The sequence below is a fragment of the Cnephaeus nilssonii genome (genome assembly GCF_951640355.1).
Source record: "Cnephaeus nilssonii genome assembly, chromosome: X".
NCBI classification, from domain to species: domain Eukaryota; kingdom Metazoa; phylum Chordata; class Mammalia; order Chiroptera; family Vespertilionidae; genus Cnephaeus; species Cnephaeus nilssonii.
The window spans coordinates 131,228,068-131,300,156 of NC_137071.1; positions in this window are offsets into that span (position 1 = coordinate 131,228,068).

Here is a 72,089-nt window from a genome sequence, read left to right on the forward strand (position 1 = left end):
TCCATAGGGAGGAACGTGCTAATAAGCAAGGACATGTGTAAAAGGATGTTTTATTGCAGCATTGCTTATTGTAGTTGCAAGAAAAATGGGACACCAAGTGACAGCTTGTCAACAGGAAGACGATGGTGCACCCACACCATGAAAATTAGGCAGCTATTACAAAGGATGCGTTAGGGCACGAGCGTGTTCCATGAGGAATTATGAATTGAAAAGAAAACAAAAACTGAGATGCAAAATTGGCAGCACAAGAAAAGGAATAAATTTGAATATCATCATTTTGCAACCTCTAATGAATTAATGGATGTGGGCATCAATCACCATGGCCACAAACATCACAAAAATTGTCAACCAGACCGCGTACTTTCTAGGAAGACTATACCACTATCTATCAAGTAGTGAGAAACATTGGACCCGAGTCTGATTAAGCCTCTGGAGCCAACTGTAAACTCGCAGGAAATACAGAGGAGAGGGCATGTAAAAGTAGACCCTGGGAATAAAATCACCAAAATCTAGACTGTGGGAAATGCTGCAGGACAAAGGTATTCCTTTTTCAACAAATAAATTGCAAGAAAAAGAAAAGTGATAGGGGGGAAAGTTACAGATTTAAAAGAGACTCAGAAGCATATGCAAGGGTTAGCCCTTATTTGGATCTTGATTCAAGCAAACAATTTTTTTTAAAAAGCCATGTATAATATTTATTGGACACTTAGAAATCTGACATTGATTGGATATTCAATGATATTAAGGAATTATTTAATTACTTTATTTTGCTAATGGTTTTGTGGTTTAAAAAGAATCCTTATCTTTTAGAGTTACATGTGAATTATTGACAGGTGAAATGATATGACATCTGGCATTTGCCGCAAAATAATAAGGAAGCACAGAGAGTGGAGATACAGATAAATGAGATTGGCTCTAAGTGGATAATTGTTGAAGCTGGATGATGGGTTATGTGGGGGTCATTATACTAGTCTTTCTATTTTTATAAAAATACTAGAGGCCCAGCACACAAAATCGTATGCAGGTAGGGTCCCTAGGCCTAGCCTGAGATCAGGGCCATCTTCTGCCTGCTCGCCAGTCCCCAGTCCTGCCCCGCCGCCACCCACCCCGGTTCCCTGTTCCCCATCCGGTGATCGGAGCCTGTGGGCTGGGGGGAGGGACCGAGAGGTGGTCAATGCACCTCATAGCAACTGGTCCAGCGGTCGTTCTGGTCGTTATGCTGTTATGGTCGCTGAGCTTTTATTATATAGGATGTTCGAAATTTTCCATGATAAAGTTTTCCTAAAATGTATGGGAGGAGTGCTAGATACATTCCATTTGCCTCTCCAGATCCACTCTCCACCCTTCGCCATGCTCTGTGCCCGGGAGGCTGAACTCTGTGGTTGGAATCAATGGGCTCCCGTGACCGCAGTGGAGTTTGGGAAATGGAATACCTGTAGGGAATGAAGGAGGAAGGAACGCTGGGGGTTTTCATTTCCCAGGCTTGCTCTCTGATGAGTCACAGTGAGCTGGCTGCCTCCTCTCATCAACCGCAAGTCTTAGCTCCTGCCGGGGCCCTCTCCACCCATCTCTTTCTACTGCCGTTCTCTCCTCCTGCCCCAGGTACTTCCCTATCCCTAGTGGTTTCCCTATATTCTGCCCACACTTTTATAAACAACCCCTTATTAAACTCTTCTCAAATGACCCAATTTGAGCAGGCCATCTGTGTGGGGTTTTTTTCCGGGCTCCATCTGATAACGGAAGGTAATCAGCAGCAACAGGAAGAATGAGGGAGGAAGCCCAGAGTAGTGGGGGGAGGCGGGGGGAGGGCCTGAAATAAGGAGAAGCAACAGAGGGCAGACCACAGGCACCGAACAGCCAGAACGGGCTCCAGGTGTACACAGCTAGTGCTGGATTCAGATCCGCAGGTTAGGACAGGTGGGTCATTTGAACTCACATTTTCCCAGATGGTGGTAGCCTGCTGGTGAGCGGGCCCTTCAGGTTCACACAGCCCAGGGGGCTCTCAGCCGCCAACAGGGGCCTTGGTGCAGATGGAAAGCCTTGGTGGCTTCTGGGAAAACAGCCCTTACCTTCTCCCAGGGGAGCTGGGGTGGGAAAGGTAAGTGCTGACATCCTGGTCCCACACAACAAAGGAAACTGGGCAAGGATGTGTGTGTGTGTGCGCGTGGGGGGGTGACTCTACAAAGATCATGTGGTTCCCTAATTCTATTGAGCCAAAGCTTCTTTTAAAATATTTTAACTTTCAAATACATGCATTTAACAGTTTATATAGCCGATAGTTCAAGATGGGTCGGCAATAAAAGTATAACCAGAAAGGTCTCCCTTTCATGCTTGTCCCCATCTGTCCAGTCCCCTTCTTCCCCGAACTAAGCAGCCACAGTAACCTTGCAGAGATTTTTTAAATGTACATGTAAGTAAATGTGAATAAACCTCGCTACTCTCCTCCTTTAACATGATGCACGCTCTATTCTGCTTTCCCCTTAAAAAAAACGCATCGCAGAACTTTCCATGTGGATACATACAAAGCTTCCTGGTTCTTTTGTCCCAGCTATGAGCTGTCCCATGACACAGCAAAGTATGTGACTATCCCTCCCGACAGCAATGTGGGCTGCTCCCAGTCTTTTCCTGTTGCTAACAGTACACGTGCTGAGTGAGTGAATGAGTGAGCAGATGGATGTTCAAATGTCGAACCTGGTACATGGTCATTTCCCATGTTGGCTAATATGTGGGGGTAAACTAGACGTAAAATCACTGGGTTGCAGATCACATGCTCCTGTCACGTTGACAGCCACTGCTCACGTGACACTTCTACACGCCACGTCGCGGAGTGGCCACGGCCCCTTAGACGGCGGCGGCAGGGTGGCTTGTCCCCTGCCGTTGCCTCAATGGAAGTCAGTGCCCCGTGGGGTCCCTCTACCCAGCTGGGCACCGACAACGCCCTCTTTGATGCCAACACTCCTGCATCCAGGCCAGCCCCTCTGCATTCGTTTTCTACGGCTGCGCAGCGCATTACCACCAACTTCGTGGCTTAAAACAACAGGAATTTCTTACTCACAGCTTCGTGGGCGAGGAGTCCTGGCAGGTTAGCTGGGTCCTCCGCTCAGGGTCTCACCAGGCTGCACCCAGGTGCCAGCCAGCCAGGGCCGTGACCTCATCTCAGCTCAGGGTCCTCTTCCAAACGCATGTAGGTTGCGGGCGGGACTCCTTTTCTTAAAGTCATAGCGTTGAGAGCTCCGTTTTCTTGCTGGCTGTTGGCAGGAGACCTCTGTTAGCATCTCGGGTCTTAGCCCTGGGGCCCTCTCCTAACACAGCAGTGACATCTGCAAAGCCAGCAGGAGAATCCCCCTCCAGTCTGCCATGGCAAGATCTTGTATGATATCACCCAACTGATGGAACTACTAGCCCACTACTCACAAGTCCTGCTCAGGCTCAGGGGAAGGGGGTGACAGGGCGTGTACACCAGGGGGCAGGAATTCCAGGGGCCAGCTTAGAACTTCGCCCCCACACCTTCATTGGTCCCTGAGCCCCGCTTTGCTCAGCTGCTGGCTCCAGCCCGTGTTCTGGCTCCTGCTGGCCTGGAGCCGCTCCCGGGTCAGGTGCTCCCCACGACACCCTCTCCATCCTGCTGTGCACCAGGCCCCCCATGTTTAGTCCTTGCCTAGCCCCCGTGTCAGTTTCCTGATGGACGGCTTCACAGCCAGACTCTTCTCAAGACCAAATCATCTCCCAGGTGGCCCTCGGCTGCCTGCCTCCAGCCTTGATGTCCCGGCCTGAACCAAGCCCTGAGGCTGGCCGGCCCTCCCCTTCGGGGGTAGGACTCAGGACCTGCCGAGGACTGACAGGCCAACCCTAAGCCCATGGCTACCAACCATGCGAGCCACCTCCGGCCCCTCCTCCCTCCCGTCTTCCTCTGAATACTCAGTGTCGCACGGGGCCCACACTGGCTCATGATGCTGCTGTCTTCATGGTCGTGTTTTCAAAATGTATTTCCCCCAGATCTTTTCATTCTCACGCAGTCCCCTTAGAATCGAATGGCTCCGTCATTAGTACAATTCCTTCTCACCTGAACACACATTTCCGAAACTTCTTAGGCTTGTCAACAAGAACTCTGGTTCAAGAGTCTCTCCTGTCCACCCCCCCCCCCCCCAGCCCTCACTTTCTACCACCTTCCCGCCACGGCACCGCCATCGGAGTTGCCCGGCCTGCCCTCGAAAGAAACTTTTGACTTGACAAAACTTGTCTTAGTTTTTGCAACGCTATTTGTAATGCTAGAGGTATTTCCCCCCAAAAGAACTATTTTATGACTCATGCGCAGACTATTACCCTGCAACCACATCTGAGACGATGGCTGTCTTCTCGCGGAGAAAATTTAGATATTTTGAAAATGTACGTAGATAGGACTGAGACGTTTTTATCTGCAAATTCCTCTTTGGTGCAGATTAAAACTGTGTTGAGCCCTAGCTGGTGTGGCTCAGTGGATAGAGCATTGACCTGCGGACTGAAGGGTCCTGGGTTCGATTCTGGCCAGGGGCACATGCTCGGGTTGCAGGCTTGATCCCCAGTGTGGGGTGTGCAGGAGGCAGCCAATCAATGATTTTCTCTCATCATTGATGTTTCTATCTCTCTCTGAAATCAATAAAAATATTTTTTTAAAAGCTGTTGATCTTTTTCTATGTAAATTACTATAGTCCAGTTTCACAAACATGCAGGGCACCAAGAGAGATTTTTTTAAAGCATATTTTTATTGATTTCAGAGAGGGAGATAGAACCATCAATGATGAGAGGCTGCCTCCTGCACATCCCACACTGGGAATCGAGCCTGCAACCCGGGCATGTGCCCTGACCGGGAATCGAACCCTGACCTCCTAGTTCATAAGTTGATGCTCAACCACTGAGCCATGCTGGCCAGCACCAAGAGAGAGCTTTAAGTCCTTTATGTCTGGGACTAAGAATACCAGCTAGACATTAGGCACAAACTCCTGTCTTGCCTTTAGTGACGACTCCAAATTTTACAAAGAGTAATATATGAAGAATCATCCTTAAGTCATCCATCCTATATAATAAAAGGCTAATATGCAAATTGTCCCCTCAACAGGGAGTTGGACCAGGAGTTCAACCGGGAGTTTGACCAGGGGTTGGAGCCAGCTGGCCAACCTCCCATGTCCCCTCCCCCCAGCCCTGATTGGAGTGGACCACTGGACCCCACTGGTGCACAAATTCGTGTACTGGGCCTCTAGTAGAATATAATGGCATTGTTTTGTTCTGAATTTAGGTCATTCTTATGAGTAATTAATATTGTGACATTGAAGCTAAAACACATGATTGAGTGAGGCAAGTACTGACATATACTCTAGAACTTACTTTCCTGAAAATCTCTAGTATGTAAATATTAGTCTCTCTCTATATTAGTGCCACGGTTGCCTTTAAAGAGGTGGCAAACTGCCCTGACCAGTTTGGCTCAGTGGATAGAGCGTCGGCCTGCAGACTGAAGGGTCCCAGGTTCGATTCCGGTCAAGGGCATGTACCTTGGTTGCGGGCACATCCCCAGTGGGGGGTGTGCAGGAGGCAGCTGATTGATGTTTCTCTCTCATCGATGTTTCTAACTCGCTCTCTCTCTCCCTTCCTCTCTGTAAAAAAATCAATCAAATATATTTTTTTAAAAAGAGGTGGCAAATGGTGCACCTCTCTCCCTCTTCTGCTAACTTGCCACCACACAATGTAGGCTGTTCCCAGTCTTTTCCGGTTACTAACAAACAGTACATGTGTTGAGTGAATGAATGAGTGAGCAGATGGATGTTCAAATGTCTGTTTGCATGCTTTCATCTTGACCTTATAGACTTTCTGCTCTTTAGGAATCCCTCTATCCTATTTCTGAGAGAGAGAGGAAGAAAGAAATATCCCTGTGAGAGCGAAGCACCGATCGCCGCCGCCTGCACCCCCTCCCGATCGGGATCAAGCAGGAAACCCAGGCAGGTGCCCTGACTGGGAATCAAACCGGCGACTTTTCAGTGCACGGGACGACCCACCCTGCCCCTCCGCCCCCTCGAGCCACACTGGTCAGGGCTGCCTTATTTCTTTTACAAATTAAACAGTTTACTCTGAGATCACTGTAAATTTCAATGCAAAAAAAAGTGATATAAATGGAATCATACAGTAAGCCTTTTGAAATTAGCTTCCCTCACTCCACAGAATCCTCTGGAGACCCGCCTCGGTGGCTGTGTGCATCAATAGCTGATTTCTTTTTTTAAAAAAAATATATTGTATTGATTTTATTTTTTTACAGAGAGGAAGGTAGAGGAATAGAGAGCTAGAAACATTGATGAGAGAGAAACATCGATCAGCTGCCTCCTGCACGCCCCCCACTGGGGATGTGCCCGCAACCAAGGTACATGCCCTTGACGGGAATCGAACCTGGGACCCTTGAGTCTGCAGGCCGACGCTCTATCCACTGAGCCACACCGGTCAGGGCAATAGCTGATTTCTTTTCACTGCTGAGTAGGATTTCATGGCATGGATGTGCCACAACTTGTCTAACCATCCACATGGTGAAGGACCTCTGGGCTGTTTGCAGTTTGGGGCTTTTAGGAAGAAAGCTGCTATGAACATGTATGGACAGGTTTTTGTGTAAACATACGTTTTCATTTCTTTCATAGCCGTGCCCAAGAGTACAAGTGCTGGGTCCCACCGCAAGTGCGTGTTGAATTTGGTAGGAAACTGCCAAGCTGTTCTCCAGGGCGGCTGACCCGCTGACATCCCCCCGCAAGGCAGGAGGGATCTGGTTACTCTGCAGCATCGCCAGCATTCGGTGCTGCCACCAGCTCTCATTCTAGCCATTCCGATGGGTTTGCACGTCCCTGAGGCTAAGGGTGTTGAACATCTTCTTGTGCGCTTATCTGGCATCTGTATGTCCTCTTTGGTGAAAAGTCTCCTCGTGTTTTTTATCTAGTTTGTTTCTAAGGGGATCATTGTTGTTGTTTCTTTAAACTATTTTTTGAGAGTTCTGTATGTATCGGGATCTTTCCCAGAGCAAATGTTTTAGAGAAGGTCTGAGGGGCTGTGCTTTGGTCATGTGACCACCCATACCTGTGAGGAGGGAGCGGGGCGCTATCATTGACCTGCCCACCAGCGTCACGTGCTCATGGAGGGTCTTCAAGTGACTCCGGGAAGAAATGGGAAAGGAGGCTGGACAGACAGAAGTTCTGTTACCCCAATTCCCAGTGGGGACACAACCAATTAGCTATTTCTTGATTGTTAGGGGCATGCTAAAATAACTAAAATCTCTTTTGTATCCACATTTTTATGACTCATTTAGCTCATTGTATAGATAAGGAAAAGAAGGCTTAAGAGAAAATATTTTGCCCGATTTTATATAAATACTTGCTTTGTGTGTTTGCCTCCATTTCCATTTATTGTAAGAATATTATGAGATTGACAATTTTTAATGAAAAATTATGCAAAATGCAAGATAAGTAAGCTCTGGAGATCTGCTGTACAACATAGTACCTACAGTTAAATGCCAAGAGGCTAGATCTCATGTTAAGTGTTCTAACAACAAACAAAAATCCAAACTAGAAAACACCACAAAAGAATACAACAAGGAAATTTTTGGAGGTGATGGACATGTTTAGTACTTTGATTGAGGTGTATGCATTGTCCAAACCTATCAAGATGTGTACATTAGCCTGGCTGGTGTGGTTCAGTGGTTGAGCATCAACTCATGAACCAGGAGGTCATAGTTTGATTCCCAGTCAGGGCATGTGCCTGGGTTATGGGCTCAGTCCCCAGTGGGGGAGCGTGCAGAAGGCAGCCGATCCATGATTCTCTCTCATCATGGATGTTTCTATCTTTTTCTCCCTCTCTCTTCCTCTCTGAAATCAATAAAAATATATTAAAATTTAAAAATGTATGTTAAATATATGTAATTTCTATATACTAATTATACACTAATGAAGCCAAAAAAGAAAATTATTCAATAACCTCAATCCTCAATACAATAAATATTTTCAGTTGTATTCCAGTCTTTATCAAGATACATATACACTGAGTGGCCATATTATTATGATCTCTGAATGCATAATAATCTGGCCACTCCGTGTATATCCTATAGAATAAAAGGCTAATATGCAAATTGTCCCCTCGACCAGGAGTTCGACCAGCAGGCAGGCCGGCCAACCGCCCATGTCCCCTCCCCCTGGCCAGGCTGGCTGGACCCCACCCATGCACGAATTCATGCACCGGGCCTCATGTACACACACACACACACACACACACACACACACACACTGAGTGGCCAGATTATTCTGCGTTCAGAGATCATCATCATCTGGCCACTCCGTGTATATTTAGACATAGTTGTAAATGGGGTACATTGACTTTCAAAAAATGTTAAAAGGCCACATGCACATAATCGTTTAACAACTACTAGCAGCTCTTCATACTGCGAAATCCGCAGGTAGCCGGCACTCCCTGCCCACCCGGCCAGGCGGCCCCGCCTGCGCAGTGGGGGAGCATGTGTTCCTCCTGCTCCTCTTAAGTTGGATCAGCACCCCTCCCTGGCCCAGCTTTGGCCTCGAGCAGAATTGTCGAAGGGGTGGAGCCCTCGGGGCCCCCCACTTCTCCCTGTCAGAGCAATTCTCCCTCCAGCGCTGCTCCAGCGCCTCAGCCCCTCAGCGGCCGCCTCTCCCTGGGCCTGTTCTTCCGCTCAGGGTGTTGGCGTCTAACTCCTGCTCAAGGACTCCCTGGTCTGAGCAGAAAGCATTCCAAGGCAGCCTCTCAGGGCCACCTTCATTGGAGAAGGTGGGTGTTCCTGAACTCAAGAGAGGAACCCCGCTTTTAGAGTGCCCCCTCCTAGAAGAGGCCCTGCCAGGGTGCTGGGGCTGAAGAGACAGTGAGACCCAATCCCCACCCCCAAAGAGTTCAGGTTCCCAGCTTCACTGCAGGTGCCTGGAGCAACCTCCAATTATCCGCAGGCCGCCCCACCTCCGCCTAGAACAACAAGGGGTCCCTGACGCTCGGTCAATAGGCCCTGTCAGACGGGCCATCTGCATCATGCCAGGTCCTGGCAGGAAACAGGTGGCACCCTCGGACTGGGTAAGCTGAGACGAGCTTAATGGACTGGTTACAAAGGCCCGTCGGGGTGTAGGGAAACCACAGGCCAGAAGGAGCAGAAGGTAGGAGTGGTTACTGGAACTGCAGGAGAGAATTCGGGGAAGAGGGCCTCCCGACAGGAGCGATGGCTTTTGGTTCAGGGATGCCACGAGCCAGCCCTCAGAGACGGAGTGAAGAGGCGGTGGAGGGAAACAGCTGCCCTGATCTCTCCCCTCTCAGCCGCCCACCTGCTTGCGGGGGGGGGGGGGGTGGGTGCGAGTGGATGGGGAAGAGTGGAGTAGATCTGGAGGGGCAGAAGGAAGCCATCGGACACATCATCTTCGTTTGGAGATGTTCTGTGGCAGTTTTGCCAAGGGAGGGTGGGGGTGCAGGTGAGCGGTGCTGAGGTGTCCTCTCTCCCCAGTAGTTCCAGCAGGAGGTGGTGCAGCCTGAACGGCCCTCTTCTGCCGGGGAGCTGGCATGTTCTCTCAGCTCATCCTCCCTGGTCCATGAAAGGCCACGCTGCCCAGCAAGGAGGGTGCCTGCACCCCTCCTGCCAGCTGTGTCTTGTCCCCTGTCATGCCCAGACCCACTAGCTGCCAACGCACAGGGTCTCCCTGATTCCCTCCGGCTCCTCTGCTTCCGGAAGCCAGGAGGCACTTCCCCTGCCCCTGCGAGGACCTCAGCAGGACCGGCTGCCTCCCTAGGTGCCACCTGCGCTCGCCCCCCCCCCCCCCACGCTCCGCTGGCCTCTGCTCCCTCCCTCCCTTCAGCTCAGTTCTTCATTCCTAGCCTCAACGTGAGAACCGCTCTTCCTCTCGATAAAACATAACAAGTTTATAATTTAACAAACGAGGATGCTCACTCATAACGAGAAATCTAAGGAGATTGGATTCTTGGTTCATTCATAAGAACCTTCTCTCCAAGTAAGTCAGACACGAAAGAAGTTAAGGAGAGATTTGATCCATTTTTCTTTCTATATATCCATTTTTATTCTTTATGTCCATTTTTACTATTTGAAGGTGTTTTTTTTTACTGTTTAAAATATTACATATGTCTCCCTTTTCCCCATGAAGGTTTTTTAAAACCAAGTTAATGCATTACTTTAAGAAATTTATAACGATATTTGCTCTGGCCGGATACCTCAGCTGGTTAGAGCATCGTCCTGATACCCTAGGGCAGTGGTCGGCAAACTGCGGCTCGCGAGCCACATGCGGCTCTTTGGCTCCTTGAGTTTTTAGCAAAGGCCAGCTTAGGAGTACCCTAATTAAGTTAATAACAATGTACCTACCTATATAGTTTAAGTGTAAAAAATTTGGCTCTCCAAAGAAATTTCAATCGTTGTCCTGTTGATATTTGGCTCTGTTGGCTAATGAGTTTGCCGACCACTGCCCTAAGGTTGTGGGTTTGATCCCCGGTCAAGGCACATATAAGAAACAACCAATGAATGCATAAATAAGTGGAACAACAAATCGATGTTTCTCTCTCTCTCCCCCTCTCTCTCCCTCTCCCTCCCTCCCTCCCTTCCTACTCTGTCTCTAAAATAAATAAAATTTAAAAACTGTATAGAAATAACAATTTATGACGCTTTAAAAAAAGAATTGAGGCTAATCATAACCAGTGACTCTGAATGATGTGGATAATAGAAGCACATGCAAATCACAGACACAGAACACAAATGACAGTGAGGGCTGGGGCCAGGCCAGTGGTCGGCAAACTCATTAGTCAGCAGAGCCAGATATCAACAGGACAACGATTGAAATTTCTTTTGAGAGCCAAATTTTTTAAACTTAAACTTCTAACGCCACTTCTTCAACATAGACTCGCCCAGGCCGTGGTATTTTGTGGAAGAGCCACACTCAAGGGGCCCAAGAGCCGCATGTGGCTCGCGAGCCGCAGTTTGCCGACCACTGGGCCAGGCCACTGAAGGGGACGGCAGGTTTCTGCCAGGGGCAGTCCCCAGCTGGTCAGGAGTTCGGATGGAGACCTGCGGTAACTAGCATGGGCATTGGGTTCACTTTCCTGATAGCCTGGCATCGGCACGGGCAGGTGCTCCGGGGCGCCGTCCAGTCAGCACCCCCCCCCCATTGGCTCTCCGGGTATCCTCCCCACTTGCTAGGCGACCCCACTGCGGCACGGAAGCGTCCGCATCACATGTAATTAGTCCTGTGGCGGACTGCCAGGCAGAGCAGTTTTATTTATACTCCGGAGTCAGTGAACTATTTGTTAAGAACAAGGCTCTTCCTCACCCAAACCGTAAGCGCGTGCTTTGTTTCTGCTGCTGTTCCATTCTCCTTTAGGACCCTGTCTACCACTCTGAGGACAGAGGGGGACACTTGTGAACAGCCACAGGCCTAGCCCGAGGGCTTCCGGGGAGACTTGCCTCTGTCCCCCCTCCTCTCCGCCTTCTTAGGCAACCGATTTGCTAAGTTCTGGTTACCGACCTCCTGAGGGGAACAAAGCTAGGATGTGAGGGCAAGTGTTGGTTCAAGTTGAACCCGCCTAGCTTGGTGAGGTGAGGGAGGTATTGAGATGTGTGACTTGACTGTTAACCAGGGATACCTGTAGATCTGTGTGAACAACAATAGCTCAACAGCTCGGTGGTAACTGCTAATAAAACTCTGAAAAAACACACAAGACCACAAGTATCTTGCCCCAATGGGTATTAAAACTTGCCATAAAGCTAGTGTAATCAAAAGAATAGGGCATCGGCACACGAACAGACAAGTAGACCAGGGGAATACAATACAGAAGAAAGAAATGGATTGGATAAGAACTTAATACAGTGTATAATAAAGGTGGCATTTATTCAGTGATGGTTTTTAAAAAATGGCCCTAGAATAATTGGCTATTACATGGAAAAGAAAGTGAGACCCCCCCCTCCCCTTTTTTTTTTTTTTTTTTTAGTTATACAAGTTGATGGATCGGATGCAAAGGCAAAGCAAACATTCAGGAGGAAGTAAACTTAGGAGAGTATTAAATAATACCTAGGGAGGGAGACCTTCTTAAATAATGCAAGAAACTCAGAAGGCATAAAGGAAATGAAACAGATTTGATAATGTAGACAATTAAGATTTTCCAGTGGTAGAAAACACTGGAAAAAGTCAAAGGGTAACTAATGGGCTGTGGAAAATGGTTGCAACAAATTTCAGATAAAGGATTAGTATCTATAAATTCAGTTGAATGAAATTGCTGGTAATCAACTGTGACTAAAACGAATGGCAATTTTAGTATTTCAACTCAATACCTAGGGCTTGCTTTTATTTATATACATTTTTTGGGGGGGTATGGCTTCCATATATTGACAAGAAAAAGACAAACAACCTACTAGAAAAAAAGATGAAGACTATAAATTACAAGTAGGAAATTAATAGAAAATAGAATGTACATAGCCAATATATAAATACATGGTTATAAATACACTAGAGTCCCGGTGCACAAAATTCTTGCACGGTGGGCAGTCCCTCAGCCCGGCCTGCACCCTCTTGCAATCCGGGACCGCTGGCTCCTAACCGCTCGCCTGCCTGCCTCATCACCCCTAACCACTCTTCCTGCTTGCCTGATCGCCCCTAACTGCTCGCCTGCCTGCCTGATTGCCCCTAACTGCCTCTGCCTCGGCCCCCACTGCCGTGGCTTTGTCCGGAAGGGTGTCTGGCTGTCTGGTCTAATTAGCATATTATGCTTTTATTATTATAGATAAGTAAATCTATACATATTCATGTATAAAAATGAAAGTTAAAGTAATAGGAGGAAGATGGCTACTATCAAAGAAACAGAAAATAACAACTGTCAGTGAGTATGTAGGGAAATTAGAACCCTTGTGTACTGCTGGTAGAAATGTAAAATATTACAGCTGCTCCAGAAAATAATATGGAGGTTCCTCAAAATACTAAAAATAGAATTACATATGACCCAGGGATTCCACTTCTGGGTATATATCCAAAAGAATTTAAAAGCAGGTCTCAAAGAAATATTTGTATATCCATGTTCATAGCAACATTACTCACAACAGCTAAAAGATGGAAGCAACCGAAGTGTCCACTGACTGATGCCTAGGTAAACAAGATGCGGCATATCCATACCAAAACGGGTTCCTGACCCCAAGTCTAATTTTGGGAGGGTTCCCTCCAATAAATAATTCGCAGACACTAGCAGTGTGAATGAGAATTTAACTCAATTCTGAAACTACCGGGAGATAGCATCAGATTCCACAGGTTAAGGATTCAGTCATATAAGACCCCCCCTTCCCCCCACCACACACACACACTTCAGACACCAGACACAAGCCCTAGTTACCTGTGCTTCTAATCGACTGGCTATAGATTGGAGGTCCAATGAACCCCTCTTCCTTGGGTTCAATTAATTTGCTAGACCAGCTCACAGAACTCAAGAAAAAATTCATTTCTTCACTATAGTCACTAGATTACTGATTTATTACAAAGGATATTAAAGGTTGAAAAATCAATAGCCAGATGAAGAGATACATAGGGTGAGGTCCTGAACAAAGGAGATGTGAAGATATTTTTTAGATGTGACTACCTTTTAAATCAGTAGCCTTTGAGTAAAGTAGTTACCCTCCAAAATATAGGTGGGCCTCATTCAATCAGTTGAAGGACTTAAAAGACTGAGGTCCCTTGGAGAAGAAATTCTCAAAATTGCAGCATAGAAATCCTGCCTGAATTTCCAGCTTGCCTGGCTTACCCTGTGGAATTTGGACTCAAGAGTGTAACATATAGAGGGTACTAGGTTTATCGGGATGATCACTTTGTAAGTTATATAAATGTCTAATCACTGGGTTGTGCACCTGAAACTATACTGTACCTCAACTCTAATTGAAAAATATATATATTAAAAGACTGGAACATAAACTCTTACCTGAAATCTAGCCAGCCCCCATAATCATCTGAGCCAATTCCTTAAAATAAGCCACCTGTCTCTGTGTCTTTATATACACTGAGTGGCCAGATTATTATGATCTCTGAAAGCATTATAATCTGGCCACTCAGTATGTGTGTGTGTGTGTGTGTGTATTAGAGGTCCAGTGCATGAATTTGTGCATGGGTGGGTCCGGCCAGCCTGGCCAGGGGGAGGGGACATGGGCGGTTGGCAGGCCTGCCTGCTGGTCGAACTCCTGGTCGAGGGGACAATTTGCATATTAGCCTTTTATTCTATAGGATATACACGGAGTGGCCAGATTATTATGTGTTCAGAGATCATAATAACCTGGCCACTCAGTGTATATGTATATGCAGATACATCTATGTACATATACACACAGAGATGTGTCTATGCAGATATACATATCCTATTGGTTGTTTCTCTGGATAACCCTGACTAATACATATATGCATTTGTGTATTTCTGTATGAGCATGCAGAATGGCGTGAAAGAATATAAACCAAACATAACACTGGTGATTTCAGGGGGTGGGGTTAGAGTGGGAGGTAGAGGTTTTCCCTCAGTGTCCTATGCTTTGTAAATAAACCAAAGCTAAAGAGAAAAACCCTTATCAGTCATGTTGATTGTGTTGCTATATCATGGTAGGTCACATTAAATTGCGACAGGACTCCCACATTCACACTGATTAAGTACCTACTGTGTGCCGATGACTGAACAAGACTGGAAACACAAATGTCAACAAATCATGATTTCTGTTCTCGAAGAGCTCGGGAGTCTGCAGACCCGGTCCAACCTCAATGTCTGCATTTGTGGGCTGTTTCCCTGTGTGTTGAATGTGTTACATCTTCTTTGCTCTGACTGGTCTCTGCAGCTGTCATCCAGCACCGTGGGTGGTCCGAAAGGCCATCTGGGAACGGTGCCAAAATACGCTTTGAAAGAAGCTAGTCGAGTTTCTTCTAGTTAATTAAGCCCAGTTTTGTAACACACCGATGAAAGGGCCGAGGTTTGGGGGTCAGATGAGTTTTCTATTTGAGGATCTCTTTTGGATTTATTTCCCAATGTGGACACTGAACAGGGAGATTTAGAAAACTGTACAGAGTGAGCCGTGAAGTAAATCACAAGGGTGGGACTAGAATTCAGCCCTGCGAGGCCCAGCTGTAAGAGTTCGTTGTTGCGTTTTAAGTAAGCTCAGCCCTCCAGAGGCTGTGATTATTTCCTGCGGAGTGGTTATACTTTAGAATCTTCTGAGGCCTTTTAAAAAGAAAATTCCCAGGACCCTGGCGCAGAGATTCTGCTTCAGTATGTCCTCCCTCCCACCCTCAGGAGGCGTCACCTCTCAGATCTCTGACCCCAGGAAGTGAAACTGACCTGGGCCCCAGGTGCAGCCTCTGAGACCGCCCAGAACTGGTGCAGCTCCCCACAGGCTGCTCAGCTCCCACAGGCTGCTCCCCACCGACCTTTACCTGCAGGCAGGCCCGGTGCTGAGAGGCAGGCGACTTCCGCTCAAGCACTCCCCCCTGGCCTTGGCAAACCTGCCTCAGACTGAACTGTAGTCTAAGATGCTTCCTTCCTCCCGCTCCTTTCTCCTCGTGGCTCAGACCTGCATGGAGGCCTGCTGTTTCCCAGTCTTTCCCATCTCATCTTGTTTTCTTTCATCAAATTCGTGCCTGTTCCATCCCATCTTCCTGTCTGCTTCCTTCTTTCTGTGCTCTGGGCCAGCTACACTGCAGGTGCAGAGATTAATACGAGCTGGTCCCTATTCTCAGGGCTCACACAGGCTATTAAAGGCGACAGAAACACATAAATAATGATAACAGTGAGATGAGGGCAATGGGAGGGGGTGCATAGGGCATCAGCCGGCCCCAGAGAAGTGGTGTTTAACTCAACTTGGAGCTAAAATGGAGAAAACCATTGCCAAAGAGTAAGAGGCCGAGGAGGTGAGCAGGGCTGGCACTGGAGGCTTAGGATGCTACCCTGAGGGGTCGACCCTCGTCCTGGGGCCGGTGTTTCCCAAATGCTGGTCTGGGCCAGGCTACATGAGAATCACGGGGCAGCGGATAAGAATACCACCCAGATGGAGTGCCCAGCTGCAGGCGACTACATATGCATTTTCTTCTCCATCTGTGTAAAAATGTAGCCTTTCAAGGTCCGGAGAGGGACAGAAAATCCCCTAAAGTAGACCCCCCCCCTTATTTTCTAAAGAATTACTTGACTAGTCTCCCTTCACTATGAAGTATAGTGCTACGGGGCCCATTGTTGTTGTGTGGTTTGTTTTTGTTTGTTTGTTTGGTGGCTAAAGAGGTTTGTTGGTTTGTTTGTTTGTGTGCCAGGCCAGCCAAAACAAGAAAGGCCTGACCATGGCTTTTAGTGCAATAACTGAGCTGTGAGCCTTCACTGTCCCTCTAAGCCAGTGGTCGGCAAACTCATTAGTCAACAGAGCCAAACATCAACAGTACAATGATTGAAATTTCTTTTGAGAGCCACATTTTTTAAACTTAAACTTCTTCCCAGGCCGTGGTATTTTGTGGAAGAGCCACACTCAAGGGGCCAAAGAGCCGCATGTGGCTCGCGAGCCGCAGTTTGCCGACCACGGCTCTAAGGGAGCTGAAGCAGCCTGCCACCTTCCCTACCTTTGGTCCAGACACTTCAAGGTTAGAACGTCCCTTCTATGTGCCTGGCCTTCCCGATGCTCCTCACTCCAGAATCCCCATCGCTACAGGTCCTGTTCTGGGGTGGGCTCGCTCAGGGCCAAGAAAGAGCTTAGGCCCAAGGGCCCTGGCCTCAGATGAAGAGTGGCTGGTCTCTGGTCCTGGGGCCACTGACAGAGTGGAGGGGAGCTGCATTAGCAGGGGGTGGGGGTGCAGCGGGGGCAGTGAGTCTGAGGTGCTGTGTGATCGCAGAAGAGCTCTCAGGTTAGCAGTTGTGTGGGGGAGTCTAGGACATACAGGAATGGCCTGGTCTGGATATGAGCATTAGGGAGAAAAGTGACCTTTGGCTTGGCCAGTGTGGCTCAGTGGTTGGGTATCAACCTATGAACCAGGAGGTTGCCCTTCGATTCCTGGTCAGGGCACATGCCCGGGTTGCGGGCTCGATCTCCAGTGTGGGGCATGCAGGAGGCAGCCAATCGATGTGTCTATCTCTTCCTCTCCTTTACTCTCTGAAATCATCCTATATATATAAAAGCCTAAACGACCGGTCACTATGACGTGCACTGACCACCAGGGGACAGACACTCAACACAGGAGCTGCCCCCTGGTGGTCAGTGTGTTCCCACAGGGGGAACGCTACTCAGCTGACAAGTGGGCACCAGACACAGGGCTCACAGCTGGCCGCCGCCTCAGGAGACGACCGCGGAGTGGCAGCAAGCCTACAGAGCGGCAGAGGCAGCAGGCACAGCAGGGCCAGGATGAGCAGGAGCAGCAGGCAGGAGCGGCAGGCAGGCAGTGTTGGAATGCTGGTTTCGGCCCGATCCCTGCAGGCCATGCCGAGGGACCCCACCTGTGCACGAATCCGTGCACCGGGCCTCTAGTACAAATATATTTTTTAAAAAACCAAAAAATAAAAAGTGACCATTGGATGACACAGTAAGAGATGGTCTAGGAAGAAGCTGTGGAGTAAGAAGAAAAGAGGGGGGAACATTCGCATTGAAGGTACAGACAGAGAAAGAGAAGTTCTTGGACAACGGAAGACTATGGTTCATGATATTTTTTTTAAAGCAAGCAAATGTTATCAAAACAACTGAAGTAACACTGAGTCCTCACTCCGTGCCAGGCGTGATTCTTAGTCCTTTATCTGCAAGAACTCATTTCCCACGGAAACCCTCAGGCACCTGGGCAGGTGCGCCTGGTGCCCTACCACGTCAGTGTGCTCCCGCTGCCTGCGTCCGCCTGAGGGCCCTGCCCAGGGGACGGCTGGCTGGAAATAGCAAGGACTTTTTAAATATATATTTTATTATTGATTTCAGAGAGGGAGAGGGAGAAACATCATGATGAGAAAGAATCATGGATCGACTGCTTCCTGCACGCCCCACACTGGGGATCGAGCCCGCAACCTGGGCCTGTGCCCTGAACGGGAATCAAACCGTGACCTCCTGGCTCATAGGTGGACGCTCAACCACTGAGCCACGCCAGCTCGAAGTACCAAGGATTTTAACAACCCCACGAGCAGCCCTCAACCAAAGACTGGCTCATGGGTGTATAAATACCCCAGCTCCCTCACTGCCATATGGAGACGACTATGTGGCTTATGTTCTACACAGTTTTCCAGATAGACTGCTTGCTCTCACCCTTGCCTCACAGTCGGCTTCCACAGGACTTCAAACTAAGATACAAACGAAGATCAGAGAAAATCTGAAAACAAACAATCCAAGGAATAGAAGCATCTAAATGTAAAGAAAAAACAGTCACTAAGATGTAATGGTTGGTAATCACCAGCTCTCCAGGGTTGACAAGAATGAGTATTTGAAGTCACACTAACTCTTTTAAGAAGCAAAACTGTTCCAGGACCATGAACAACACTCAGGGTTTTCTCCCCTTCACCGGGTGTCGAAGCCTCCCCCCTTTGATTCCAGAAGAAAACACGATCCAGGTGTCTCCCGGGGAAATAGGAGCTTCAAAGGAGCCCCAGTTTGCTTTTCTAAGTCCTCTGGGCTCAGACTTACACACAGCTGTTGCCTGATTTTAGGGGGACCCCAGCTCTTCTCATTTGCAAACCTGAGGTCACTATGAAATAACATTTTATAAACTCTATTTTAAGAGACCATAATAAAGACAAAAATATGTTAAAATAATCTCTTCATATACCTCTCTCAACTTACTAAGCTGCTTTTCTAAACACCAAAGAGTAGCCCTGACGCTCAGTGGATAGAGCGTCAGCCTGCGGACTGAAGGGTCCTGGGTTTGATTCCGGTCAAGGGCATGTACCTTGGTTGCGGGCACATCCCCAGTGGGAGGTGTGCAGGAGGCAGCTGATTGGTGTTTCTCTCTCATTGATGTTTCTAACTCTCTATCCCTCTCTCTCCCTTCCTCTCTGTAAAAAAATCAATAAAATATACTTTTAAAAAAATAAATACCAACGAGTAGAAATGCTACCAATACGTTTTGTTTTGTGTTGATTATAATCAAGCTTATGAAACTTGAATTTCTAAAACTATGACAATATAGCAGGATAAAGGACCAAGTGCTAAGAAAAGGGGGGGGGGTAGTGAAATGGCTACTGTAAATTTTGTTGGTACTCCTTGATTATTTCTGTCAGTGGCCATTTATTTGCTTAAAACAGCTTTTGTGACTCACAGTTATGATAACATTTCATAAGTATTGCGTTTTGTACAAGGGAACCTGGTTCAGTCAACGTTTTCAATTATCAGCCACGTTGTGGGCCTTATTAAATAAATACTCTTGGGAATATATAAACAAAAGACATTGAAGCATGTAACAGAGGGAAGGGGGAGTGGGAAGAGATTAACCAATGAACTTATATGCATATATGCATAACACATGGACAGATAATAGTTGGGGGGGGACACCTGGGGAGGGAGCGGGAGTTGGGTGGAGGGTGTCAATGGGGGGAGGGAGAGGGACATCTATAATACTTTCAACAATAAAGATAAGTTTTTTAAAAAAATACATTTATTGATTTCAGAGAGGAAGGGAGAGGAAGAGAGAGAAACATCAATGATGAGAGGGAAGCATTGATTGGCTGCCTCCTGCACATCCCCTATTGGGGACTGAGCCTGCAACCCAGACATGTGTCCTTGACCGGAATCGAACCTGGGACCCTTGAGTTGCAGGCCGATGCTCTACCCACTGAGCCACACCAGCCAGGGCTAAAGATAAATTTTTTAAAAGTTTTTCCCATTGACCTCCTCCCCCCCACACCTGCCCCTGAAAAATGTCCTATAGTTGCTTGTTGGTTCCACTGGATTCGGGTAAAATGTGCAGTCAAGATGTTTGGGACTTACTATTGACCTATGAACGTTGCTAAGAAAGCTGCCCCACTCTCCTCCGTGAAGATGCAGACGTGTAAGAGTATGAAGAAGCTATTCCGGGCCTGGAAGACAGACTCTACGTCTTGAGGGAAAAGCTGTTTACATGGAGACAAAGCCTTGCCGGTGCACCGGAATCAGTGTTCCAGCACACACAGAGCAACAATATTCATTTATTCGAGGCCAGTTTGATCCTAAAACTGGACTTTTCTTTTTCTTCCATTCAATTAGACTACATTAATGTTTAAATGTCTATTTTCGTAGAGAGTCGCTGGCAAGCTCATTTTGTAGTTTTAAAGGCCACTTTAATATGGTCTGGCTCATATATACCATATTTGCATTAAAATAATTGGATAAAATAGCATGGAAACTGTAATAACTATTACAAAAGAAACAATAAGTGCTAACATATATCCAATGCTTGCTGTGTGCCAGATATTCTTTTTAAGTATATTTTTATTGATTTCAGAGAGGAAGGGAGAGATAGAAACCTCAATGATGAGAGCTAATCATTGATCGGTTGCCTCCTGCACGCCCCACACTGGGCTTGTGCCCTGACTGGGAATCGAACCATGATCTCCTGGTTCATAGGTCAACGCTCAACCACTGAGCCACACCGGCTGGGCTGCCAGGTATTCTTTAGACACACTATCTCATTTTAGCCTTATAACATCCATGAGGTGAGTCTCATTATTATCCCTATTTTAGAGAGACGAAAACTGGCACAGAAAGCTAAAGGACTTGCCCAAGGTCAAACCATTCGGGGTAGCAGAGCAGAGTTCAAACTCAGCACCTAGACCAGTTTGTAGTTAGCCCTTCTTGAGCTGGCAAAAAGCAGTTGTCTTAAGTAACTGCCAAACAAACGAAAGCCCAAACCTAGACTTGCGTCTAGACTTGTCCAGAGACGTTCTTAACGAACAACCTTTGTTTGACTTTCTGAGCGGCTTTACTTGTGGCAGCTTGGAAGTCAGCTTCACGCCAGAGGGATCCATCACTCTGAGAACTGAGTCTGGGGCTGGGGTCATTTGCCAAATTCCCAGTTTGCTAGACTTTGGAAAGGACCGGGCTATAAATAACGTATTGGCCCCAGTCTTGCCTCATTCTTCTAGTCCCACCTTCTTCTACAGCCCTCACCTACCACGTCACCCAAAAATATATCAGGTCCTCATCCCTAGGACCTGTGACCTTATTTTTTTAAAGGGCCTTCGCAGGTGTAATTAAGTTAAGAACCATGGCATTAAGAGATTATCCTAGACTAGAGGCCCAGTGCACGAAATTTGTGCACTCGGGGGTGGGGGAGGGCTCTCAGCCCGGCCTGTGCCCTCTTGTAGTCCGGGAGCCCTCAGGGGATGTCCAACTGACTGATGTCCTAAGCCAGCGGTCAGACATCCTTAGCGCTGCCACGGAGGCAGGAGAGGCTCACGCCACTGCACTCACCAGCCGTGAGCCCGGCTTCTGGCTGAGCGGGCACGCCCCCTGTGGGAGCACACTGACCATTGAGCGTCTGCCCCCTGGTGGTCAGTGCACATCATAGCGACTGGTTGTTCTGCTGTTTAGTCAATTTGCATATTAGCCTTTTATTATATAGAATTATTCAGGTGAGCCCTAAATGCTATCACGTTTATCCTTAAAAGAGGGAGGGGCAGAGGGAGGTCTCTCTCTCTCTCTCTCTCTCTCTCTCTCTCTCTCTCTCTCACACACACACACACACAGAGAGAGAGAGAAGGTGATGTGAGGACTGAGGCAGAAATTGCAGGGATGTGGCCATTAGCCAAAGAATGCCTGCATCTCCAGAAGTGGGAAGAGACAAGCAGCGGCTCCATCCCTGGAGCCCCTCAGAGAAGTGTGGCTCTGCCGGAATCTTGACTTTGGCCCCGTGATACTGATTTCAGACTTCTGGCCTCCAGGACTGAGAGAACAAATGCGTGTCCTTTTAAGCCATCCAGCTTGTGGTCATTTGTTATGGCAGATGCGGGACATTAAAATACAACCATTAACCCCTGCCGAGACCTTATGTTCCCGCTTTGAAGAAACTGAAGTGCATTGCAGTGCGTGGTTTATCGGGCCAATGGGCATCCGGGCTATAATTCAGCATTTTCCTCAGTGACTCACAGCACAGAACATCGCTGGTGTGCGAGTCAGGAGGCGCTTCCTAAGCCACGTGTCCCTCTTTAGCTCTGGGTCACCCCACCTGCGCAAGCATCCCAAGACCTTAGAGGGTCAAGAAGAGTCACTATGCTCTTCTAATGAAGGGGACATGCCACATTTCAAATGTCCCTGAGGCGGTGCATAGAGAGGTCAATGATGTGTTGTGGAACTCTGTGTACTTTCTGCCTCAGGCTCATGTAACAAATGAACATTTGTTCCATGCCTCCGGCTGGCTGGCACCTCTACATACCCTCCCCATGTTAGGAGAACTTTGTGCATTTGCCTCTGAAGGCAGAAGGTAGAAACTAGCCTGGCTGGCGTGGCTCAGTGGTTGAGGGTCAACCTATGAACCAGGAGGTCATGGTTCCATTACCGGTCAGGGCACATGCCCAAGTTGAGGGCTCCATCCCCAGCAGGAGGCATGCAGAAGGCAGCTGATCAATAATTCTCTCACATCTTTGATGTTTCTCTCTCTCCCTCTCTGAAATATATATCTATATCCTATAAATTAAAAACCTAATATGCAAAATGAACAGCAGAATGACCGGTCGCTATGATGCGCACTGACCACCAGGGGGCAGACGCTCAATGCAGGAGCTGCCCCCAGCCTGCAGGCCCCAGGCCAGCCAAGGTGGGTGCTAATGGCTCCCCCCCCCCCTCAGATCGCCCTGCCAGTCACCCTGCAAAGGGAGGCGACCCCACAGATCGGCCCTGATTGCTGGCCAGGCCTAGTGACCTTACCCATGCATGGATTTCGTGCACCGGGCCTCTAGTATACTTTCTCAGCCTTACCTGCAGCCAGGGAGTGGGGATGTAACGATGCACACACAAAAGGGTTTGATTTGGAACAGTCAAGGCACAGTCTCGGGCACAGCACCGAATCCATCCTGGTGAGGAGGTGGAGACTTCCGGCCTTCAGGATCGCAGTGGCCGAGGTCCCAGGGGAGCGCCCTATACGCAGCTCTGGCGTGCGTGGGAGCGGTCTGATGGCCCAGTTCAGGCTTACAAGCCTGATTCTCTCACAATCCTAGAGTTTCTGGGAGCTCCCCTGTGTCCCTCAATCCCAAGCAAAATGGATGTTGTTTGCAACCAAGAATCTGCCTGATGCGCCCGCCGCGTGGTTCTGTCTCGCCGTCTCGCTGCGTGGCTGCTTCAGGAAGAAGACGGGCCTGGCAGGCAGTCCGTGGGGCTTGGCTACCCTGACCCCTACTTCCTGTGACCAAGCTCTCTGTAGCCGACGGGCGGTAAATGGAGCCTAAGGCAGACAGGCCTCTGGGATTCGGTGAGCAGGTTTCAGCAGGGAGCTCAGAAGGGCGTGCTGGCCCTGACGCTCACGTGCTGGCCCAGCTGAGCGCCCTGGAGAAAATGAGAGGCTCACCCTCGTCAGCAGCCCAGGCAAAGGGGGCAGGGCTCCTCCCAACAGGCCACGGGGTGGCATCGGGAGGTGGGGCTCTGCAGCCGAACCTCTACCCCCATCCATACACTCGATTGCTTTAAGATGCTGCTGATCCCATGCCTGGGCTGGTTCCTGAGACCTAATGAGATGAAACTCCTCAAGGGCAGAACCTCATGAGCAAAGCTCCCTGGGTGCCTGGCTCAGGGGAGTCCGGCAGGAGCCACGCGCTGTGTGCTGCTGGGCATGAGTATGGGGGGCGAGAAGCAGCCCTCGTGTCACCCCTTCCCGGTCCTTATCACACGAAGCATGAGAAAGGGAGCGCGTGGGTGAGCACGAGGTTCTATAGTCTCCGTGGAATGACCAGGCCCCCAGGGACAACCCCTTTCACTCACACAGACCTGAGTATGCCACCTGATTGAAAAGTTGTGTAAGGACCAACTTTTAAAAATTTTTTTGAAATATATTTTTTATTAATTTTTTACAGAGAGGAAGGGAGAGGGATAGAGAGTTAGAAACATCGATGAGAGAGAAACATCGATCAGCTGCCTCCCCCACACCCCCTATTGGGGATGTGCCCGCAACCAAGGTACATGCCCTTGACCGGAATCAAACTTGGGACCCTTCAGTCCGCAGGCCAACGCTCTATCCACTGAGCCAAACTGGCCAGGGCAGGACCAACTTTTAATTGGTGATCCGTTCACCACTAGTGGTTACAGTAAAAAAATATACTTGAAAACACTGATCAGGGCTTATTCTCAAGGTCAAATATTTGGCACTTACCACTTGTGTTTAGGACCCTGAAGAACTCAAACGGATGGGCATTCTGGTGCATGGGAATCAACAGTTTTACATTTTTCTTATTCCTCATTTTCCTCTCAATGTATATATTCATATAATGACATAAATTATAGAATAAGTATAGCTGGAATCCCATCATTACACAAAGCTTCAGCCATGTGTGATAAACACGGTATCGTTAGGAAGATCTAATAGCAATGGACTTCTTTCCTAGGTTGAAAACGGTACACTTTTTCAATCTGTTTCCTCAATCTGGGGCTTCATTTTCCAACTTTCTAACAAAAGAAGAGTTAAATGCTTATTCCTATGAGATGGTGTCTTCGTTTTTACGTTTGGGGAATTCTATTAGCTTTAGCCCTGAATCGCCTGGCTGGTAGTTTAAATATCAGTTCATTGCAAATAGGTCTGCATTTCCATCCATTTCCTACTATACTGGATGCAATTTCCATTCTTTTTTTAAAACATATATTTTATTGCTTTTTTACAGAGAGGAGGGGAGAGGGATAGAGAGCCAGAAACATCGATGAGAGAGAAACATCGATCAGCCGCCTCCTGCACACTCCCTACTGGGGATGTGCCCGAAACCAAGGTACATGCCCTTGATCAGAATCGAACCTGGGACCCTTCAGGCTGCAGGCTGACGCTCTATCTATCCACTAAGCCAAACCGGTTAGGGCAATTTCCATTCTTGCTTGCTAGCCTTATTGTGGTGTTCCCCCAGCCCCATCCTGAACAATTAGACTGGCTTGTAGGTAGTGACTTCCACGATAAAGCAATACATCATTCCAACAGAGAGGCTAGGGGTTTCTTTATTAGCTGGGAAGCTGAGACATTACAATGCACAGGGTGCATATAATAAGAGCTGCATGGAGGCCTGTTAACGTGGCAGGGACACATGCAAGTGCAGGGGTTTATTGCTCCTGTCAGCCATTTGAAATTAACTGCATCCACAGGGAAGGACATCACCTTTGAACCCCATTTGGTTAGGATATTGACTTCTCTCCCCCATCTTCAGGCACCATTGCATCTTTTAGAATAGTGACTTTCAAGCTTTTCTGAGGCCAGCTCGAATACATTGCACATCTCTCACACAGAGAAATAGAAAACAGCTTAACAAAACCATATTTACTCTCACTGCTGTGATAAGCGCTGATCATTTCTACTCTGGTCTAATTAATAAAAGAATTGACTGACGCTCACTAAATAGATTTCAAAACCTACTAATTTAGGGTGGTCTCAAACCACAGTCCAAAGAACGCAATTGTAGAAACCATTCCTCAGATATTCACATAATAAACTGGAAACATCGTTATTTCTTCAGCTCTTTTTGCTATTCTGAGATTTACTTCCATATTCTAAATAATATGAATATGCTCCTATTTCTTGTTTTGGCCTTTAAAATGGATAACCCGTTTTCTTCTTATGGAAAATGAACATTTAGCTCCCTTCCATGCACCTTCTTCAAATATACACACATTTCCCCTCGTTAGCTCCCAATATATCGTGTACTTTTTAAGTCAACATCCATTTTTAGCCCTGACTGGTTTGGCTCAGTGGATAGAGCGTCAGCCTGCGGACTCAAAGGTCCCGGGTTCGATTCCGGTCGGGGGCATGTGCCTTGGTTGCGGGCACGTCCCCAGGTGGGGACGTGCAGGAGGCAGCTGATGGATGTTTCTCTCTCATCGATGTTTCTAACTCTCTATCCCTCTCCCTTCCTCTCTGTAAAAAATCAATAAAATATATTTTTAAAAATCCATGTTTATTATCATGGTTGTATGTATCAGTTAGGGTCCTAGCACGCTCAACTTGAGTAATCTGAGAAGCGTTTAATAAGGGACCATTTGTCAAAGTGGGCGGGGGATAGGGAAACCAGCAGAGACGGGGCCAGTGAAACTGTGGGGCTACATTACCCCTCGGAGGCCCCAAAGAACCTGGAGCCCAAGAGCTACCCAGGCAGAGCCTCCTGATGGCAGCTGTACCTGTGGTGAAGACGCGTAGCCGCCTAAAGTGACCAAGCATCGCCAAGGTCCTCCTTCCGCCCCCTCCTCCCCCGCTGGGCCTGGCCACGGGCAGAGCCACCTGGCAGCCTGAGGGCCCAGGAGTGTGTGGGCAGAGCCCATCGAGGCCTGCCCCGGGCACCGAGCTGCTGGGGACGGGTAGGTGGATGTGCAAGGCCGAGAGAACACAGCTGTACATTCTGTAACTCGGGGTCACAGCTGAGCACATGCCATGTTCTCTCCTTTCTTGACTAACTCGTATTAGCCTTCGAGTTAATAATTGGCTCTTTTTCTTAAAAACTGTGTTGGCTTTTTGAGCTTTAAATGTAGTGTTTATGATTGTTAATAATAAAGGCTAGTAACAGAAGAACAGGCCTCACCCCCCCCCCCCCCCCGCCTGCCTCCATTCCCCACTCCCCACAGGCAACCATTTGCTTCTCTCCTAACTGTTCCTGGCGTTTCCCTTCCTATCAGGACATAGCATGCCTGTAGGGACAGCTCTCACTCTGTGCAGTGTAGGGAGGCGTTATCGGTCGATGGCTCAATTTGAAAAATGAAGACTTTTGCTATTTCACCAATTTCCCTTCTCCTTGCTTACCACATACAGCCACACATTCCATTCCCCAGGCCTCCCAATACAGTATAGATATATCATAATTTGGCTAAACCAATATTATATTACCATGGTTATAGAAATACTAGAGGCCCGGTGCATGACATTCATGAACTGTGGAGAGGGGGGAGTCCCCCAGCCCAGCTGGCGCCCTCTCGCAGTCCAGGACCCCTTGGGGGATGTCCGCCTGCCAGCTTACATCCCCTGGGGGGATCAGGCCTAAGCTGGCAGTCAGACATCCCTCTCACAGTCTGGGGCTCTTGCAGTCCGGGACCCCTTGCTCCTTCCCGCCCACCTGCAGCTGAGGCGGGAGAGGCTCCCGCCACCACCACTGCGCTCGCCAGCCGTGAGCCTGGCTTCTGGCTGAGCGGTGCTCCCCCTGTGGGACACACTGACCACCAGGGGGCAGCTCCTGCATTGAGCATCTGCCACCTGGTGGTCAGTGCACATCATAGTGACTGGTCATTCTGCTGTTTGGTCGATTTGCATATTAGCCTTTTATTATATAGGATAATTCATCACTAAGTTTTACCCCGTGATTACTTTTCCTTGCCCACTCAAGTTTTCCTTTTGCCTGGAATTAAATTTTAAATGAAAATTTCTTGGTTTTCTCATTTGTGTCATTTCCTATATACTTATAATCAATTCATCCCCCGAATCTTCCTTTATTGTCTAAATCTCCTTTCAATATGTTCAAATTCAAGTATTCCATCAATTTCATCTCCTTGAAGAATCCCCTCCCGGAGATGTCTGACCCGTTCCCATCTCTATCTATTCTCTCTGCTCCTGGTTCAGCTGCTGTCTTGGGCTTGCCTTTCACTGCGTTAGTAATCCTGGGAGCTCCTGTCCCCTTCCTCTTGAGTTATATCCTTCATTTCTCCGTTTCCAGGTCTTCCTCTTTCTTGGTTCTATCCCTTGTTTTGATGCAACAGTTCCAGTAGCTTCTGAAAATTGGGTACATCGGAGATACATTTTTTGAGATTTTGCATATCTGAAAATGTGTTTATTGTTTATTCTTGTAAGTGCCCTGACCAAGGATTGAACCCACAACCTTGGTGTATGGGGATGATGCTCTAACCAACTGAGCTACCTGGCCCGGACAAAATGTATTTATGCTCACATTAATTGATTGTTTTGAAGGTATAGAATCCTTGGCATTTTGAATGCCCCATTGTCTTCTAGGTTCCAAATATTGCTGTTGATATGTTCGGACCCATTCTGATACATGACCCTTTGTAACTAATTTTTTTCTGTCTCCCCTCATGATCCTAAGATGGCTGCCACATTTCCAGGCATCGCACCCACACACTACAATATGTAGTAGCAGAAGAGTCATCTCTTTCTTTTGTGTCGTTTTAAAAGAAAACCTTTCCCAGAAATTCCTCACTGTCTTCCTTTCCCACATCTCTGGCCACAGCCTGCATTTAACTCGATCACTGACAAAAGGGAATAGGGTCACTCTGATTGGCTTGGACAATTGTGCTTGAGATAAGGTCCCTTTTTCTGAGGAATAGGTATCTGAACAAAATTAGCCTTCTGTTAGCAGGTAAGATGTGGGATGGCTGTTGGCTAGGCAACCAAAACTGTATGTTATCGCATGGGGCATCTGACATATGGTAAGCATTTAATGTATATTAGCTACTGTTATTAATTATTTAAAAATATATTTTTTATTGATTTCAGAGAAAAAGGGAGAGGGAGAGAGAGACAGAAACATCAATGATGAGAGAGAATCATGGATCAGCTGCCTCCTGCACGCCCCGCACTGGGGATTGAGCCTACAACTTGGGCCTGTGCCCTGACCAGGAATTGAACCGTGACCTGCTGGTTGATAGGTCAACACTCAACCACTGAGCCACACTGGCTGGGCTACTGTTATTAACTATTAATAGCCATGTGAACTTATTCAAGTCACATACCTCCTAGAGTTCCAATCTCCTCATTTTTAATATGTGGACAGGGTTATCTGATTTGTTGGATGGTTATAAAATTAAAAGAGATGACAAAGTCTTTGTGCTTAATAAATGATAGCCATTTATTATAGTTGCATTTAATTATTGCCAGAGCACTTGGGCAGCAAGTTGAGGTCTCTAACAAAGTTTCCTGAAGTTGGCCCCAGCCAGGTTTAACTCATTTTCTCCCTGCAGCTCACAGAATCTTTCCTTTGTCCCTTGCGTTCTAAAACTTTATGATTATGTGCCTTGTTATAGTTTTTTTTTTTTTCTCAGCTCATGCACAGTGAGCCCTTTCAATCTGGAAATGTATCCTTCAAGGAGAGAAATTTTCTTGATCATTTCTTTGATGATTTCCCCCTTCCATTTTCTATATGCTCTTACTCTAAAACTCATTATTCACATGTTGGACTTCCTGACTGACCCAGTGGTTTTATATCTTTTATCTCCCATTTTCTTTTTGCTCCATATTCTGGAAGATTTCCTCAATCTAGCTTCTACTCCTCTTACTGGGTTTTTCACTTCTGCTATCCTATTTGTAGTTCTTTCCTATTCTCTAACTATTTTTTTATTTGGTTGCAATGTCTTCTTATTCTCAGAAAATTAAAATTCCAAAGATATCTCTCAGCATAGTTTCCTCCAAGATCTTTCTTTCTCGGTGTTTTAGCCTCTGTCTTGGACCTTAGTTTTCTATGATGGCTGGTAGTCCTAGGCTACTTGCTCACATTTAATATTACAACCTGAAACCTGATTGGAAGAGAGCTTGGTGGGGGTTACTGATGGTAGATGTCACTGTACTATAGCTAGCCTTGTCCTATATAATAAAAGCCCAGCGACTGAATGGTGGAACGACCAGTCACTATGACGCGCACTGACCACCAGGGGGCTGACGCTCAATGCAGGAGCTGCCTCCTGGTGGTCAGTTCGCTCCCACAGTGGGAGCACTGCTCGGCTGACCGGGATGAGCGGTTCTCCACAGCGGTTGATCCCTGCAGGCCACGCCCCCCACCGGTGCACGAATCCCGTGCACTGGGCCTCCAGTATCCATATAAGGGCTGTCAGATTCTCAGAGAAGCTTCCAACTCCCTGCCTGGAGAATATACATCTGATTTGAAGTGGAGGTCATTTGGGAGAAGGTGGCTGGGGTCTTGATGTTTAGCAAGCCTTCACTTAATCCCTATTTTCAATACAGGATCCCCCTCTCAACAGTGCTTAACGTCCCCAGTCCAGAGACACCCTACCCTCCAGAGAACACGCCTCGGTGTTCAGGTGCCACGGAGGGAGCAGCATGGCCTTGCTGCGGTTGGAGAGCTGGGTTTGCACTGCTTCTGAGACCAGTGCTGCCAGTTACTGGGCTATTGTCTCCCAGCTCTCAGCCCAGCTCTTCTGCGCTCAGCTTTGCAACGCCGTGGTTGGGACCCTGAAAACCATCCTTTTGCCAGCTGCTCCCTGGTAGGCTTGGCCCATAGAGGGCAACAGAGGGAAACTGGCAGGCGGGGGGGGGGGGGGGGAACAAGAAGGGCAAGCTACTTCCTGTTTCCACCCCACTGCTGTGAGCAGCACCGGTGAGGTGTCACTGCAGCAGCAGGGCCTTCCTGCAGCAACAGCTGAAGTCAGTTTGCAGCGTTTCCAACACTCACAGAACCAGCCTGGCCACGGCGCCCACGCCAGCCACAGGAGCCTGGCCGCGCAGCAACCCCTTCCCAGAGGCCTGGGTCCCAGCCCCACAGGCCCCTCCTCCGAGCTCCTAGGTTCTAATAATTCCATCCTTTCCCCTTTCCCCTGCAGCCCTGGGGGCCATACCTTGCAGTCCTCTTTCCACCCTTTCAGTTACCGAGTTAACAACTTTATGCCTAGTTAGCAGTTCTTTATATTGAATTCCTTCTGTTGAAATAATTGGTGTGGTTTCTGTCTCCTGACAGATCCTGGCCGATACACCCACTTTCAATGAAACCTCTCATTTTTTCCAGCCCCATTTCTACTCCCCTTTCAGAGGTATGGGTCGCTTCCAGATCCCGAGTCTTTCTGGAGTTTCACACCAGAAATGAGCTTGCTTCTCGGCCTCCCAACCCTCTTGAGAAACTTAAGACTCAGCCTCATCTGGTTGGCTGGGTAACTGCTTGTCCATCTGCTTTCTTGCTTCTAAAATTTTGTTGCTGTTTTCTCTGCCAACCTTTTTGTCCCTTTAGAGTTTTCGCTTTTTAAAAAAAAAATCTTGTTTATTGTCATAATGTAATTTGGGGAGGAAACTCATTGCTTTAAAAAATAAGAACAAGCCCTAACCGGTGTGGCTCAGTGGAGAGAGCGTTGGCCTGTGGACTGAAAGGTCCTAGGTTCGATTCTGGCCAAAGGCATGTACCTTGGCTGCGGGCACATCCCCAGTGTGGGGGGGGGGTGCAGGAGGCAGCTGATCGATGTTTCTCTCTCATTGATGTTTCTAACTATCCCTCTCCCTTCCTCTCTGTAAAAAATCAATAAAATATATTTAAAAAAAATAAAGAACAGGAGACTAATGTTTAAAGGGAATGGCAACAAGCTTGGAGGAAATATTGCCACAGGAAGTCGGTGGCTGTCTCCCCTGGGGAAGGAGAGTGCAGCAGGGTCCAGGAGGAGGAGGCTGGGACACTTCTTTTACTCGATTTCTAACTCCTACATGCGAGCTTCAATCATCCTGTGCGTGATCAATTTCACAATGTTTGAGCAGGTAAACTTCAGCGTACAACTGTTATCAGTTGGTGTGTATTCAGCTGCATAAAACTGAAACTTGGCCACAGAGGTTGAACCAAACAGGAGTATAGTGTTCTCCATAATAAAGCTGAGGGGAAGGCAGCCGGGATTACTACACTATCACCTTAGTTGCCATGGGCATCTAGGCTCCTCTTAGCTTTGGGTAAGATCCTGCTTGGCTTTTGTCTTTATGTTTCACCTCCGAGGATCACATCCATATTCCAGGAAGATGGCAAAGGACAAAGGGCAAAAAGCCAGAGACAAGCTAACTGAGTCGGCCCCTTTAAAAAGTGTTCCTTGTACACCTGAAACTAATATTATGTTATATGTTTACTAGAGGCCTGGTGCATGAAATTCGTGCAAGAGTAGGCCTTCCTTCCCCCGGCTGCCGGCACCGCTTCCCTCCAGCTGCCGGCAGGCACCCCGGACCCGGGCTTCTCTTGCAGCCCTGACTTCATCTGGAAGGACATCAGGTCTAATTAGCATATTACGCTTTTATTATTATAGATATGTCAACTAGAGGCCCAGTGCATGGAATTCGTGCACAGGTAGGGTCCCTAGGCCTGTCTGGCAATAAGGGCCGATCAGGTTCCCCACCTCCTGCCTCCTCCTTCCCTTGCTCCCTCAGCGCCCTGCTGTCACCGCTGGTCACCCACCATATTCTTCGTCACCCCCTGGTGGTCAGCACACATCATAGCGAGCGATCCAACTCCCAGTCTCCCAGTCAAACTCCTGAGGGGACAATCTGCATATTAGCCTTTTATTATATAGGATTATATCTCAATTTAAAATAAATCAATAAGGAAGTTAAAAACAAAAGTGAGCCCTGCTGACGTGGCTCAGTGGTTGAGCATCGACCTATGAACCAGGAGGTCATGGTTGAATTCCCGGTCAGGGCACATGCCCGGGTTGCGGGCTCAACCCCTGGTGGGGGGCATGTAGGAGCCAGCCAATCGAGATTCTCTCTCATCATTGATGTTTCTATCTCTCTCTCCCTTCCTCTCTGAAATCAATAAAAAATATATTTAAAAAGCAAACAAATGAAAAACCAAAAAACAAAAGTGAAACCAGGCCTTTATATGTTTAAATCATGATTAAAATCTATTTATGATCAAATAAAAAGTAAAAACTAAAATCTGCAGGAAAGCGTGTGAAAAAATGAGACCTTGTGGTGCTTACTTAAAGAAGTTGACTTTTATGGAAACTAAAATGCTTTACCAGCCCCCTGCACTATTTCCAAACCGTTCTTTCTCTTGGGTTATTTACTGTGAAGTGTCCACATTATAGAATGAAATGTGTGTGAGCAACCGTCTCACAAACAAACCATGCTTGGCCCCGGGCGTCCTGGCACTGCTATGACCAATATTAAGTCACAATATTAAGCCAGAATTTGATCTCGCCTATTTATTGTCAGATTAAAAAATTATGTCATAAGTACTTGCAAAATTTGCATATGTGAGTTTGCCTAAAGGTATGCCCATGAAAACTGGGTAATGGAGTTGCAAGTGGCCCAAATTTTTCTTAGAAACCCAGATCTATGCAGGATGTACCCTCTCTCTGAACATTACTAGGAGGCAAATACAAACTTCACATACATATTTTGTTGCTCTTTTGTAATGATTTTTAAAAAAAAGCTTTCCTGAGTGGCCCAAGCAGCAACTTGGCTTACTCCTCACTGTCCAAGACTGTCGCAGGCCACCCCAAACAAAGAAGTGTGGGAAGGTGGCACTTTCCCCTGGGCACCGTGTCACCCTGCACGAAAGCAGGTGGCTCCCCTCCCTGGCGTGGGCAGGGGAAGAGAGAGGCAGAGTGTGGCTATCTCCTCCCCTGCCCACATGAGGGAGGGGAGCTGCGTCTGGGCAAAATGGATAGCATGTAGCCAACTAACAGCATCTGCCACAGTTGCCATTAGGATTAAAATAGATAATATTTATAGAGCCCTTAGCCCAGTGTCTGGCACAGAATAATCACCCAGTAAATCCAAACCTCTTTAAAATCTCCTCATCTGGCCCATTAAAGAGGGGAAAATGAACAAGAGGAGCAAACAGAGAGTTTCAGTAATCCTATATAATAAGAGAGGAATATGCTAATTATCTGTTACGCCTTGAGGCATAAGGACCAACCCCGTAACGACCACATCAAGATCTGCAGGAGGGTGGGGCAGCGAACTACAAGTGGGCAGCGAAAAGCTACAGGAGGGGGCAGGGCAGCAAGCTATGGGGGGGAGGGGGAGCTACAGGAGGGCGGGGCAGCGGGCAGACAGCTACAGGAGGGCGGCAGAGAGCTCCTGGCACACGAATTCGTGCACAGGGCTACTAGTACTACATAGAAGAAACATTGCTGAAACCACGCTTAGTGCTGTGGTTTTTCCCTTAGTTTGTGGTTGCACATTGAAAGAGTATAACTTCTTCCGTGGAGAAAGTCTAATGCATACAATGTACCTGCAACTTGGTAGGTGAGGGGAAACGTAGCGCACGTGGCTTGTGGTCGCTTACTTACAGCTCCATCTCCAATCTGGAGAAGGGAACTCCCTCCAACTTCCCATCCTTTTTTGGTCACCTACTCACTCTCTTCAGAGCAGTGCCTCATTTGTCTCTTCCTGCACTGGAAGCCTGTGCTCTCTCTCACTGGTATTTATTTGGCTGCGTCACCTAATAAACGAGTATTCATAACGTTACAAAGAACAATATGGCACTGAAATATGTGTTGTGTTAGTGAGAATGCTTTTGGTTGCAAGGAGAGAATACTTGGCTAAAACTGGCTTGAAAAGAATGGCATTTATTAACTCATGTACTATGTCTAGAGGCAGGTGGTTCCAGAGTTCTTACTGTTCCACCATCTTTAGTATGTTGGGTGTTACCTTCACAGTTTTGCCTCCTGATCACAAGATGGCTGCAGCTTCAAGCATCACATCCTCACAAAAAAGCAAAAATGGGCAATGTCTTGTGTTCCTTCCTGAGACTAAGGAAAACTTTCCCAAATACTCTGCAGCAGACTTCCCCTCAGATTTCTTTTTTTTCCGTATTCTTTTTTTAAAGAATATATTTTATTGATTTTTTTACAGAGAGGAAGGGAGAGGGATAGTCAGAAACATCAATGAGAGAGAAACATTGATCAGCTGCCTCCTGCACACTCCCCACTGGGTATGTGCCCACAACCAAGGTACATGCCCTTGACCAGAATCGAACCCGGGACCCTTGAGTTCCCAGGCTGACACTCTATCCACTGAGCCAAACCGGTCAGGGCTCCGTATTCTTTTTAAAAATTGAATTTATCGGGGTGACATCCCATAAAATAAAGATGTAATATGCAAATGGTCGTTACACCTTGATGCGTAATGACCGACCATGTTACGACCAGATCACGGATCAGCAGGAGGGTGGGGCAGCAAGCTACAAGCAGGCAGCAGAGAGCTACAGGAGGGGGCAGGGCAGCAAGCTATGAGGGGGGGGGGAGGTGCAGGGGGAGCTACAGGAGGGCGGGGCAGCGAGTGGAGAGCTACTGGAGGGCGGCAGCGAGCTACTGGCGCATGTATTCGTGCGCAGGGCTACTAGTTGATTAATAAAATCGTATAGGTTTCAGGGGTACAATGCTATAACACATCATCTGTATATTGCATTGTGTGTTCACCACCCCAGTCAGGTCTCCCTTCCGTCACCATTTGTCCCCCCTTTACCCTCTCCTGCTTCCCCGAACCCCCTTTCCCTCTAGTAATCTCCACACTGTTGTCTGTGTCTATGAGTTTTTTCCATTGCTTAATCCCTTCACTTTTTCACCCAGTTCCCCAAACCCTCTCCCCTCTGACAGCTGTCAGTCTGTTGTCTATATCTATGTGTCTGTTTCTATTTTGTTGGTCAGTTTATTTTGTTCATTAGATTCCACATATAAGTGAAATCATATGGTGTTCGTCTTTCTCTGAGTGGCTTATTTCACTTAGCATAATAATCCCCAGGTCCCTTCATGCTGTAGCAAAAAGATTTCCTTCTTTCTTGCAGCCAAGTAGTATTCCATGGTGCAAATGCACCACAGCTTTTTTATCCACTCATCCACTGATGGCCCCTCAGATTTCAATGGCCAAGTTTGGATCATATACCCATGCCTCACCGCACCAGGAATTGCCCTAAGTGTCTGGGTGTGAGGGGGAACACTTGCCCTGAGCACATGGCCCTCGAGGTGTCTAGAAGGAGAAATGATGTGGGTGGGTAACGAACGGGTGTCTGCTCTACTTGGTAATTCCGAACTGCACAAACAAAACAGTTGCTGGAAATGCTTGAGAGGAGGTAAAGGTGGGGACAACCCCTTGGCTGGTTTTCCCGATTCCTTCATGGAATCATTTCCAACTCTTGACACGGAAAACCTTATGTGCGCTTTCAAGTTCTTTGCACTTACCTCCCTTACTCTGGTGCTACATCTTGGACTAGAGCCTACTTTTGCAGTTTGGGTTAGATTGTTCATTCCAAATACTGAACAGACTCAACAGTGTGCTGGAGGAACAAATTCTGCCTTGACTTGATGAGGGGTCATGTTTTATCACCTCGCTCTGCCCAGGGTACCACCACATCCTTACCAGATATGCAGGACCTCTCTCTGCAGTCCAGGGTTCCTGCCCCTCCCCATCTCCTCTCCCTTAGCCCAGAGGGCTCATACAAAGTGGAGAGAACCCAGTGCCCTTTGAAACCCTGGTGCTATTTTATCGGATGTTCACCAGAACCATCAGAATGAGATGCCATCCAAGTCCAGGGAGATGAAACAACCTAAGTAGCAGATTTGCGACTCAAACCCAAGCCTGTCTCCCCGACCAGCAGGTAGAAGTTGTTCTTCTCCTTCTGCGCTGGTACATCCTCACCTCGGCCTTCCCTTGATGGGAGGGAGGAGAATAAATCTGGAATCGGGACCCCTGGCCTGGGGTCCCAGTGTCCTCATGTAATCAACCTGTGTGACCGCAGGCAGGGCAGGCCACCTCATCAGCTCTATTTGGTTTAGAGTGTGGTCATTTCCCCTCACTGGGCCTCACTCCTCTCATCTTCCTGGTGTCTGGCTCCTTGCTATTCCGAACACCTACGAATGACCTGTGTTTTAAACTCCTTGAGAACAGGGACCATGTCTTCTCTTTCTCCTGTATCCCTAGAGAGCATCTAGTGCTCTGCACACCCATAGGCACGGAGGTCACGGGCTGACAAATGTCGTGCAATTCCATTTTCTAAAGAGAAGCCTGCTTTTACGGCTCTGGTGACGCACATAATGAGGAGTAAATTGGTGCATTAAAATTAACAACCTGGTCTGTGTGCCTATTCAAATACAGATGCTATACTGCACACCAACTTTATTATGGAAAAATCCATTTCCATGCTTGTCACACAGCTGATCTTCTCTAAAGGAACAGAGCAGAGACTGTCTGCGCATGGTAAATTTATTGACTCACTATTTTATCCAAGGACATTGGGTAATTAGAAGCTTCTAACACAGACCCAAAGAATTCTCTTCATCTGGGAACATGTTTTATCACTTGCTACTGCCTTGTTCCTAATGCTTAGCATTTAAAGGTTATATATTTTTTAAAAAGGACTCCAGACATTATGTAGTCACTGTCTGGAACAGCATTATATTTCAACAGAATATCATCACTCAGGCAGAGAAATCATTTTTCCTGGGTAGGAAATTATTCCATTGTGCGGTATGATTCTAGCAATTAGAAATCACATTGTGTGGCAAATGATGACACCTTGCACTGGAGTTCATTATTATACTGTTCATGTTCCACATGCGAGGCTGCAAAGAGAAAGGCTTTCTCCATGGAAGCGCGGCCGCTGTAAAGAACGCAGGCAGCGGGGCAGGTGAGCCATGACGTCCTTTGGTGTCTCAGGAAATGCTCTTGGACTTCCCCTGTCTTACTTCACCCACCAGCAACCTCGGTTCCTTGGACTCGGTACCTGTGGCCCAGGAAAATGGAGCTTGGCCCCTGGGGCTTTGTAGGGAACTGACAACTTAAAAATTGGTGTCCTTCCAGAAGTTTGCTGGAAACCCTGTGTCAGGATTCAGACCAGATTTCCTCAGTTCCTTCTGGTTGCCTCTGGTTCCCAAGCAGGCCCCCGGAGCCATGTCACCATAATGAAGTGAGACTGCAGTATTAACGACGATCAGGAAACCAGTGACCGGGTGGAGTGCTGTTTCCCCGCGAAAATCCACTCCGAGTTCCAACTTGGAGAAGAGAAACGCAGCTGCCTTCTCTTCCCTGCTCCACTCCGCAGGCAGAAGTGGGAGCTGCTGCCGCTGGGGGGGGGGGGGGGATCGGAGGACGCAGGGCAGGAAAAGGAGTGGGAAGGTGTCCCGAGGCTGTGAGCAGAGGCAGGGGCTTCCCAGCAGTGACACCGAGGAGAAGGGAAAGGAGCCGGGGCGGCCCAGCTGGGACGCGGTGGTGGGGGCGGGGATATTTAGCTTCAGCTGCAATCCTGAGGAAAGTCCCCGGGCTGGGGGGTGGAGGGGGGGTGATTTTGCCCGCGGGACACTGGTAACTTGGGTGATCGTAATTGAGCGACTGTCCCAATCAATATACAAGTCAGTGGTTTGATTTAATAACCAAGCCCCTGGAAACATACCCTTCCTGCTTTAAAAACATCATCATGGGATATTTCAGAGACACAAAAGGCACACAGAACAGCCCACAAACACCCATCTCCCCCTTCTCACGCTTATTCTCTCTACTCCTGAGACAACCACAGATTTGATGTTATAACTTCCACGTATGTTTTAATATTTTCAGTACATACATGTCACATATGTACATATTATAAATCCTATAAGTTAGGGATATATAGGATGTCCCAAAACATGTATACATGCACTTTGAATAATTATAAAGGCGGTGTTTATGAAAATACATTTCATTTTCAAAATTGAGCTGTCTGCTGTTCAAGTATGTATACATTTTTGGAACACCCTGTATATTTAAACTAAATGAGTTACACATTTTTGCATATTTTAACGTTTTAGAAATTGTAGTACACTCTATGTATCCTTCTGCAACCTGCCTTTTCCTTCCAACGTTATGTCCTAAAAATTAGCGTATGTTGATAATGTGGCTCTGGGTCACCCACCTTACCTACTGTATAGTATTCCATCTTATAAAGAGACACACCTTTTCTACCCGCCCAACTCAGGACCCACCCATGCACTCACTCCCCTATCCTGCCTCACATGGGACATTAGAGTCTGAATTCACAGCTTTCTAAGGGCCAGATCGTCCAGGTCCCTCATCCAGGTCCCTCCTGGGCCTCAGAGAAGCTCTGTTAGCAAGGGCAGGCTGCCTGGTGAGTCTGGATTCAGGACATTGTCTGACCTTGAGAGAGAGTTTGTCCTTGCCATGGGCTAAGGACTGAAGACCTGCCTCCAGCCCTGGTGGCAAGATGACTCATGTACCTGGAATTCCCTACCTCCTTCCTCGGGATGGAGGCCAACTCATGCAATCAGCATGTAATTAACTCGCTCTTTAAAAAGGGGAAAGGACTCCTCAGGATTAAAAATAACAGAATCATGCAATGCAAGAGCCGGGAGGGTAACTTGTCCATGCCTCCTTCCCCAACACCTCAGTGCAGGACAAGACATATTTGGGCATAAGCCAAGCCAACCATCTGAGGAAATTTCAAGGCAGCCATTGTTTGAGGTCTTTCTAGAAGGGGCAGAGGGTGAAACTTGACAAGAAAAGCAGCAGCGTGCGGGAATGGCTGAGCATCTCCCTTGGTGATGAATCAGGAGCATTTAGAGCCACCTCTCGGCGCAGCTCAGTGGGTCAGAGGGCTTCCTGGCAAAGGCTCTGTCCCGGGGTTCCTGGCACTTCTTTCCTGGCCTGGGCCAAGCATTCCTTGAGAATTGTCTGGCCAGCCGGATGCTGGCGCCTGCCACGCTGTTCTTAGCAGGCCGGACCTGGGAAGCAGGAAAAGGGCTTCTTCAAGTTCTCACCCACGGCTTAGCCTGCGTGGAGGCTGCCATTCCACCCAGCTGGCTGCTTTCCCGTCACCCCGGAGCCCCCACAAAGGGCCTCCGAAGCATGGCTGAGCGGTTAGAGCGGACATGAACGCTAGCGACGTTGAGCTCAACACCTGATTTACCAAGTTAGGTGTCAAATGCCTAGGATATGCCAGACTCTGTTCTGGGAATACAGTGACGACTGAAATCAGGCACAGCCCCTGGCTTCTTGACGATCACATTATAGTGGGTGAGTGGGCGGGGCGGCCAATATTTATCAAGCAATCATACAAGTGTAACATACGCCATGCTATGAGCCAGGCTTAGCGAGATCAGTGAGGACTTCCTTAAAGAGGTGCTTGGGCTGAGAGGTAAACATGAGTGGATGTTACCAGGCAGAGGGAGAGAGCTTTGCAGGCAGAGGGAACAGCAGGGGAATGAGATGGTATATAGCAGAGAGAAGGCCGTGTGACTGTTGATAGCAAACCAAGAGCAGAGATGGGGACGAAGCAGGAGTGCGGGGGCCATACCACACGGAGCCCTGGAACCCATGTTCAGTGTGTTGGTCTTTATCCTGAAAGCAACGGGAAGCCATTGAGGACATGATTGAAACTGAATTTTTAAAAACTGATCTTTGTGACTGTTGTATGGAGGACCAGCTGGCGAGGGGCTAACTGGGAGCTTGCTCTAGGTGAGAGATATTGAGGGCTTGGGCTAGGGTGGTGCTGGTGGGAAGAGAAGGGGACAGATTTGAGAGAGGTTTAGGGGGTCAAATCAACACGACCTGGCCATAGTTTGAACCCAGGGGCGACAGGGAGGAGAGTTCACAGGTTTCCTCAATGGGCAGTGCTATTAAGTGAGATGGAACCATTGAAAGAGGACCAGGTTTGTAACAGAGGATTGAGGGTTGAGTTTCAGGTACTTTTGTGCTATCTGAGAGGAGATATCTAGCCCTAGCTGGTTTGGCTCACTGGATAGAGTGTCGGCCTGAGGACTGAAGGGTCCCAAGTTCGATTCCAGTCAAGGTTGCAGGTTCCTCCCCCGCCCAGGCCCTGGTCGGGGTGAGTGCAGGAGGCAACCCATCAATGTGTTTCTCTGACATCGATATTTCTCTCTGTCTCTCCTTCTACCTTCCACTCTCTAAAAATCAGTGGGAAAATATCCTCAGGTGAGGGTCTAGAATAATAAAAGCGTAATATGCTAATTAGACCGTCCATCCTTCCGGACGTCCTTCCAGATGACCTTCTGGACGAAGCTGGGGCTGTGAGGGAAGCCTGGGTCCGGGTGCTGGAGGGAAGCCGGTGCCGGCAGCCAGGGGAAGGAAGGCCTACTCTGGCATGAATTTCGTGCATCAGGCCTCTAGTAAGTAAGTAAGTAAATAGGAGGAGATACCTAGCAGACCATTATCTATGGATTTGGGGCTGAGAGCAGAGGTCTGAGCTGGAGACCTATGTATCCTTGCATCATCTTCAAAAAGGTAGCGATTCAGTCAGAGTTCCAAAAGAAAACAGATGGTACAATCAAATCAGTATAATCCAGTGAGGATTAATAAAAGGACTATGCTAGGTTTCTGCTAAATAACAAACAGTACCATTACCTCATTGGCTTAATAGAGCAAACATTTGATTTCTAGCTCGCAGCTCTGTGGGTTGGTTGCAGCTCAGCTGACTTAGATTGGGCTCAGCTAGGCCAGGCCGACTCCACGCTTCAAGGCCCATTCATGTCTATTCCACCAACTGGACCCCTCAGGGTCCATATCAAACACTCAGGGTTGGCCTCTGCTGTTGGCTGGTCAGGCGTGCAGCAGTGGGCTGGGTGAGGGGAGCCTGTGTTGTGGATGCCTTGACATTGAGTTCACCAGATCCCTGAGGAAGCACCAGGGTCGCTGGAGGAAGAGGCTGATGGGGAGCTCAGTCCACCTAATAAATGGAGAGCCTCCTCTCCAGTAGATGCCCCTGGTGGACACTTACATGGATAGGAATGCTTTCAGGTTTCGGGTTTAGTCTCAGAGGTCCACCCACATATGTTTTCCAACCTTGTTCTTTCCAAGTCCCTGACCAACTGAATAATCCATTAGTCACTGCCTACACGGCAGTGTGGATCCAGCAGCCTGGCCATCGCAGTCCCCACAAGGTAAACAACCACATTTTCTGCCTCCTTGGAGAGTTTTTCTTCATCGTCATTTCCAGGGGCTGCTAAATGGGCTGGTGCCAGTACACCATGCAGACCCCTCAGGGCAGCAGGCTTTGTCCTCCTCCGGTAACAGAGCCTAGGGGAGGGAGGCCATGAGGCCGCGGGCATAACTGAACGGGAGGCAGAGTAGCAGTCAACAGTAGGTGCCATGGGGATCTGAGCCACCTGCTTGTGCAGTTTTCTCTTGTTTTGCTGACAGGCGTGGGCCTGGCTGCATATATTCCACTTCTGTTTCATAATGGGAAGTTGTTATGCATGTCCATGTCCAGGTTTAGGTGTGGGAGAGGAGATAACACGCAGCTCATGATAATGGCCAATTGTGGGGAGCTTAACATAGGCTACTGTGCTTTTCACCCTTCTCGCATTTTTCATACTTCATTCATTTAATCCTCATCTTGGAAGTGATGGATGGGCAGTGTCATTATCTCCATTTTACAGGTGGAAAAAGAGAATTTCAGAGAAGTTGAGATAACTTGCTCAAGTCACAGCCCTCAGAATAAGCACAGAGGCAAGACTCCGATACAGCGGTTTCTGACCCCAGAATTCCTCCGAGAACAGATGACAGACAGATACACAGGTGGATTGCACTTAGTGGTCAAGGTGGTTGCAAACTGAAACCAGAAATTCTCACATGGTTGTGTTGGCTCCCAGGGCACAGAGCCACCATGGAGAAACCCAGGGGTTAGCCTGGCCAGAGAGCCTCTTTCAGCCCCCACTTCTTAGAGGAATTTCTTGAGGCAACGAACAGGACATATTTCCCAAGTCCTTTGAATGAGAATTTAAAAATCCTCACCCGAGGATACGTTTTTATTTATTTGAGAGAGAGAGAGAGAGAGAGAGAGAGGATCGAGAAACATTAATTGGGTGTCTCCCATATATGCCCCAACTGGAGATTGAACCCACAACCTAGGGAATTGAATCTTTTTGGTGTATGGGACAATGCTCCAACCTACTGAGCCACCAACTGGGTCCCTGGAGCAATTTTTAAAATCCAGAGTTCCATGTTGAATGATAACATGTTGAAACAATAATATTTTGGATGTACAGTACTGGGTTAAATAAAACATATTATTAAAATTTATTTCACCTATTTCTTTTTATTTTTAACAATGCGACTGCCAGAAAATCGAGTATTGCCTACATGGCTCGCATTATGTTTTACAGACAGAGCTGGTCTAAAGAGCAGGCCAGCCCTGAGGTCAGTTCCGAAGGGACGAAAGCAGGGAGAGGACACTGGGCAGGAGCTTTGTGGGGCTGCTTTCCCCTCTCCATCCTCCCCTGCCCCCTTCAGCTTCCTCAGAGCAACAAGGGCAATTTATTTTGGGGTGTTTCAGAGAACCCACGAATAAGACAAAGCGGGAGAGGGGTCGGGGCCGGAATGCCTTCTGGCCCTTGCTTCTACTTCTTTCTTTTCTTTGCCTCTGCTCCATCTTCATCCTCATGGCCAACGCCCCATCTCTTTCCGGTCCACATGGAGGACATGGCCTCCACCGAGGGTCCCACGCTTCGATTTCGTTAGCAGATAAAGTGGCCCCAGTGAGCTTCCATATTAAGAGTTACAATTCCCGGAGAAGGGTTGTGATCGGCTCAGCTTGCCGCTGGTCCCTTTCCTGGACTAGTCACCTGTGCCCAGGGCACATTGTACTAAGCCAGCAGTTCTGAGGGTAAGAACCTCCTTCCCAGAGCAGGAGGCAGGGGTGACTCCCAGAGAAGCAGAGAGGTGAGGGAACAGGAACACACTAAGCAGACAGGCGCAGGAACTACTGGCATTCGCTCAGGGGGACCTCTGAAACCGGGCTGTGGAACGCCGATGCCCACACAGATGCGGGCCAGGACCGCCAGCACAGGTGGCACCTGCTGGCTGTTTGTTACAGAAGGAGCTTACCATTCCTCACCCCCCTTCCCAAATGCATATGTTGAAGCCCTAACCCATCAAGTGACTGTCACTGAACACAGGGCCTTCAGGAAGGAAATGCAGGTTCAATGAGGCCAGAGGGTGGGACCTAGCCAATCGGACTGGTGTCCTTACAAGAAGGGGAAGAGACACCAGAGAGCATCCTCTGTCTCTCCACGTGCACAGGCCAAAGGCCGTGTAAGAACACAGCAAGGAAGAGATGGCTCACTAGACATCAACACTGATGGCGCCTTGACCTTGGACTTCCAACCTCCAAAACTGCGAGAAAATGAATTCCTGTTGTCTAAGCCACCCACTCTGCGGTATTTTGTTACGGCAGCCTGAGCCACTCATATAGCGTTCTGATTAAAGTCTAATGGACTGCCTGGCTGCCATTAAGCTCCAGTGTGATTTCTCTGAAATTAGTAAGAGGCTTTTGTGAAGTGCACTTTTGGAAAAGAACATAGGGTAAGATCTTTGCGATCCAGGGGTAGGCAAAGAGTTCTTAGGTTTGACACCAAAAGCATGGTCAATAAAAGCAAATATTGGACCTCATCAAAATGAAGAACTTTTGTTCTTTGAAAGTCTACATGAAGAGGCTGAAAAGACAAGCTATCGCCAAGGAGGACATATTTGCAAACCACATATCTGACAAAGTACTACCATCTAGAATATTCGGTAAAAGTCTCAAACCCCAACAATAAGAAACAAACAATCCAATCAGAAAATGGACAAAAGACATGAAGAGATACTTCACCGAAGAGGATACACAGATGGCGAGTAGGCACATGGGAAGATGCTGAACGTTATTAGCCATTAGGGCAATTCAAATTAAGACCACAAGGACATATCACCACAAACACACACATCTGAGTGGCTACAAATCAAGAAGAATGACAATCTCAAATGCTGAAGAAGACACAGAGAAACGGGATCACTCCTATATTGCTGGTGGGACTGGAAAATGGTACAGGCACTCTGGAAAGTTTATCCCTTTCTTTTAAAATTAAACATGTGACTACCATGAAACTCAGCGATTGCGCTCCTGGGCATTTATCCCAGAGACATGAAAACTACGTCCACATGAAAATCTGTACATGAATGTTCACAGCAGCTTTATTTATAATAGCCTAACATGAGAATCAGTAGAGCTGTTCTTCAGCAGATGAATGGCTAAATACTATGGCATTGTATGGTATGCCCATACCACGGAATACTACTTAGCAATAGACAGAAATGAATTATTGATACACAAAACAACCTGAATGAATCTCTAGAAAATTATGCTGAAAAAAGCCAATCCCAAAAGGTTCCATACTGTGTGATTCCATTTATGTAACATTTTTGAAATGAGAAAGTTTAGAAATGTAGAACAAATTAGTGGTTGCAGGGTTCAGGGACAGAGTGGGAGGGAGAGTGTGTATAAAAGGGCAACAGGAAGTCCCTGTGGTGATGAGACTGTTCAGTATCTTGGCTGTGGTGGTAGATAGATGAGCCTCTACAGGTGATAATATTGTATAGGACTTCACACGCGCACACACATGCACACACAAGTACAAGTGAAACTAGGGGAATCTGAGTAATATCAGTGGATTGTATCAATATCAATATCTTAGTTGTGGATATTATAATACAGTTCTCCAAAATATTACCATTGGTGGAAACTTGGAAAAGCATACACACAGTCTCTGTTATTTTTTATAACTGCATGTGAATCTACAATGATCTCAATGAAAATTCCAAGTAAAAACATGTATTACTTAACTGTAAAACCATGACTGTTTTATAACTGTCTGTAGCCGGTCTCCCTGACCAACGGAGCTACTCAAAGTAGGGGCCGCGGTGTCCCCTCCGTAGCCTTAGTGCTGGCTCCACGTGAGCCTCAATATGCTTTGGTGGAATTCAATTCTTCAGCTCCATATGCGCCGCGGGGCTTTGCACAGGAGAAATCTCCAGTGACTTCCGTGGATTGGAACTGGGTTAGAGTGTAGCGCATGGCCTGTCTTTGTGCTTTATCCTCAGCAGCGATGGGGAGGACTCCTAGTCCAAGCAGCCTCAGCAGGACGGAGGGAACGACAAAAGGGGCATTTCTGGGGAGTATCGAGTCGCTGACCATCCATTTAACAAGAGCTTTGGGGGCGGGGGAGAATTAGGGAGGGCATTTGATTTCAGAAATGTGAAGACCTGAGGCCACTATGTCCCTTTGACTCAGACTATAACGGCAATGGGGGGAAAGTGACTTTACAGCTGAAAACCTGCCTTTTTGTCCTGGGAGGCGTGCATTGGTTTCCCAAACTGGATACTGTATTGGGGAAAATAAACAGAAAGGAAGGAAGGGAGAGGGAGAGGGAGAGGGAGAGGGAGAGGGAGAGAGAGAGGGAGAGGGAGAGGGAGAGGGAGAGGGAGAGGGAGAGGGAGAGGGAGAGGGAGAGGGGACAGGGGAGATGGGAGGGGGAGAGGTAGAGGGAGAGGTAGAGGGGGAGAGGGAAGGGGAGGGGAGGGGGAGGGGAAGAGGGGAGAGGAGAGGTAGAGGGGGAGAGGGAAGGGGGGAGGGGGAGGGGAGGGGAAAGGGGAGACAGGGGAGAGGGGAAGGGGAGAGGGGAAGGGGAGGGGGAGAGGGAGAGGTAGAGGGGGAGAGGGGAGGGGAGGGGAGGAGAGAGGGAGGGGAAAGGTGGGAGAGGAGAGGGGACGGGGAGGGGGAGGGGGAGAGAGAGAGGTAGAGGGGAAAGGGGGAGTAGGAAGGGGGAGGGGAAAGGGGGGAGAGGAGAGGGGACAGTGGAAAGGGGAGGGAGAGGGGGAGGGGAGAGGTAGAGGGGGAGAGGAAAGGGGATCGGGAGGGGAAAGGGGGAGTGGGAGGGGGAGGGGAAAGGGGGGAGCGGGAACAGGGGAGAGGGGAGGGGGAGGGGGAGAGGGAGAGGGAGAAAGTGTAGGCGGTAACTATTGGAGAAAGGAGCATGTCTGGAGTGAGTGAGCTACACCACATGAACACCAAAAACCCGGAGTGTTTTCTCAGCTAATATTACCGCTGAAACCAAAGGGTGGGAGATCATGCGTTCCTGCTGGCTGACGCTGCTGACAGCACGCTGTTGGACAGAGTCCCAGACACTGCTGGCAGAGGCATCACTTCTCTTTAACTCCTTAGCTGCTGGTGCCTTCATTCTCCCTGTCCCTCCACGTTCAGGCCACCGGAAGGACTCTGTCCAAGCCTTCCGGATCGTTCTTGCTAGTTGTGACTAAAATAAAATCACTTCCTTCTATGGGATGATTTGGTAGCTGTTCCCCAAAACAGTTTCTGGCCCCTTCAAAAAAATTCCCCTCCTTGGCCAGGAACAGATGCTTGGAATTCCTCTTTGACAAAAGGAATTCTCCTTTCAGCCTTCACTTTCAAATGCAAATCATCTCAGAGTGGGGATACAATTTGCTGCAATATAAATCAGTTTGTCAGAGATTAGCTATGAATTCTTGCTCACACAAATGCGATACAAATTGAAAACAGTACGGATAAAAGACTGTATGAGGGACCATGGCCTCTAGATCCTGCCAGAGAATCATTTTCTTTGGACACTCATTTTCTGGCATTTGTGGGGCAAGAGTGAAGTGCAATAATTTGAAACTAAAGTTCAATTCAGCATCGACTGTTTCAGATACGGAAGTAGGAACTAGAGATACTTCCTATCCTTGTGGACCTCAGGATGACGTGCAGGGAATAAAATACGGGAAGGGCAATTATAATATAAACACTAAGCACTGAAAAATAGCAGGACATGTCATTGGGGCACAAGAATAACTTAAATGAAAGGCAATTGACAAGAAGCAAATACAAGAGCTCTCTGCCCTCCCCCATTTGCCTAAGAGCAGGACATACATTTGTACCTGAGTGTCCCCAGCCCCTTAATCACTGGAGACAACTCTAGATCCTGATCAGCCCAGACACATCACCAAGGAATCTACACAGCAAACTACAGAGTGGCCAGATGATGATGATCTCTGAACGCATAATAATCTAGGCACTCAGTGTGTGTGTGTATTAGAGGCCCGGTGCATGAATTCGTGCATGGGTGGGGTCCGGCCAGCCTGGCCAGGGGGAAGGGACACGGGCGGTTGGCCGGCCTGCCTGCTGGTCGAACTCCTGGTCGAGGGGACCATTTGCATATTAGCCTTTTATTCTATAGGATGTACACGGAGTGGCCAGATTATTATGCGTTCAGAGATCATCATCATCTGGCCACTCCGTGTATACTAACTAGATCTTCTCTTCCCTTAAAGGTTGCCCCCATATATTTGCCTTCCCACAATTTGCCACCCTAGAAACTCAAAGTCCTTTGCCTTTGTTTCGTTACTTCTCTAAAAATGTACTGTTCTTTGTTAAGATGCTATACAAGCCCAAGTTCTAACCACCTTTTTGAGTTACTCATCTCTGAGTGCTCCCATGTGTATGTATAATAAACATGCTAACAAATGTCTGCTTGCTTTTCTCTTCTTCATCTGTCTTTGGTTAGTCTAATTTACAGTGCTCCAGCCAACGAACCTAAGAAGGGGAGAGGGTAAGGAGATAGGTGGGAAAAGGTGAACCTTGACCTTTAGTTGATATCATACACAAAAATTAACTTAAAACAGCTCAAAGACTTTAACATTAAAGCTAAAACTTCAGGAAAAAGAATTAGAGAAAAATCTTCTCAGTTTTAAGATAAATATTTCTCAGCAAACAAAAAACACCAGCCACAATGGAAAATCATTGAAAAAAAATGGACGTAATAAAAATGAAAACTTCTGCTTTTCAAAAGACAGTATTAAGAAAAAAAAAAGCCACAGACCAAGAGAAAATATTCATAATATATCTAGGTAACAAAGGACTTGCATGCTGGATATACAGCTGACCTTTAAGCAACATGGAGGTTACGGGTGCCAACTGCCTGCACAGTTGAAAATCCAAGTATAACTTTTAGTCAAAATACTGTTTTTGAAAGTTACTTAGGTATGTTCTTTTCTAGCAGTGGGATTCTTAATTCTGGAAGCTTCTTCAAGCAACCCGCGTTCCTCCTCACGGTCTTGGTACCCATTTTATCCACATACACGTGACCATAGCGTACTGGGTTTAACATCATGATCCCTTTTCTTCTAGAGTGCGGGCATTTTTAAGATCTTACTTTTATTTATTTACTTATGTTTATAAAATTTATTTCAAGTCATAGAACTAAATTTGCCTCAGTCAGGCTTGGTCTTATTTCATATTCCTAGAATTCAATTGTTCATGTCTACCAGAGGTGACATTTATAATAGCCATTTGCTCAATAAACCTAAACCAGGTTCATTTTTTAAAATGACAAATGTTTGTAAAAGACTGACCGGTGTGGCTCAGCGGTTGAGTGTGTCAACCTATGAACCCGGAGGTCATGGTTCAATTTTGGTTTGATTCCTGCTCAGGGCACATGCCCAGGTTGTGGATTCTATCCCCAGTGAGGGTCATGCAGGAGGCAGCCGATTGGTGATTCTCTCTCATCATTGATGTTTCTGTCTCTCTCTCCCCATCTCTCTTCCTCTCTGAAAACAATAAAACATTATATATATATATATATATATATATATATATATATATATATATATATAGACTGAATGAAGACAACTAATCTAAATGGTATTTTACAATATGTAGTCTTTGTTGGGAGAAAGTTCCCCACAGGTCGCTCATGTTTTTGTGTATTTCACAAGTGAGCCACTGACTGTAATTTGTTCTGGACTATCTTTTTAAGAGGGTTTCTAGAATACATCCTTGAAGAGACAGTGTCTCCTTCCAAAGAAAAGGGCAGGCATGCTTACTGTCCAGTATAATAAAGAGAACGTGCTGAAACCGGTTTGGCTCAGTGGATAGAGCATCAGCCTGCGGACTGAAGGGTCCCGGGTTCGATTCCGGTCAAGGGCATGTACCTTGGTTGCGGGCACATCCCCAGTAGGAGGTGTGCAGGAGGCAGCTGATTGATGTTTCTCTCTCATCCGATGTTCCTAACTCTCTATCCCTCTCCCTTCCTCTCTGTAAAAAATCAATAAGACATATTTTTTTTTTTTAAATAAAGAGAACGTTTATATCTGGAGCAAAGGGCAAGCACACTTGCCACGCAGTAATTTTCAGTCTGTCTCTGAAGTGAAGGGCGGGCATGCTTCTGCCCATTATGAAGATGCAGGTTCTCTGAGCTCAGTTTCCCTGCTGCAACACCCCCCGCTGCACGTGCAGGTGTCACCCGGACCTCTTTACATGGCCCGTGAGAATCTGTGGATCGGGCATATGGATTTGGCTGGTAGGACAACAAAGCCCAGATTGATTCATACGGTTTATTCCTCACACAGCCAGGAAAAGAAAGACCATCATGGTCTCAGCTCCCTGAGTCCCTCGTCCTGTAGGACATTAAGACAAAAGAGGCCAGAAGACAGGCATCATGAGTCATGGAGTCAGGTCTGGACTGCGCCCAAGTAGCGTTATAGCCTGCAGCTCTGCCCTAAGGGGGAGGAGGCCAGGTGGAAGGTACCATACTTCACTGGAGCCAGGGAGGCGATAAGAAACTGTCTCACTGGTAGCCTCCCTCCAGACAGAGAGGCAGATGAGAACTGGCCCTGGGGCAGCTCCTCCTAAGACCGCCTACCCTCCCAGGTTCCGGAGGGTCACAGGGCCTTCCACCAAGGCAGCCCCCCCTGCAGCTGAAGGAGCCTCTGGGACATCTTTATCATGGGGGTGCCAGAGGAGGAGAGAGGGAGCAAAGAATTAAAAACCTATTTGAAGTAATAATGACAGAAAACTCCCCTGACTTGGCAAAGGGAATAGACATACAAGCCCAGGAAGCACAGAGTCTCAAACAAGAGGAACCCAAAGAGGCCCACACCAAGACACATCATAATTAAGATGCCAAAGTAAAGACAAAGAGAGAATCTGAAAAGCAGCAAGAGAAAAGCAGTTAGTTACTTACAAGGCTGTTCTCATTTGACTGTCAGCTGATTTCTCAACAGAAACTTCGCAGGCCAGAAGGAATTGGCACAAAATATTCAGAGATGGAAAGCAAGGACCTACAACCAAGATTACTCTACCCAGCAAGGCTATCATTTAGAATCAAAGGACAGATAAAGAGTTTCCCAGACAAGAAAAAGCTAAAGGAGTTCATCACCACTGTGAGAATGAATCAGTGATCTTTTCTGTCAAAGGAAGGAGCTCGCTGCCCTCTTAGGTCCTGCCATCTTGATCTGACCTTCAGACTCTCAGGGCGCCGCCATCTTGGACTCCGCCTTACCCCTCCCCTTCCAATAATGGAAATCCGAGTTCTGAGCCCTGACCAATCAAGTCAGAGTCAGAGTGAGGGGCAGGGCAGATCGCATCAGGGAATAAAACCCGAATGGACTTCCCATTCAGTGTGCTTTGCCCATGATTTTCAGCTGGCACGCTCCCTGATGCAGAAGTAAATTTGCCTTGCCAATCCAGTTTTGAGTGTTTGTCTCATTCCTGTGACACTGTTGATGAGCATTTCTAACACCACCTCCTACTACCACCACATTGGGGCTTAAGTTTCAATATATGAAAGGAGGGGAAGGGAGGACACACAAATATTCAGTATATAGCAGAAGTGTAAACAGCTTCTTAACCCACCTCCCTGCCTCAGAAGCTAAAGAATGCCAGAAAGAAAGAGAAATCACAGCCCTGACTAAGGACTTAAAGGCATCAGAGTTGGTAACTAATGCAATATCTCAATACAACGGCCCTGAGTGGCTAATAAGAAAGACTAACAGGAGCTAAAGGCTTACAGCAGATTTAAAAAAATATATTTACTGCTGAAAATATTACATATGTCCCCTTTTTCCCTATTGACCCATTCTAGCCCTCCCTCGCCCCCACCCCCCACCCCAGTCCCTCACCACCCTATTGTCTGTGTCCAGGGGTTATGCATATATGCATACATATTCTTTGGTTGATCTCTTCGCACCCACCCCCACCTCCCCTCTGAGATTCATCAGTCTGTTCCATGCTTCCATGTCTCTGGATCTATTTTGTTCATCAGCTTATTTTGTTCATTAGATTCCACATATGAGTGAGATCACGTGATACCTGTCTTTCTCTGACTGGCTTATTCACTTACCATAATACTCTATAGGTCCACCCATGCTTTGCAAATGGAAAGAGTTCTGTTTTTACACACTCCCTGGCCCCTATCTTTGTTGGATTGGGATCTACATGTGAACTATGTGATTTCCGTGCATCTTAAAATTTAAGAGTCTCTGCAATGGATAAAGACTAATTTTCTGCCCTAGCCGGTGTGGCTCAGTGGATAGAGCGTCAGCCTGCAGACTGAAGGGTCCCAGGTTCGATTCCGGTCAAGGGCACGTACCTCGGTTGTAGGCTCCTGGCCCTGGTAGGGGTGCATGCAGGAGGCAACCAATTGATATGTCTCTCTCACATTGGTGTTTCTCTCTCTCTCTCTCTCTCTGTGTCTCTTCCTCTCCCTTCCACTCTCTCTAAAAATCAATGGAAAAATATCCTCAGGTGAGGATTTAAAAAAAACACAAAAAACTGAACATTGACCCATGGAAGCCATGTGACGCTCCAGCCTGATATCCCTATTTGGGGATAGGTCAACTCAAACTCCATGACTCCAGCCCTGGCTGGTGTGGCTCAGTTGGTTGAGTGTTGTCCCCATGCACTGAAAGGCCACCAGTTCAATTCCTGGTCAGGGCACATGCCCAGGTTGCAGTCAAAGTGCATGCAGGAGGCAGTCAATAGATGTTTCTCACATTGATGTTTCTCTCTCTCTCTCAAATCAATAAAAACATATTTTAAAAACAAACAAACAAAAATTCTGTGACTCCATGACCCCCCATGAGATGAGCCAAATAAGCTTCACTTGTCAAGAGGAAATGGTATATTAAGAAAGCAGCTAGCCTGGCTCAAGCAGTACTTCAATTTTATGTGGAAAAGTGACAGCTATCCATCCCTTTGGGGGAACAATTTATCCCCCACTCTGTTGCCTGAAGCAAAGCTACTGGCTCCAGGGGACCCTTGATTCATAGAAGCTCCCTAATGGCTGGGCCTGCTTCACTGATGGTTCTCATGGAAACCCAATGGTGCCCATGGTATGCCGTAGCTATTCAGCCTCACCACCAACTACGCACATGAACATGACTCCCCTCAGCGGGCAGAGTTCAATGCCATTCTCATATCTCTGACCAATACGCCCGTGGACGGACCGTTATTTTTCTTGACTGACTTATTGGCTATTGCCGATGGCCAAGCTGCTGCTTCTGCCACTTGGAAAACTCTAAGGACCCCCTCTTGGGGGCCATGCGCTGTGGAAACCAATTACGACTCCTGATCAAACTGTCTGGGTTACTCATGGAAACGCTCATGGAAAGGCCAATTCTTTGAGGAGAGCATCTGAAAATAAAGCTGCAGATGGAGCCTGCACTGCCCAGGTTATCAACATTGCTGCGCAGACCAGACATGGCAACACTTCCGCCCTCACATACGGGGCACGGAATAAAGAACTTCATGTTTCTGATGCAGAGGCTACCGCTACCTGCCAGGCTTGCGTCTCCCAGTGAGGGAGTTCACATGACAAGGGGCACTGGCCCCACCTGTGCCTGGAAGATGGACCGTATTGGACCTTTGGGCCCCTGGTAGGCCTACCCCTGGGGCCTCTCTGCTGTTGACATTTTTTCAGGTGACCGTCCTGCTGCTCCAGTCTGATCAGCTGAGTCCAAACAAATCACTTTGGTCCTGGAAGCTAATCTCTGTCATGTGATCAGCTTCCCAGACCATTTGCAGGCTGACAATAATACCTCTTTTGTGGCAAAAGCCACATACAATGGGCTGATTGTCAGGGTATTCAATAAGTTTTTCCATTCACCTACCATCCACGGGCATCTAGTATTGTGGGGTTTGACCAGCCTCCTCAAAAATCGACTTTAAAGGACTTCTGACTCTATTTCCCTCACCTCCTCCTGGTCTACACAACTTAATAAGGCAGTTTGGTCACTAAATGCAGTTGGCCCCCCAAAAGAATCCTCCCTTCTCAGCTGCCTCCTGGGGAAGGATCAGGACAAAAGAGATGGCGTTACTACAGACCTATTTTGAAAACGCAGGACTCCATCCTGACCATTTCTAGGCGTGACGCTTCTTTCTTCCCCTAATGGCAACTCCAAGACAATGGTCGGTACACTGGGGGGCAGTTTAGTCCAAAAAGGGCCCAGAGGATTGAAACTGATTCTGGCTCAGCCATCTGGATCCTCTGGTTGGACTGCCATGGTCTGTAATGGTTCCAAGTTTCTTTTCTTTTTTAAAATCTATATGAGATGACAGATATTAACTTACTATGTTAATCACTTCACAATATATATGTCAAATCATTATGCTACACACCTTCAACTTACACAGTGCTGTATGCCAACTACATCTCAATAAAATGGAAATTAAAAGGAATTGATGAAATATGAAAGTAGGTACCTATTTAGTTGGCTTCCAGTCACTTTCCCATGCCGGTATCTACAACCAAGTTCATTTTCTGGGCATAATTCTCAGGCCTGCTTTATTCTTTCCTTCCTTATTGTTCCCATGCCTTTCATCTCTTAATGTCAGCTAACTTGTTGTCATCTGAAACAACAGAGGGATGATTACCATAATCTGATCTATGTCTCCACGCTGGATCCATTGTTCATCTTAATGTTTGATAAAGAATTGAATAAGAAATTTATCTCTCGGGTCCAGAAGCAGTTGGATTTTCCAGCCCTGTAAGGCTTTTAAATATGGTCCCATTTCCTTGCACCTCTGCTTGCAAACTGGCTGTTTCTTGCTTGAGCTCATCTTTTTCTTATAATACCTTGCTACAGAAGCAAGGAGAAGCCACTACACATTATTTTCTGGCTTTTGCCCTATGCTGGGGGCTTGGTAGGCAGATGGTCTGCCTTCCAAGTTAACATAGGTAACATTTGTACCAGCTGTTTTGGAGTCCCCAGATTTCTAGCTTGCACTATTTATTTCTTCATCATATGCTGCCTAGGCATTGAGCAAATGTTTCAAAAGTTAGCTTTTTGTTATAGCAGTACTCCACTTTCATGGTACCAATTCCTGTATTAGTTAAGGAAGGCCTAGATGCTAAAGTAAAGAGGCATCCTAACATTTACAGGCTTAAAACACAACCTTTGTTTCTATCATGTCACATTCTGAACTAAGGGTTCTATGTCTCTACACAGATCTGCCATCTTTGATAGGAGATTTTATTTTCCTTAGCATATTTTTATTGCTTTCAGAGAGAAAGGGGGAGAGAGAGAAAAAACATCAATGATGAGAGAGAATCATAGATCGGCTGCCTCTAGCACGCCCCACACTGGAGATCGAGCCCACAACCCGGGCGTGTGCCCTGACTGGGAATTGAACCGTGACCTCCTGATTCATAGGTCTATGCTCAACCACTGAGCCACGCCGGCTGAGCTGATAGGAGATTTTCAAGGTCACTGTGGTCATATCCATTCCCACCAGTGGGACAGGAGAAGGAGGGATCATCCAGAGCCAGGAAATGTCTCTTAAGCAATAGATTGTACTCATTATTTTGCTCAAATTCCAATGATTAGAGCTCAGTCGTATGGTCACATTTAGTTTCAAGGGAAATGAGCTGGGTATCCATATACTAGTACTTAGTATTGGGTTAATATGCTTTCAAGTCCACTCGTTCCCGACGTAAGGGAGGCCGTTCGAATCTCCGTGTTCAGGACAAAGGGGAAATGCTGCTTTGCTGTAAGAATGAGGTCAGGCATGCCCGGATGCCCCCATCCCACATCTGCTGCGCTTGATAAGCGCTCGGCAGTCCAGCTGCTGCGGGGCCCGCTGGGGGCTGGCTGATAAGAACACGTGAAGCAGCAGCTATGACCAGGGGCGTGTCCACAGCAAATGCTGACCGTCCGTGGGGGCTATTGGAGTTCTGGTTCGGGCGAGGCGGCTCTTGGCGAACCTAAAAACTCTCCGAAGACCCTGGAGACGCCGCCCCTCCCCGGCCAGGTGACTCCTCGGTGGGCAGTGGCATCAGACTCGCAGCGGTCTCTGGAGGAACAGCCCGGGAGCAGCTCGGCCTGCCCACCAGCACCGGTGTCTCGGTTCCCTAGCAACAAGGCCAGCCGAGGGGACGCTTACTTTGGCGCTGGCAGCTGGAGTCAGCTCCAGGTTGGCCACATCTTTCCAGAACGCCTCCTTGTATAAAAGGTACATCTCATAATAAACTTGAACTTTACTCCTTCATCTCCCCTTGCCTGAAACAATAGTGTGATTACGCTGTCATTTGTTTGCAGTATGTTATTTTTTTATTTGGCTTATTAAGAGATATTATCCTGTATACTATTGGCTTGTGAAACTATTATAATTCCCACAGTGAACCTGTGCTAAATAAATTGCTGGCAAATGCCTGGCCGGCATGGCTCAATGATTGAGCATTGACCCATGAACCAGGAGGTCAGGGTTCGATTCCCAGTCAAGGGCACATGCCTGGGTTGCGGGCTTGATCCCCAGTGTGGGGCGTGCAGGAGGCAGCCCATCCATGATTCTCTCTCATCATTGACATTTCTATCTCTCCCTCTTGCTTCCTTTCTGAAATAAAAAAAACAAAAAACGTTCGTTTGTTTTTTAAAATAAAATAAATTGCAGGCAAAGATAGACTCAGTCTCTGAGTATAACTTTTGGTACCTCCCAAAACAAAACACTATTATCTCAGTTACAATAATGGAGAGAATGGATTTTGGTGAAAAGCCAGCAATTTCCATCACAGAATATAATTCCCAACAAATTTAAATTGACATTTTAAAATAAAATTTACATTACTTTTTAAAAAAATATATTTTATTGATTTTTACAGAGAGGAAGGAGAGGGATAGAGAGCTAGAAACATCGATGAGAGAGAAACATTGATCAGCTGCCTCCTGCACACTCCCCACTGGGGATGTGCCCGCAACCAAGGTACATGCCCTTGACCGGAACCGAACCAGGGACCCTTCAGTCCGCAGGCCGACGCTCTATCCACCGAGCCAAACCGGTTTTGGCAACATTACTTTTTCGAATGCATCTAATGGACTCTAAATTCTTTAGTGTTTTAATATCCACCATTGTCTTTTTAAAACAAACTTGAACAGGTTCTGTAACAGCTGGATATAGTGCATTGTTTCTGACTCCTAGATGCCACCATTCCATTTTACTCTCCCTGCAAAACGTTATACTAATGTAATCTATTTTAGGTTTAAAAATATTTTATTAATCATCCTACCACACTTTGCAGAAACAAAAATATATGCATATATATATATATATATACATATTATATATATATGTATGTCAAAAAAGCTGGAAAAATTATACACACACACACACACCAATATATAAATATTTAAATGTTTCTGTGACCAAAAGGCTCTAGGTATTAAATATGTGTTCTAGGTGAAATTATCCTTATAGTAAATAGTACCAACCGATCAAAACAACATAATTTATTATAGATTTTAAAATTAAACCTTTATTTAATATACATCACTTATTAAGTTGGATGGGCTTTTTCTTAACAGTCTATGTATCCATGGTTGACCAGTACTTATGCAAAAAATGAGAGCAGTTCAACAGCAATTAGGTTCCTATTTTTAATTTTTATAGGTATAGACAGTGAGAAAATGTATTAATATGTAAGGTAATAATGGAAGCGTTTTGTTATAGTAACGTTCGTTAATTCTTTGAACGCCTTGTCTTACGGAGTACAGGGAAGAGGAGACTATGTTCAGGGACCTTCAAGGTAGAAATTTCTCCTATTACAATACTGGGCCCTACAGGCAGGGCCATCACGTTGCCCAACTACAGGAGGCACCTAGGCCGCTCCTCCCTAGAGCCAATAGTTTACAAGGGCACACTTCACTGGTAATAACGAAAAAGAAAAGAAACAAAGACACTTAAAGATGTGAACGCATGTTCTCCTGGGAAGATGGAGACAGTCGCCTTGGGAAAGTTTGCAGAAGGCGCCACAGAGTTCATGCCGCCAGGAGCAACCCCAGCCACTGAGGGAAGGGAATTGGATTCTAAATCCTCATGTGCACGCCCACCTGTACCATTCTCCACCACCCTGGGAGACATGGCGGGTCCCTGGTGTGCCGCGAGTGCCGCGTTCCTTTGCCTCTAGCCCAGGAGTCTCCCGTCTTCTGCCAGAATCTATGCATCTGTGCAGGCTAACTGGTTAGTTTGCAAGTAAGGCCAAACCTCAGACCCTTCACAGTTCTTGACATTTATGTCATGTCATACTATGTAAGTACATAATCTCTATGCATATATAGCTTTTCTGGAATTTCTCCAATAAGCATTTATTCTTTTTAATATTTTAAATGAGTGAATGACCCTGTACACTTCTTGACAATAACACACTCTTTGTTGGTTTCCTTCCCTTCTTGTCCCAGGACCCCAGTCTCCCACTGGTGCTTTCGAGATTCACCTCCCAAATAAACAACTGGCAGTCAAACTCCTGACTCAAGGTCTTCTTAGACACACAACCCAAGACAATATGTTCCGGAGGTGTTTGTTCAATCCCCCTCCACACTCCAGTCTGAAAGAGAGATCGATGCCCGTTTCTGTTAGATTTAGTGGACTGGGGGGCAGAGTGGGGAGGTGAAGGGGGGAGCCTGAGGCCTTTTATGTACGTCCTGCCTGCTGGGAAAGGGCTGCTCCTCATAAGCCTCATCACTGCAGCTCTCACCTCCTACCACCTTCGGATACCCTTTTCTTTTCTTTCCATTGATTTAATTCCCAAATAACATATTCACTTAATGACTATGAAGTGGTTTACACCCCACGGATAATGGAGTGCACTGATTGAGGTGGGATGTGGTACATTTTCCTGAACAATGAATGACAGTAATAAACATTCATCAACTACTGAATAGGAAACACCAAAAACTATTTAGTTTAAAAAAGCATTCCAGTAATAAGTGCAAATAAATAAAAGGCAGAGTCAAATTAAAATGCAAAATAGCAACTAGACAAATAACTCTAAAGAAAGGATAAACCAGAGGGGACCTTAAAGATAGAGAGCATGGAATTTGATTGGAAATGTTTTTCTTTCATATGCATAATAAAACATGCTATTCATATTCAACTCTTCTGCAAAATGTAATGAGTAGAGCAAATCAAATTTGAAATAAGGATGCTTCTAAAAGGCAGTCGGACCTTTTTAAAAACACAAATTAAAATTAAAATCAACTACTCTTTGGGGGTGACCTTTTAAGTTTTAAAGATCTTTTCCCTCCTACCTGGAAAGTCCTCTTTCCCCTCCCTCAACCTCTGTCTATTCAAAACCTCTACGGCACTCAAAAAACGAACTTAAGTGTCCCTGTCCTCCAGTCACCTCACAGCACTTATTATCTTTACTACTCATTTTGGCACTTAATAATAATAGCTACCATTTAGTGAGCATTTATTATGTGCCGAGTCCTGAACGAAATCTTCTGGGGGCAATTATCTCACTAAATAAACACAACAATTCTTCAGGCAGCTACTCTCACCATAGCTATTTACATGGAAGAAAATGGAGGTACTGAGCAACTTCTTCAAGATCACAAAGTGAGTTGCAGAGTTAGGATTCAACCTGTTTTTGTTTGTTTGTTTTTCATTTCGGGACCTACTATAGTCATATACCGCTTAATGACAGGGACACATTCTGAGAAATGTGTTGTTATGTGATGCTGTCATTGGGCAAACATCACAGGGTGTGTATATACAAACCAAGAGGCAGAGCCTACGCCACACTCGGGCTAAGTGGAAATGAATGCGGTGGTGTCCAGTTAGAGGCCAAGGTTTGAGAAACTGCAGTGACTAACAGGTACTCCCATTCCATTAGTAGGAACTGCAGCTTTATAAAAATGAAATAAATACATTGTTTTTCCCCAATATGTATTCTTTTATCAAAAGGCTAGTAAACTGTTAAAACACAAATACCTATTAAGTTGTTTGGATTCAACTACTTCATAGATGTAACTCGTAGGTATTTATTTTGGCCTATGAGCTCCATGAAAACAATACTGAGATGTTAAGGGGTCTATGAACTCTGGGAACCAAGAAAATTTGGGAAGTTCAAGCATTTCTTGGCCTCCAGCTAGTGTTGCTGATACAAGGAAGTGGGCAAATGGGGGAAAGGAGGTTGGATGAGAGTATGTGTGGTCTACAACTGACTCTTTTTAGGAATTTCTGGGCCACCCTTTCTCAGATCCAGTGAGACAGAGGAGAAAACTATGTGAGGTGATAGATAGGTTACTTGGCTTGATTATGGCAATTATTTCAAAATGTATACATATATCAAACCAAGTCATACACCTTACATATATGTGAGTTTTATTTGTCAAGTACACCTCAATAAATATGGCAAACAGTTTTCCTGTGTAATATTAACAGAACCCTCCTTTGGAATTAAAAAATTATTTTATTAAAAATTAAATTGCTGGCCCTGGCTGGATTGTGGTTTCGATTCCCATTCAGGGCACATACAAGAAGCAACCAAGGAATGCATAAAAAAGTGAAACAACAAATCAATGTTTCTCTCTCTCTCTCTCTTTCTCTCTCAAAACCAATAAATAAATAAAACAAAAATTTTAAAATCAAATTGATTTTAAAATTATTTCTTGAATATTGAACTTCTTTGAAAACAGCACTATGTTAAGACTGGATCGTGGTATAGCTCAAGTTTATGTGGGTTATATATGCAACCATTATTTCTTTTCTGTTTAAAATATCTGTGGATAACACTTTTTGTTGTTGTTAATCCTCACCTGGGGATATTTTCCATTGATTTTTAGGCAGAGTGGAAGAGAGAGGGAAAGATAGAGAGAAACATCGATGTGAGAGAGACACATCAATTGGTTGCTTCTTGCACAAGCCCTGACCAGGGCTCGGACAAGGGAGGAGCCTGCAACCAAGGTATGTGTCCTTGACCAGAATCGAACTCGGGACCCTTTGGTCAGCAGGCCGAACACTCTATCCACTGAGCCACACCGGCTAGGGCTGTGGATAACACTTTAATAGCAATAAGCACACCTAGTGCCCAGAACTTTGTAGAGATACATCCCACTAAAAAGAACCAGGGCTGCTGGAGAAGTGCATGATTCTAATTCCAGGCTGGAGTAGGGAGCGTAAAATGAGGGTTTAGAATACTTTGTGCCAGAAAATATGGGCGTACTCAAAAATTGATGGGTCATGTAAAAGAAATACAGAAGCCAGTCTGAGAGGGCTCCCATTTGCTAAATATGGGACAATTTGAGTATTGAAATGAATAATGATTGGAATAAATTATAACGCATTGAGTAAAAAGGAATTCAAACCAACACTAGTCTTTAAAAAATTAAGGAGGGGAGGAGGAGCAGGCAACATGGTTTACAGAAGAATGCTAACTCATAAATGTAAAATTGTTAGAATTAGCAAACCAACGTTTGCAATTACCATTATAATAACTGATTCAGGCAAGAATCATCAATAGATATAAAATCATTGAGTGAAAAGATTGTTAGGGAAGAATATATTCACACAGCCTCAAAGTATTATCAATTATAATGACTAATTACCAAGAATAAGAAAAATGGTACCTTTGTAAGTGCAAAGGTCTGGTAGATACCACTTGAACAAAATGATCAAACTTAATGTCACCATACTGATATCATGTGTTCTCTGATATGATGTACTCAGGACACAAATCACACTGAAGTATTCCTGTGGGGGAGAAAAAGGTTCTAATCATAAGGAAATAAGAAGACAAAAAATTCAGGAGCATTATGCAAAATAGTTGACCTGGACTCTTCAAAAATGTCAATGTCATGAAAGGTAAAAAAAAGTTCAGGGATTCTCTTTAAAAGAAAGTAAAGAGACATGCCAGCTAAATGCAATGTGTGATCTTTAATTGGATCTTGGGAAAACAGTATAAAGGGCACTATTGTTATTGGTACAATTGAAGAAATATGAATACGAATGCATATTAGATAACGGTATCGTATCAGTGTTCCATTTACTGAGTGTGAGCATTTTCCTGGCTGTGCTAAATGTATGATAGTTACGTAAGAATCTCTTTTTCTTAAGAAAAACATGCTTGAAGTATGTTTGGGTGAAATGTCAAGATGTCTGAAACTTAGATTTAAACCTCTTGGATCTTTCACAAAAAGGTGTGTGTGTGTGCGTGCACGTGTGCATGCACGCACCCATTTCCACAAAAACATATTGAAATAGAAAACAAATTTGGCAAAATGTTAACAACTAGTGAACTTAGATGAAAGGTATTTGGGTGTCCATTATACTATTTTTATAACTTTTCTGTAAGATTAAACATTTTCAAATTAAAAACGTTTTTAAAATAACATGTAAAAATAAAATTAAAAATATGCTGAGTCAAAGAGAAAATGCTGGAAGCAAAGTTGTGATAGGCAAGGTTAGGAGTAGAGGAAGGACAGAAAGTCTAAACCTATGACTTCTCTTGACTCTATTCCTGGGAGTCCACCCTGCCCCCTGTGAATACCCCATCATACACCACAGCTTCTTCACATTAGGATCGGAAGCTCTTGACCTTGTGTCACAAGGAAAAGATAGGTGAGAAATTCAAACACTCTATAGCTGAAACGCTTTCCTACAGACATGCTCTCCAGCCCTGCTTGTTCAAGGGGCTGGCTGAATTTGATTTTCCTTGGCTGTAGGTCTGTCATGGGGATAGCACAGTTCCCACGGCCTGGAAGGAGAGCTGGATGCCAGCGAGCGATTCCGGCATTTTGAAATGCATTTTGGAAAGTTGAAGACCATGTCTTATCTGGTTTGCAAGGCTTCCTTCCTCCAGTCTTTGTAGAGATCTTTCCTGGACATATTGCATCTGACTCCTCTCTCCTCCCTCATGGTTTTCCCTTGTCCTGGCGACCTAGCAGAGTGCCACTGATTCTTTATGTGTCACCTGTGAGCATGAATGTGTCCTCCTCCCTCCTGCCTTTGTGCATTATTTATTCAGCCATGATATAATTACTTATTCATGAAGGTCACTTTATTTTAAATGATAGTTTTACAAATGTTTAAGCAGATGAGCACTTGTATTCTAAAGGGCAGGAGAGATGAACAACAGATACAAAATGTACCACCGAGAGCTGGACTAACAGAAAGATGAACACAGACCTGGGATCTCTCCTTCATCATCTATCTGTTTCCATTGGCCTGATCTGTTTTCAATGGCCGTTTGCTACTTTAAATCCCCTCCTGCTTGTTTTGGACTCTACTACCTTGAAAGTGAAGCAAGGTTTGGCTTTTTTTTTTTTTTTTTTAAGCAGGAACCACAATGGCTACAGAACGTGGCTACACTGACCAAATTGGAGATGGGCGTCTAAGAGTTATAAATCCAGTCTAAGCCAGGCCCGATTGGCCATTCAATTTTACTGAGCACCTGCTTTTAGTCAGGCACTGTGTTTGGAAGTGGAGGGAAACACCAACTGACACCATCCTAACAGTACACATCAGGTTCACACTGGTCTCGTCTAAAGAAGAGCGATGGGGAGAACATGGCTCCCACCACATGGATGTGAGTGCATCAGTTAGGAATTGTGCTCATCTGATAGTAACAGACACTCAATAAAGGTTGGTTTAAAGAAATTGCGAGGTAATTTTTCTCTTTCGCAGGAAGAGGTAGGCAATTCAGTGGTGGCCTGACAAGCCCATGAAGTCATCCAAGTCCCTACTCCTCACCTTGCCCATCACAACTTTGCCTCCAGCGTTTTCTCTTTGGCTCTTCCATCCTGCTGCTTTGCCTTTCTTAGTACACAACTTCCACCCTAAAGTTTGCCTCCTGGTTACAACATGGCCAATGCCACTCTAGCCACTGTGTCTGCATGCGAGGCTGGAGAAAAGAGGGAGAGAGAAAGAGAAGGGGCAACGTGGGCACTTCCGGGTAAGTCAAGTCTCTCTTTTAAAAAATATGTTTTCATTGATTTCAGAGAGGAAGGGAGAGAGAGAGGGAGAGAAACATCCATGATGAGAGAGGATCATGGATCGGCTGCCTCCTGCACGCCCCACACTGGGGATCGAGCCCACAACCTGGGCATGTGCCCTGACGGGGAATTGAACTGTGACCTGGTTCATAGGTTGACAATCAACCACTGAGCCACACTGGCTGGGCAAGTCCCTCTTTTTTTTTTTTTTTCATGGCTTAGTTACTTTTTTCTTTAAATTAAATTCATTGGGGTGACATTGGTTAATAAGATTATATAGGTTTTAAGTGTACATTTCCATAACACATAATCTGTATATAGCATTATGTGCCCACCACCCGAAGTCAAATCATCCTCCATCACCATAAATTTATCAACCCCCTTTTAAAAGAGCTTCCCATACAGCAGGAAGGTTAGGGAGAGGTGGGGAAGATAAGAGATCAATCAAAGGACTTGTATGCATGCATATAAGCATAACCAATGGACGCAAAACTCTGGGGGGTGAGGGCATATATGGGAGTGGGGTGGGGGGGGCAATGGTAAGATATGTACACATATAATACCTTAATTTAAAAAAATAAAAAAAATAAAAGAACTTCCCTAAAATCCCTACCAAAATTTGTTTCCGTCTCTTTAGCCAGAAGTTAGTAGTGAGACAAGGATTTCTTAGACATGACATCAAAAGTATGATCCATTTAAAAAAAAATAAAAGGACTTGTATCCAGGATATACAGATTGGCCAGATTATGATGATCTCTGAACACATAATAATCTGGTCACTCAATGTACATATATATATATATTAGAGGCCCGGTGCATGAATTCGTGCATGGGTGGGGTCCGGCCAGCCTGGCCAGGGGTAGGGGACATGGGCGGTTGGCCGGCCTGCCTGCTGGTCAAACTCCTGGTCGAGGGGACAATTTGCATATTAGCCTTTTATTCTATAGGATATACACTGAGTGGCCAGATTATTATGCATTCAGAGATCATCATAATCTGGCCACTCAATGTATAAAAAACTCTCAAAACGAAACAATAAGAAAACAAACAGCCCATTTTTTAAATGGGCAAAAATTTAAACTATAACCCAGTAATCACATTCCTGGACATTTATCAGAGAAATTAAAATTTGTATCCACACAAACCTGTACACAAATGATCATTGCAATGTTATTTGCACACAGCCAAAACGTCCCTCAATAGTCGAATGGAATAATTACTCAGCAATATAAAGCCATGAATGATCGACACATGCAACAACTTGGCTGGATCGTGAGAGCATTATTCTGAATGAAAGAAAAGCCAATCTCAAACTGTCACATACACTGAGTGGCCAGATTATTCTGATTATTATGTTTGCTGCAAAGGGCCAACAGGAAATATTTTAGGCTTTGTGGGACATATATGATCTCTTCTGCATATTTTTCCTTATTTTTGTTTGTTGCTTTTGCTCTTTTCCCAACACTTTCAATACGTAAAATCCATTTTTAGTTTCTGGGCTCTCAGAAAGCAGGCCATGGGTCAGATTTGTCTTGGGTGCAGTTTGCTGACCACTGCCATAAGGAGACAGCACAAGGGAGTCCGGGGTGGGGTATGTGATGTCATTGTTCTGTATCCTGTGGTGGTGGTCACACAAATCTATAGATGTGTTAGAATTCACTGAAGCGTATGCACACAAAATGTCAATAACACTGTATATTAATTGAGGGGAAAAAACCCAGTAACTTATCTGACCAGTTCATCTCTGTCGCAAAAGAGATCCAAAATCGATTTTTCCCTCAGATATAGAGATCAAGAAATCGCTTAAAAGATAGGGCTTCATCTATCCCTCTTACAAATTATTTACTGTAGTAATTCCCTCAATGAAAATGGCACCCTTGTGTGGGTGAGATAAAGAATTCAGTTGTGACTTATGAAGTTGTAACGATGACAACTATTTCTTTGAGAACAGGAAAGGCACGTGTTTTTCTCTGTTACCGCGAGATAAATGTGTTTATTTATCACTTTCAATAATGTTCAGTTTATTAGCAGAGCAATGAACGTTTAAGCTCAGAGCAGTGTGTTTCAGTCTTTAAACAGCCATTTGAGCTGGATTGTTTTAGAATAAGGTGCTCTTGTGTCAGAAATTATAACTTGCGTTCTGGAGAATATGGTCTTTCTTAAGTTTCCCAATGAGAGAAGAGAACCTCGCATTTACTTCACTGCTCTGGACAAGAGGGTCACTGTGCCATCGCATAGCTCCGTTCCCCAGGCCCGGTTACTGTCACAGGGAGCACTCAGCACGCAGCAGCTAAAAATGGAGAGAACTGACTTCTGTGGCTGGCCAACTGAATACATTTTTAATGCTTCCCTAAAAATAGTCTTTAAGGAAATAAAAATATTTAATCATTAGTAGTGATTCTCACATGGTGGGCGTGGGTACCTCACGGTGGGGGATGCTTTAGAGCAGTGGGTCTCAACCTTCCTAACGCCGCGACCCTTTAATACAGTTCCTCATGTTGTGGTGACCCCCAACCATAACATTATGTTCGTTGCTACTTCATAACTGTAATTTTGCTACTGTTAATGAATCGTAATGTAAATATCTGTGTTTTCCGATGGTCTTAGGCTCTACAGCAGCGGTTCTCAACCTGTGGGTCGCGACCTGTGGGTTGAGAACCGCTAGCAGGGTCGCCTAAGACCATCGGAAAACACAGATATTTACATTATGGTTCATGACAGTAGCAAAATTACAGTTATGAAGTAGCAACGAAAATAATTTTATGGTTGGGGGTCACCACAACATGAGGAACTGTATTAAAGGGTCACGGCATTAGGAAGGTTGAGAAGCACTGCTTTAGAAAATTACATGGCCTGATACCAGAATCAGTGGCCCCGTCATCCCTTTGAAAAATAGTGTAGCCTGGCTGGTGTGGCTCAGCAGTTGAGTGTCAACCCAGGAACCAAGAACTCACTGGTTTGGTTAATGGTCATGGCACATTCCCAGGTTGTGAGTTAGATCCCTGGTAGGGGGTGTGCAGGAGGCAGCCGATCAGTGATGTTCCTCTCTCATCGATGTTTCTATCTCTCTATCCCTTTCCCTTCCTCTCTCTAAAAATCAAAACATATTTTAAAAAAAGAAAAATGGTGTAAAACCTTTCATCTAGATAGTCCTTCAAACTATATTCATCAGGTATATACTTTAGGTAATCATGTGACAAAGAATGGAAAGCTTTCCCTGCATTTTACTCTGGATACAAAAGGATTTCAAAACTAAGCGTAATACACGAAGCAAAAGCGGACAATGCATTTGTGTGTCCCTACAGGATAGTGTCCTAACTAATGACTGGCTTGCCATGTCTCTCTGCATCTCATTAGGCACCATCTCTTCCCATCATCCCCAAGTGCTGCCCCACACTCCAAACCAAGTGCTTATGCTTATGTGACAGACTTTTTATTTCTTTATGGCCATAAAAATGTGTTTATGCAGCAAAAATTTATTGAGTACCTATATGTTCCAGTAATAGTCCGTGCTTGGCATACATAAGCAAAAAAAAAAAGTCTCTGCCCTCATCCCAGCATTTCAGTGATGGGAGATAGAGCACAAACAATAAATATAAAAAATAAGTAAATTATATAGTACCGGAGGCCCAGTGCATGGTTTCATGCACTGGTGTGGTCCCTCGGCCTGGCCTGCGTCTCTTGCAATCCGGGACCCCTCGGGGAATGTTGGAGAGCCTGTTTCAGCCCGATCCCCGAAGGCCAAGGGACCCCACCAGTGCACGGATGGGACTCTAGTATACATATAAGATCTTTGTTTAATCTCTTCCTGCCCTCCCTCCTCCTCCCTTCCCTCTGAGATTCATCAGTCTGTTCCATGTTTCCATGCTTGTGGTTTCCACTCCTGCGTTGAGTGTCTGCCCCCTGGTGGTCAGTGTGTATCATAGCTACCGGTCTGTTGGCCGGTTGCTTAGGTTTTTAAAAATATATATATTTTATTGATTTTTTTACAGAGAGGAAGGGAGAGGGATAGAGAGTCAGAAACATCAATGAGAGAGAAACATCAATCAGCTGCCTCCTGCACCCCTCCCCCCACTGGGGATGTGCCTGCAACCAAGGTACATGACCTTGACTGGAATCGAACCCAGGACCCCTCAGTCTGCAGGCCGACGCTCTATCCACTGAGCAAAACAGGTTAGGCTAGGCTTTTATATATATAGACTAGAGGCTCAATGCATGAAATTTGTGCAAGGGGCTCAGCCCTCGCAGCCACAGCAGCTGCCTTGGCCCTTGTAGCCCTGGCTTTGTCCGGAAGGTCATCCAGAAGGATGTCCGTAAGGTTGTTTGGCTGTCCGATCTAATTAGCATATTATGCTTTTATTATTATAGACTAGAGGCCTGGTGCACAACATTCGTGCACTGGGGGGAGGTCCCTCAGCCCGGCCTGCGCCCTCCCGCAGTCTAGGACCCCTAGGGGGATGTCTGCCTGCCGGCTTAGGCTCACAGGGAGTGAGACATCCGAGGGTTTCTTAGCGCTGCCGCAGAGGCAGGAGAAGCTCCCACCACCGCCGCTGCACTTGCCAGCCGTGAGCCTGGCTTCTGGCTGAGCGGCGCTCCCACTACGGGAGCACACTGACCACCAGGGGACAGCTCGTGCATTGAGCATCTTCCCCTTGGTGGTCAGTGCGTATCATAGTGACCAGTCGTTCTGCCGTTCAGTCGATTTGCATGTTAGGGTTTTATTATATAGGATGTAAGTTACATTTGGATTGCTTAAGGTGACTGGCTAGCCAGTATCTTGACTAAGTTGCTGATAAGTTACAATTCTCACCTCTCTTTTGCATCATCAATTTTTCCTTTTCTATTGGACTATTCCATCAGTGTGCCTGTAAAGAAACCATTATGTCTCTAATCTTAAAAGGAAGCCCTCTCTTGATTGGGTCTGCTCCCACTGTAGCAGTCAGAGTGGTCCTAGTAAAAAAAAGTCAGATGATACCACTCCTCCAAACCTTCAGTGCCTCTGCAGCTCCCTCAGAGTCAAGTTCCAAGACCTTACAATGAGCTTGGCATTCACTGCCCTCAATCACCTCTCTGACCTCATTTATTTCTCTCTTTTTCTCAGGTCTTCAATGTCTTTCAATAAAGTTTTCTTCTTGTTGGTTTTTTAAATTATATTTTCCAACTTTTTATTTTGAAATAATTTCATTATTATTATTTTTAAAATATATTTTTATTGATTTCAGAGAGGAAGGGAGAGGGAGAAAGAGATGAAAACATCCATGATGAGAGAGAATCATGGATCGGCTGCCTCCTGCATGCCCCCTACTGGGGATCGAGCCCACAACCCAGGCATGTGCCCTTGATTGGAATCAAACCCAGGACCCTTCCGTCCACAGGCTGACACTCTATCCAATGAGCCAAACCAGCTAGGGCTATCTATATATATAAAAGCCCAGCAACCAAATGGCAGAATGACTGGTTGACCAGTCGCTATGACGCACACTGACCACTAGGGGGCAGATGCTCAATGCAGGAGCTGCCCCCTGGTGGTCAGTGCGCTCCCACGGTAGGAGCGCCTCTTGGCTGACCGGGATGAGCAGCTGCTCCCGCAGCAGGAGCAGCCCGCTAGCAGGCCCAGGATGAGGCTGAGTCTCTGCACCTATCAAATACCTGAGACAATCCAGACTCTGGCCTGACCCCACCAGCTGATGCAGGTCCTCTAAGATGTGTTCTAGAAAGAGTGTGGGGAGCTGGCATAGGCAGATGGCAAGAGGGGATGTGACTGTGGACCCCCCCGGGAGGCTGTCCTGATGGCTGAGGATCCTGGAGCACGGCTGCTCTGAACATCCCCAATGGTGTCACCAACCTGGCATCACACATCAAGGATATTCACTGAGTGGCTTTGGGGTGCAAAGCTCTCTGCCAGGTTCCCACAGGACACAGAACACGCCTTTACCCAAGACATTACCTCGAAATATCAGCTCAGACTAATTTCCTCATTCAGCAGCCACTCAGAGGACGGGTCACAGATGCTCAGCTGAACGGGATGAGCAGTGCTCCCACAGCGGGCCAATCCCTGCAGGCCACACCCCCCACCAGTGCACGAATCCGTGCATTGGGCCTCTAGTTTTGAAATAATTTTAGATGCACAGGAAGTTGCAGTGATAGTACAGAGAGCTCCCAGGTACTCCTCACTCATTCCCCCCGGCCCCCAGTTACGTCTTCCCTAACTACAGACCAATATCAAAACCAGTAAACTGACATTGGCACAATGTGTGTGTGGTTCTGACATTTTATCACGTGTGGATTAGTGTAACCACCACTACAATCAAGATACAGAACATTTCTTTCAGCATAAAGAACTCCCTTTTACTACCTCTTTACTGACACACCCATCTCTTCTCCCCAGCCTACCCCCACAAACTCGAACCCTTGGCAACCACTAATTTGTTCTCCATCTCTAGAATTTTGTCACTAGAGAATGTTATATGACTAGAAGCATGCAGTACGTGAGCTTTTGAAATTGGCTCTTTTTCACTCAGTATAATGCCTTTAGAATTCACCCAAGCTGTTGCATTTATCAATCGTCACTTCATTTTATTGCTGAGTAGCATTCCATGGCACGGATGCACCCCACTTGTTTAACCATTCACCTGTGAGAGACCTCTGAGCTGTTTCCAATTTTAGGTCATTACAAAGAAAACTGCTATGAACAATCATGTACAGGTTTTGGTGTGGACATCAGCTTTTATTTCTCTGGGATAAATGCCCAGGAGTGCAACTGCTAGGCCATATGGTAGGTGTATGGTCTGTTTTTAAAGAACTTCAGAACTGTTTTCCAGAGGAGCAGTACCATTTTACATTCTACCAGCACTGCACGAGAGAGCCAGTTTTGCCACATCTTTGCCCGCACTAGGTGTTGTCATTATTTTTTCCAGTTTTAGTGAGATGAAATTGACATATAACACCATATACCTTTAAGGTGTATAATATAATGGTTTGATATATGTATATATTGCAAAATGATTTCCACAATGAGTTCAGTTAACATCCATCATTTATCCACTTGAGCAGACCACAGAAGTCAGTTCTGTGTATACTGTATTTTATATACTGTATGATCTCACTTATATTTGGAATTTAAAAACAAACTAATATAAACAGAGATCAGATTTGTGGTTGCCAGAGGCAGGGGATGGAGGGTAGAATTGAGTGAGGGTGGTAAAAAGGTACAAACTCCCAGTTAGGTGATAAATTCTGGGAATGTAATGTACAACACGATGACTATAGTTTACAACACTGTATTGTATATTTGAAAGTTGCTATGAGAATAGATCTTAAAAAGTTCTCATCAGGAGAACTGTAATTATAAGAGGTGACCTCATCTCTTATTTCTCTTCCCTTCGCTCACTCTGCTCCAGCCACATTGGCCTTGTAATTCATCTAACACATCAACTTCCTGTCTCAACTGCTCGGCAGCTGCTCTTCCCTTTGGAATGCTCTTTCCGCAGATACCCTGACTTCCTCTGGATATTACTTAATTTCACCTTCTTATTCATCTCCACACCACCACCATCACCTCTGCCCAAGACATCTTATCTCCCCGCCTGGCTTCATTTTTCCCCCTGTAGCACTATTAATATACGGTAGTTCTTTTTATATCTACGGTAAATCTGTATCTGCATCGGTAGCTGTAGCTGTATCTATATCTATATCTATATCTTTACTTATGCTATTTTTAATGTTTTATTGATTTTAGAGAGAGAGGAAGGGGGGAGAGAGAAACATTGATGAAAGAAACACCAATCAGATGGCTCCTGCACGCCCCTACTGGGGATCGACCTGGGCATGTGCCCTGACCAGGAATCAAACTGGTGACCTCTTGGTGCATGGGACCACGCTCAACCACCTGAGCCACAGTGGCCAAGGCTCATCCTATTTTTTAATCCTCACCTGAAGATATGTTCATTGATTTTAGAAAGGAAGGGAGCGGGGAGAGAGAGACATTGATCAGTTGACTGCTGTATGGAACCCAAAACCCAGGTATATGCCCTGACCGAGAATAGAACCTGCAACCCAACACACAACCTTTTGGCGTATGGACGATGCCCCAACCCACTGAGCCACCCAGCCAGGGCCATTCTTCATCCTATTTTTATGCATTCCAACAGGGAGTTATTGGCTGAGTATTATGCTTTACAAACTATAATACGGGTCACTGGACAAATGTTTTCCACAAGCTATTTCTTCCACATCCTTCATTTTGACTATATCAATAGTTATAACTCAAAACAACAAAAGATAATACTGTCTATCAGGTCCCCACTCAATGTATTTATGAGTTGTGAATGTGGACTTCTCCTTCAGACTGGCAGGGTTTTGTGTGTGTTGCGCTTAGGGATGTTTGCGATTTCTTTGTGATCTATTTCCTTCCTGTGTCATTCATCTTCTTCCCCCTCCCTCCCTGCCCCAAAAACATTTGGG